General features: G+C 42.1%; 1 protein-coding gene across 1 annotated transcript; it reads left to right on the forward strand.

Annotated features, from left to right (window-relative positions):
• The first annotated feature begins 43,317 nt into the window (after positions 1-43,317).
• Positions 43,318-51,798, forward strand: SMIM21 (small integral membrane protein 21). The gene is given in 3 exon segments (XM_039463515.2): positions 43,318-43,458; positions 51,668-51,691; positions 51,694-51,798. Coding segments are annotated over 3 exon segments (270 nt in total).
• The last annotated feature ends 20,291 nt before the right edge of the window (positions 51,799-72,089 follow it).

Below are 72,089 nucleotides of genomic sequence, written 5' to 3' on the forward strand. Positions count from 1 at the left end.
AGCATCTCAGAAGCACCTCGACTCGGAGGTAGATATAAAGCTGGCTGAGTAGAATACTCATGATTGAACATGTGTTGTTGTTGTTTACATTAATAAAATATAAATAAAGGGCCAACCTCAGAATTTGCCCCTCAAAGGGAGTTGCTTTGCGCTTATGGTCTTCTGGGAAAGAAATGAGGTGGCTGGTTTTTCATGGCTTGGCTATTCCCAAGGAGCAGGCATCATTTTTCTCTTGCAACTGCAGTATTTTTTTCTTTTTTCTTTCAATTTCTCACAAGATCTTTTCTCATTAATGTCTAAACCAGGAAAAGTTTTAATAGATAACTTTTTCACTTAACCAAAATGTACCTTAATTACTTATACAGTTTTCTAAATTTAGTCTTTGAAGTATAATAAAATTAAATAGATTTGTTTTAGGATTTTTCAAAAATCAAGTTTTGGGAGAAGATAAAAAATAGGGAAACATTTTTCCTAAGAATTTACTTTTTTCTTTTTATTTTCCTTTTCTGATTTTTAGAAAACGTTGACAGGAATAGAGTTTCATAATTCCACACTATCATAATCATCTATCAAACTAAATAGGAGCAAAAATATTTACGCTCAATATTACATTCTACATGTGTGTTGGATGTCTTTGTCTGTTAGGCATATAGAATTCTAGAACTATCAGAAAGGTTGAAGTGGAAAACTTTTTTTTTTTCCAGGAAGCAAAAATATGCTAATGCAAAATCAATTGCATTCTTTTCAATTGCACTCACTCTGGAAAGGAAATCTGTACCTGAAATTCAGACCCACTTTTACCACATCTCATTCTTAATTATCTAGACAAATATGGCAACTTCCAGCTCACTTTTGCTGAAGATATCTAACTTTAGACTAACTTGGAAAAGCAGCTAACCTTACCAAGGTTGTGGCAGCTGTTGGACAACTCACAGGCACATTCCACTGTAATTAGACCCAAGAAACACTGGAGAACCACATCCAGTTGAATCCGAAAAGAGAACGTTAGTCAAGCAGAACATCCTTACTGGAAATAGAATATAAGAGCAACAAAAATAATTGTTCAGTAAACTTTTTTTTTTTTTTTTTTTTTTTTTTTTTTGAGACGGAGTTTCACTCTTGTTGCCCAGGCTGGAGTGCAATGGCGCGATCTTGGCTCACAACAACCTCCGCCTCCTGGGTTGAGGCAATTCTCCTGCCTCAGCCTCCTGAGTAGCTGGGATTACAGGCACGTGCCACCATGCCCAGCTAATTTTTTTTTTGTATTTTTAGTAGAGATGGGGTTTCACCATGTTGACCAGGATGGTCTCGATCTCTTGACCTCGTGATCCACCCACCTCGGCCTCCCAAAGTGCTGGGATTACAGGCTTGAGCCACCGCGCCCGGCCTCAGTAAACTTTAAGATTTTATTTTTCAAAAAACACCTACCAAAATAATTACCTACCCTAGAGAGAAAAATTACACATTAGCTTTGAACGACATCTTCTAATGATTTTATCAAGTTTTCATGTATATGAAGTAGTCTCTATTGTTTGAAACCACCAGGCATCTCAGCTTATATTTAGAGGGAGAGGCGAAAGCAGCTTGTGAAAGGCATGTCTAGCTCGATGACCTGATCTCGGAGTGGACCTGGAGGAAGGGACCAGGTCTATCATGTCTCTGCACAGAGATCCAGGCACACCTCACCAGGCCTTTGGCAAAGTCAGTCTTCCTGTGTGGGGATCCTAAAATCATGTCCAAAGGGGATGCACCATGCAGGGGAGAGAAATATTGGCCACATCCAGGATGCACAGTCGGAATTTGGGGAGACAGAAAAAGAGCTCGGTTGTGTGTTAAATTTTGGACACCATGGTCCCAAATGGTCAAAGGGACAGTGAGGAGACATTATGTCTGGTGTCCTTGTGTAGAATACCAGAGGGCACTTCAGTGGGACGAGGAAGGGTCCATAGGGCACGTGTGCAGCCCCTTCATGCTGCCAGCCCAGCACCTGGCACCTCTAAATAGCGCTCACCGTAGGATTCCACAGATGATGCTGGTTGTTTTATTGACAGGAGGACCATATCTACACCATTTTCTTGTATTTCTCAGTCCAACTCTGCATCACACAGAAGTGAATGCTTCATGGTAAAGATACAGCTTAGTCAGAAGAGCCGATGGCAGCTGGACCAATGCAGAAGAGTAAGAGCAGGTGCGTCTGCTGGCCGCCAGGGACAGCCTGTCACAACAGAGTGCTGGTGACTGCAGCAGGACTGTGGGCAGGTCACTTCACCTCTGCGGGCCCCAGTGTCTTCAACAGTCAAATAAAAACACTAAATTAATATCTCACTGACCTTAAAAAAAGTAATCATCTTCATTATTCTTGTGGAACTTAATATCAAGAATCCTGGAAAGCCAGGGGCCTTCATCTGCACTCACTCCTCAGATTCAGCTGCCGAGCCCCTGCTCACCACGCACTTTCTCTGGTTGTACAGCACATCCCTGACTGCATGTCAGAAGGCTTTCTCCAGACTCCGGCAAAAGAGCCTTCAGGAGGAGAGTGAGGGCTCCCAATCACACTTCTCAGTCTAGAGAGGCAACTGTGTTTAGAAAAAAGACAGAAAAAGGAAAACTCACAATGCATGGAGAAAAGCCCTGAGTGACTCCTCAGGCAGCTGTGCAGGCCCCCCGCGCACCAGGCCAAGGCGGCTTGCACAGGGCTCCACTGCAGGTGTGTCCTGTCTGAAGCTGGGTGATTCAGGCCCCCCGGCCAGGCTGCTGGGTCCCGCAGAGGCACCTCTGTACTAGCACATACTCCTGTCTGCCCAGGGAATGCGAGGAAGGCCAGCAGCACATGAATGCACACACTGTGCTTTACGACATGGAAGATGTGTACAGGCAAATGGGAGTTCTATTAATATAATGTTAATAAAAATTGATTTTTGAAAATGAATCATCTTCTTTATACTACTTGCAGGTTAGATAAATAAGCCACATGAGTGATAAATGCCTGTGTTTCCCAGTTATAAGGGGCCAAATATTCTTTTACTTATTTTGGCCCCTGTTTTAATATGGCCAAAATAATAGTAAATAGATCCATTAGCAGGTTCAAGATAAGACCTGGGAACTTGTATTTATGAGAACTAGGCCAAAATGCTGTCCCGCTCGTCAATAAGTTGTCAGGTCTCCCACTCGTTGTCCCACTTCCTGCGTCCGAGGAAGGGCTGAGATCCAAATAGTTATCCCACAATGGATGGCGTTCCCTCTCCATGACCTACCACACTCACATGATTTAAGCCATGGTTTGGGATGTTGTTGATGATTTATTGTATGAAAAATGTAAATGATCTGGATGGCAGATGTTTTATATTTTCTGACCATTCATTTTCAGTGGGAATGTAATTAAAATTTATGAAGTGTATCTGCTGAATTGCATTGGCAATTGATGATCTCCTCCAGGGCTGTCTATCCACAGATGATGAGTAATTGTGGACAGAGACGTGTGATGACAAGGGCAGGATGTGATGTTTCTGCCAGAGTGAAGCAACCTGCGCAAAGGACCAAATTCCTTTGCCTTCATCCCCAGCCCCACCCAGCCCACACCGTGGAGAAAGGAAAGACAGTGTCTGCTCTTCCTTTGCAGAGTTTTAAAACTCTCTGCCTGGCTCTTGTGTCCTCACATGGCCTGAAGACCTTCTCCTGAAAGGCATGTTAGAAGCCCACCACAGAGATCCAGGGAGACTGTGCCATCCTTCAGGGAAAACCCACAGAAGGGACTCCGGCAAATTCCAAATCCTCAAGAGAGCTGTTATTGGTTGGCCTTGAAGATCAGGTTTTCAAGCATCAATGTTACCGTGAAGGGCTCAAGTCAAGAGTAGCTATAATCCTATCTACGTGCATCCATCCGATGTGAGCGATCATGCAATTATCAGTTGACACATCTACCTCCTTACTAAGCACAGAGCTTCTTGAGGTCACAGTTCTCTCTGTCTCTAAAACCCAGTGGGCATCCGACAGCAGAGCCTGCCACACACCCCATTCTTGCAGTCAGTGAAGCTGTGCAGAGGAATGCCAAAGAGGCAGAACATGCCGCATCGTGGCCTTATTGACATGTTTTTCCAGTACCTTATTACCTCTTGTGGGACCTTTACTTTTGTGAAGATGCCGAACTCTCATGATTGATAGCGTCACTGTCCTGCAAAGTCCCCAAAGAATTCCTTTAAGTTCCCAGGTTCTCAGTCCCAGCAGGTCACAGAATTGGATGTCCTGGGTGACAGAGGTCCGGGGGCACCCAAGCCTCAGCATCAATGGTGTGAACACTCTGCCTCAGCGCAGAGACTTCCACTTTGCTTCGGCTTCTTTTGCACCTAAATGTTTACTTTAAATTCCACAAGTCAACTTGTGTGTGGTTCTGACGAGAGTATGATCTAAAAGTGCCAGGAGTAAAACTCACTCACACTGGGGGACAAATGAAGACTGATGACCACTGCAACCAACAGAAGACTCTGTATTAAGCAGTTTCTTTTATCACCTCACCTTTCTCCATGGCACACCTTTTTTATTTCTCTTCTCTCTTCTGTTGATCTTCATCACCAGCTCACCCACCTGTTGTTTAATCAGGTACTCTCCAAGCCATTCATTCTATTCATAAAATCAGTCAGATGGTCTCTTTGATAGCTAGTATTTCTCACGAACACAGAAAAAAAAAGGTAAAAATACTGAAATAACTTATTTTTATTTCATCAGACCCAGATGATCACTGTATTTACTGAGACATCTGGACACCCAGGAGGTCTCTCAAAAGCATTCACAACTCATGGGAGGATGGAATTCCTGAGCCAAAGCGCACCTCAAATTCTTTAGCACAAGCCCTTTATTTTATAGAAGGGGAGAAAATGGCTCAGAGAGCTGAGTAGCAGCGGCTCTGGGACTGTGATTCAAAAGTCTTACGGCTCCGCATTGCAAGCCCGACTTCCGTGCATAGTCTGATTTTGTTTTGAGATACCAGCTATTTTCTTTCATTTATTCTCTTGGCACTTTAAAGTCACAGTAAAACAGCAACTGAACACTGCGTGCACCAGGGCTCCAGGTGCAGCTGTGAGTATGAGAACCTGAGCAGTGTTCACAGGAACACCCTGTGGGCCAGTCCCGTGTCTGGACAGAAACTGTACCGTAAGTTGCATGAATACCCCCATTCTACAAGTGGGCAACCTGGCAATTTCCACTTCAATCTTTAATTTCTTCTTCTTTGGCTCTGTAATTCCCTTGAGGAAAACTACCCTTACCATCTATAATCAGTACCAGAATTTGGTACAAGGATGTTCATTGCAATATATTAAATGTCAAAAGATGAAAAGATGGTTAAATAAATTATAGTAAGGCTGGGAATGGTGGCTCATGCCTGTAATCCCAGCACTTTGGGAGGCTGAGGCAGGTGGATCACTTGAGGTCAGGAGTTCAAGACCAGCCTGGCCAACATGGCAAAACCTGATCTCTACCAAAAATACAAAAATTAGCTAGGTGTCGTGGTATGCGCCTGTGGTTCCAGCTACTCTGGGGTCTGAGGCAGGAGAATCACTTAAACTTGAGAGGTGGAGGTTGCAGTGAGCTGAGATCACACCACTGCACTCCAGCCTGGGAGACAGAGCAAGACTCTGTCTCATTTAAAATAAATTAATTACTTAATTATGTTAGAGCCATATAATAAAATATCTGCTGAATATAAGAAAATCATGAAATAGCCACAAATATTTAGCAAAAGTTATGTTAATAGCTTCATTATAAATCACAGATTCACAACAATGTAAGTATCTAATAAGAGTTCATTTATGAAATTAGCTATAATACATTTATGTAGTGGAACACCGTACAGCTAGTAAAAATTATCACACAGATATTATTCAAAATATTCATGTAATATGCTATCTATTACACAGTTAAATCATTATGTTACCAAGCAATATAGAGACAGATAAATTATATTATTTTCATTTAAATTGGACATAGATAAAAACCAGAAAACTAAAAAGGTAATAGCAGTCATTTCTAAGTGAAGAGATTATTACTGATTTTATTTTCTGACCTTTCTTTTCTACATCTTTTATTTTTCTTATAAAGACCATAAAAATTACATAGTAAAGAAAAATAAAAGCAATATAAGTCCATCTTTGCAGATTATGATATTAATAGAAGAAATCCAAATACAAACCTCTATCTAAAGTATTATCCAAATTTTGTTTTTAAATATTTGGACTATAATACATATGCTTCGGGATATCTTGGAAATATATATATGATTATTCTTGTGGCTTTGAACTATGGGTGGTTTTTATTTTATTCTTCATATCTCTGTTCTGCCAAGTTTTCTGCTACAAACATGTATTTTATAATCAGAGAAAATAATCAACAACAATTACAGGACACATAGAGGTAGAATCTGAGTTTTCTTATTTTAGTTAAAACACTAAAAAAATAAAGTGGAATACTGAGTGTATCTGGGAAAATTAGAAGGAAAGTGAACACTTCTCTTTCCTTTCTTTAAACTTTATTTTTCAGTGGCTTCCCGACTGCCATAATGTTTACCAAACTCAGTGCTAAGATTTTCATTGACAAGCACAGGCGTGCTGGAGCCCACTTTCCTGTAGAACTGTCATAATAAAAAGACATTAACATTTTACTATTTGAGGAAAATGTTTAACACCCAAACATTTGTATTTTTCCTTCAGTTTTCAAAACAACTTTAAATCTCTCTTTTCAAAACAGCGTTAAATGATGTCACTCATTAGCTAGCAGGTGGCTGGCAGTGGAGAGCTGTTTAATGCTTCCATTTCCAACACAGCTGGAAACATAGACCAGGTGAGCGTGCGGTGTGCGGGCTCCACTTAGGACCTGCAGGCCGGGCACTGAGTAAGTGGGAGGTGGCATGGCAGCGAGCTGGCATGAGCTTCCAAGCCTTGATCAGGAACCTGACGTATGAAGTCCACCCTCACACTGCCTGCATGGAGATAGATCTGGGAAAATCAAACCACTGGCAATAAATGAATCAGAGCCGCCCAGAGTAGAAGTGCCATGTGTCCCACAGATGAAACCACTGTCAGAAGTCTAGCTGTCATTTTAGGGCACACTGAAAAGGAGATACAGGAAGTATGGGGGACGTCGGCCGGGAAGGCGGTCCTGACCTGAGCCTAGTGACAGCCGAGAAAATGAACGTGGTGTCAGTGATGAAGTTCATGTGGTGTTGGTTGTGATGTCTGACTACAAAAGGTTGAGGTGGTAGTGATGATAAACTCATCGAATGGACATAAAGAATGAAATAATCTCGAATCCCTCCTGAGCCCACCAAACCAGGAGAAGCCTGGACAGAGTCTGGAGGAGGCTCCGCGTTTGAATACCCAGCCCCTGTGCTGGAGAAAAGCTGAGCGTCTTCAATGGAGTCTCTCTGAATCCACATGGCTGAGGTGGAGTCGAAAGCTCTTTCCTGCCAAAGGTATTTTATGTGTAGGAGCCAGCAGCATGCTGGGATTTCATTACCATCTCTTTGAGGAACACAAGACACTTAGTGCCTGACAAAGCCTTGTTTGTATCAGCACCAGGTTTGCAGCCAGGTGGTTTTTTCAGTCCTACCCATAACCATTGCCCCTAAGCCACTCAAAGGGACAAGATGGGGGGACCCAAACCAGCCACTGAGTCAGCCTAAGGGACTGGACTAAGTCTTCTGTGACCCTGTGCTTGGAGATGCAGATGGCCAAACTAGCGGCATGAAATGCCACCAGTAATGGATAACACGAAGACATAAAACTTCCCGGGAAGGCCAGCGTGATAAGTGTGTCTGCTTTGTAAGATTTTTGTGCAGATTAGGTGAGAGGAGAGGCTGTAGGTACGGTGTGGAGGGCAGGGGCCAGCTCAGAGCAAGCACCCAAGTGTGAGTCCTTAGAGCCTTATTATTCCACGTGCTTCACATTTGCTTCACATTTCACAGACTTCAAAACATTTTCACATTTCTTACTCACCTTAGCTGAGAGATAGAGAGTGGGGTGCAGTTATAATTGTGCCCATTTTCCAGATGTGGATCTGATGGAAGTTTGGTGTTTTGCCCAGGGATGGTATTGGGTGGTAAAGGGCGGGGGTTCCAAGGCCCAGGAGCTCTTGCCTAATGCTCTACTGAAAACACCAGGCTGCTGTTACATGGTCATCTGTACCTGCACTACAGCTGTGTTGTTCTATGACATCTTTTTCCTTTGTAAAATCACATGATTTATAAACACATTGAATGATACTACGGGAGCATTCTTACAAGGATTCTTTGATTCAGTAGAGATATCCTGGGTAAGAGCAGGAAGAAAACTCACAAGGCTCTTGCTCCTGGAATGAGTGAATGATTTTTCAACCACTAAACTGCCCTCTTGTAAATTTTTTTGGGGGGACAGGATTTCACTCTGTTGCCCAGAACAAGTGCAATGGTATGATCTCGGCTCACTACAGCCTCAGGCTCCTGGGCTCAAGTGATCCTCCCATCTCTGCTTCCTGAGTAGGTGGGACTACAGGCACATACCACAATGCCCAGCTGATTTTTTATTTTTCATAGAGATGGGGTCTCACTATGTTTCAGAAGCTAGGCTCGCCCTCCTGGATGCAAGTGATCCTCCCACCTTAGCCTCCGGAAGTGCCGGGATTCCCACACTCGGCCTCGTACGTCCTCCCATAACCCCCATGCATTCTCTCAGATGCGTCTTCTTTCCTGGTTGTGGCTCTTAACCAGCTCCAGTACCCTAGAGTCTTTCCAGAAAACCAAGGGCTGCAGGTGCAACATTAACAACATAGACGGTGGTGGCTGCGGTGGGCGATGAATGAAGATACTTGATGACTTTCCTTAACTTAGTCCTCACCATACCCACTGGCCGGTAACAGTCCCTACGCTGATAAAGGCAGGATCTGGACCGAGGTACGTCTGGCTCTAGATGTGAAGTTCCTGACCCAGGTTCTAGCTCACCTTCCTGTTGGGGCAACCAGAGCCGACACTGCCCTCTGCCCCCTTCCCCCCAGGGTCCCTCTCACAGGCTTCTTCAAAACCAGGTTGAACAAAGCCAGATGCTTTCACCCCCCAGGCTTCATCTCGGGCCCTGCTCTCTTAAGGATTGCCATGGACTTCTGACTGGTAACCAGGCCCATCTCCCTTATCACGGGGTAGTCAATTGAAATGAACACAGACGCAGGCTAGTGGGCCCACGACGCCCCCCTCATAGCCTGGGGAGCGCTCTGCAGTGGCCTCCAGAGACTGTCCTCTCCACTACGCTTCTTTTCTCCCCTGAGGCTTCACCATTCCCACCACACCTGCTACCTCTTCCTTCTCTAAATTTCCATAACTGTCCTTCACTGGGCCCACACCCGGGGCATAGAAAGATGGAGGTGTTGACTCACACAGGGCCTGCTGTCTTAGAGAAATGCAGACATTCAATCAGAAATCTCAATGATTTGTGAAGGAATTTAAGATTGAACATGCATAAGAAACACATAAAGGAAAAGAATTGTGGCCTGGGAACCTCTGGCCTCCTTTTCCACACCACGGTATGAGCGTCTCCACACACACGCTCTGGCCTCTTGCACTGACTGCTCCGTAAATGTTCTTCTGGGTCTTCAGTGGGTAACTTCGGTTTGTTCGGCTCTCTCTCTGCACACCTCAGCGGGCCTAGTGCAGAGTCTGGCATTGCACAGGTGCACAGCTCAGCAACTTCGTGCTGAAGAGCCTCAAGAGGCAGGGAATTACTGCTGCATCACAAACCTCCCAGGCTCAAAGGCTCACAGTTCAAAATGTTACCAGTTACTCCTCACATGTTTATGAGTCAGTGGTGCAATTCTGGTGATCCTGGGTGGGGAGTCCTCATTCCTTCGCAGGTGGCCGTGGGCTCTGCAGGGATGGCTGATGGGACACATGCAGGTCTCCTCTGGTATCTGTCTCTCCCGCCAGCAGGCCAGCGTACTCCTGTAGTGGCAGCCTCCAGGACAGCAAGTAAAAACACGAAAGCCCATTTTTAAAGCTGGAGAAGTAAGGATCTGACTCCTGCTGCCCCCTTGACCAGGACAAGTCGCTCAGCAAAGGCCAGCATGCAGGCAGGAAGGCACAGGCCTCAGAGGCTGAGAGGCATAGAAGTGGGGGGCAGCAAATGTCAGGGGCCCAGTGTACCTCGTCCCACTGCAGAGGGAAGCTTGCATCCAGCCATCCCAAATCCTAACCCCTTCCACTTTAACCAGTTTCACACTGAAATAAATTAGTGTTTCTCAAGGCAACATTCCATCCAGTTCTTCCAGTGCAGAGTTCTACGTCCCTTGGGTGGACTGGGCAGAGTCTCGCAAGGACCCTGGTAGACAAAAGATGGGCCGTGAGAAGCGGGTCCCAGGTGAGGATGACGAGACGGTGGGAAGCACGAACACAGATCCCATTTGGAACTTCATCTTCTCCAAAGAATGTCAAATTTTGAGCGGAAAGGGTAAAGAAGCGGGGAGCCCCAAACGTAACACAACACTCTGAAGTCAGTTCTTTTTCTCTCTTGACTAATTAAGCTGAACCAGAATGGTGGGGCTGTCAGGCTTGGGGAACCTTTCCCGAGAGAAGAAAGGAGCAGCTCTCCAGGTGGGTTCCCGACTCTGGCTGGCTCCCACCCCAACATACATTTGGCATCCATGACAGCACCAACAAAAATAATAGCGAGAAAACTCAGTGTCTGTCACAACGGAATAATTATGTATGGGCTTTCCTTACACTCAAGATGGATTAGATATTTCATTGAGGAAAATATATGTGGCTTTTAAAAAGAATGTAATGTATTGAGGGCACTGCTGAGATTCATAGCCAAATAATTTTTTTTAGAAGTTCTCTGTGTGCATGTATGTGCATGTGAACATGCCACTCATGAAGAGATGGGAGATGTCACTCCTAAGCTGGTTAATTACAAAATGCATTAATGTTTTATTACACCCTTATCAGTAATTAATCACCCACTTTGATGTAAAGTTCAGCCTCAGAAAAGTATCATGAAATTGTCCTTCATGTATGAATGAGGTTTTTTAGGGGTGAACTAAGATTGTGACAAAGATGGAAGTGTACTCCCCCTGGAAAGAGGACTGGGATTAGCCTCGTGTGTGTCTTACACTGTGTATGTCACCCTTGGGGTGTTATGAGGCCCGAACCAAAGTAAGCAAGACAGAGAGAGAAAGAGACAGAGCAAAAAAAGAGAGAGAAGCCAGAGAGAGAGGGGTGTCTCCACAACAGGGAGGTGGGGAGCTTTCCTCAGTGGTGTTCTTCAGGTGCAGAGTTGGAATAAAAATGCAAAACAGGATGCTCCCATTCAGTAAATATTATCGTTTTTATTCACTCATTAATTAAGTTGCTTAATTGCTGCTGTCAAAAGACTCTTGAGTTTGTGACTGGGGCTGCTGCACTGTTTTGATAGGAGCTGAAGGAGAGAAAGGCGATATTGCTTGCTCGCTTGGCTTTCGAAAGAAGGAAGCCTCAGTAAGGCAGATCAGAAAGAATCCGAGAGGTTGATGCTGAGATTGAACACCACCCCTGGGGGGAAACGGCCAGTTGCAGGACTCCTGTAGGAGGCTATTTCATTACAATGATGGATGCCCATTGCCGGCATATTATCATTTCAGTCATTACTCTCTGAAAATCATTTTTATGCAAAATATTTCCCCTTTTAATCTAACTTCCCAAGGGGGGCAGGAATGGAAATAGAGTCCGGCCTTGTCAGTTAGCACAATGGTGCATCCCTTTGTATCTGCTTCGGAAGAACGACTCTGGGCTGTTTAAGAACACATCCTGTCCCTGGCACTCCATCTGCAAATTCCCGGCGCTTCCCAGGCCTCCCGTGCATAATGCTCCACGTCTCTTCACACGGGGGTGATCACATGTCCCACGGAGCCTAAGCCAGACTGCCGCTCAGCAAACACATACCAGAAATAGCCTACAAAGTGTCTTGGTGCTGACATTTGATTAATGTTCGCTGGCCTTTCCATGCTCAAATATGCTTTATTTGAAATATTTGAATAACCTTTGAGCACACCCTTCCTAATTTGTCACCCTGTGCATACCCAAAAGTAACAGACAGGCTAATCCCACAGCCACAGTGCCCTCTTGCCCAGGAAGAGATGGCCACCACCATGTCTAAGCACACTGGGCTTCCCAAGAGGGATGGCTCCACTCCATCTACCACCAAAGCATGAAAAAACAATGAAGAACAACAACAGGGGCCTGCTGGCATCACCCTCAATGGGAAAAGTGATGGTAGATCTGTAGAGTAAGCATGGGTGTGTGTATCTGACCTTCCCCAGAGTCTCAGGTAGAGGGGAGCTCCCTCCCAGTGAACTCTGCTTCTCCATCTGAGGGCAACTAAATGTTTATCTTCTGCCTTTCACAGTATAGCTACTCTTCCATCCAATGGAGCCAAGGGCATGCATGTGTGCATGCATAGGCCGCTTGTGCCTTGCCTGTGTATCGTGTGCATGTGTGGATTGTTGCATATGTGTGCCTGTGTCGGTTGTTTGTACATGTGCATTTGTGCATGCATGCATGTGTCCATGTTTCCTATATCTTCTCAATGACCTCAACTGCATGCTTATTGGATGCCTGGTTGATAGTTTATCTGAGAGGAGCTGCCACATGGTGAGCCTCACCTGCAGGCTGGAGAACCAAGCCCCATGGTGAACACGACAAAGAGCTAGGAGAGCAGGCCAGGTAGCTAATGAGTTACTTGAATCTTTATTTCCTCGTTAGAATACAGTTAAATGTGTTGGAAGAATCCTGAGGTCAAATCCTATGAATGTTGTGGAAAAAAAAAAAAAATCTTCATTTTTCAGGGCTGCAATGGATTTTGCTTCCACATGCTAAGAAATTAAAGAGTCTGAGAAGTACTAGAGAAGAAATCCTACTTAACTTGGTTTAACCTATAGCTTCCCAAATTTATGACCATGGAATCATTTTGCATAGAATACCTTTTAATATGCCAAACAACACATTGTGGGGAATGTAACTCTAAGGAATAATTAATATTGCAATTCTACCACTCAACACGTTCTTTGATTTTGAAATTCTTACCTTTATCTGATTCCTTGTCTTTAAAAACTCATTCCATTTATTCTTTAGCAGTTTTCTGACATAGCATATTCCACAAGAACTCCAGAATTCCTCTTTTGTTATGTTATGACTTTTATAAGACTTTCTTTGTTCATATATCTTATTGAGGAATGGCTTACATAGAGTGAAATGCACTAATATTAAACATGCAGTTCAGTGAGTTTTAACAAATGCATACACTTGTAAACCCACACTTCTATCAAGATACATGAAGATCTTTCATGCCCCTTCCTACTAAATCCTCCCACCAGAAGTACTCCTAGTTCTGATTTCAGTTATCATAGATTAATTTTACCTGTTCCAGAACCTCAGATAAAAGGAACCATATTGTATGTACTCCTTCATGTCTGGCTTCTTATATTCAGCATGATGCTTTTCAGATCCATCTGTCCATCTATCCATCATCCATGAGGTGTATCAGAAGTTTATGTTTTTAATTAATGAGTAGTATTCCACTGGATGGATAAACAAAATTTGGTTATCTTTTCTCCTGTTTTTTAGTTAGGTGGTTTGATTCCATTTTTGGTTATTATGCATAAAGCTGCTGTGAACATTTTTGGTATAATGCCTTTTGTGAACAAGTGGAATTGCTGGACCATAAGTTATAAAAAACATAAGTATGGTTAACTTATTAAGAAACTGCAGCAGTTTTTTTCATGTGAATGCACAATTTCATACTCAAACCAGTAAGGTATGAGAGTTCCAGTTGCTCCACATTCCCACCAACATTTGAAGGTGTTGGTCTTTCACACTTTAGCCTACATGATGATTTCTTTACCTTTTAATAAGTCCTTCTATGCCTAAGATAGAACCACAAGTAAAACCCTAAGGCAGGATCTTGTTTATGTTTTCATTTAGCATGGATAGTTTAAGCTCAAGGAGGAGCCTATTCTTTTCGGACTTAGATCTAGAAAGATTGTGAAATTCAATCTATTCTAGGAGGATTATGAAACTCAAATATATTTATGTATTTAAAAATATTATATTGCTAGCCACCAATGACTCAAAACAAATAATTTTTTAAACAACAATAATTAATGAAGTTTATAATTTGTTCTTTCATAAATTTGAACACATGGATAGAAAAACATGAAGCTATATTTTATGCCTATGTCAAATTATCCAATTATAAATACTGAGCTAGAAAGTCCAATTATACCATTTATTCATGCTAAAGACTAATTACATCCCCAATATACCTACATTCACAATGGTTATAATGGAGCAAATGAGTATAAGGTAACTTACAATATTATCATAATTTGAGACCTTAAAGGGACCAAAATATGCTCGCATTTAGGGAAACTAAATTATGAAATGGCTGCAGAATCCACATGTTGGCAGTGGCTTAAGGCAGCCTGTCAGTGATTAATATATACCAATACACATATCAATCACGCTGCACTGGTTTAAGCAGCGTGTGTGCAATGGTTTTATTTTTACACAGGAATTTCTTTTCCTAGAAGTTGTGAGCTCTCCTAGGAAAGCCCTCCTATGGAGTGTGTGGGCTTCCTGGGTCTTTGCAGCCCCTCAGGATCTGCCCTGGCAACAGTGCCCAGCACCATGCCTGCCTAGACGTGCTCTTGGCAAAAAGCCCTTCTGCCCAGGAGACTCAGAGGGCCGCTTGAGGCCTGACCACAGCAGCCCAGAGAGTCCCTCTTCACCTTCCTGGGAGATGCTTTCAGGGGCAGGAAAAGGGTCAGGAGCCAGGCAGCCTCAATGCTTCAGCCCAGACCCAGGCCCCAAAGTCGTGAGGGAACCAGCAGCTCCCCTCTGTAAACCTCTCCATGGAAAATTTTAACCTAAAATAATTTTCTCTCCTTAGGACTGAAGAAAAGTACTTCTTAGAGAGAGCTTTAACTACCTACCTTCAATGTTTTATAGTCAGGGAAAGCGATGCAAATCAACATGTTTAAGTAGTTTCCTTACTAGAGTTGACAGAATCCTAAAATCACCCTAAAGAAGTGTCTTTGGCGAGGACTGAAATCGTATCTGGAAGGTCCATCTGCAAAGACGGATGCTTGGCGAGGCTGTCTGACAAAACGGAAGGCCTGTCCTAAAATCAGCAGGGGGCAGAACCGCACATAACCCTAACCCACCTCTGCAAGTCCTTTCCCAGAGTCACATTTTGACCTGGGAAGTGGGGAGGGGAAGCACCCTCAATCCATCGCCTCAAATAGTCACTGGTTAGGAACGTTTCTGGGCTGTGCTGCTTCTGAATTATTTGTCTGCTCGCTTTGATCCAGGCTGTGGGGGTGGGGCGTGGGCAGAGGGGAGGCAGCAAAGCCCTGCAGGCGGGCCTTTCATTTCAGGAGCCCGGAGTTCTCTTTAAAACACGTGTGAGAATCAGCTGGAAAAAAACGCAGGCCCTCCTCTTCAAAGTCATGCAGAGCAGCAGTGACCCCGACCCTAGACACGCGGGCCCTGTGCAGCTGGAACCTTCCTAGTGGCCGATGTTTTCTTCCCCTTCCAGGGATTAGGCAGAAGTTGCACATAAAAGCACTTTCGAGTCAGCCTGCCCTGAGCCTCTCCCTGCGAAATTTCTAGCGCGGTCATTACCGCTCACTTAGCAACGCTCTGGCGCTGGGCAGAAAGTTGCCTTTTGCTCCCACAAAAGCAAACACTCTTCCGGGGCGGGCGATGCACTGTTGAGTCAGTACTCCTGTGCGGGGGCCGATCCGTAGCCGAGTCGGGGCCCCCGGCGCCGCCGCGAGCCCAGCCCCGCGCCTCGCGGGTGCCCGGGGGCCCAGGCCGGCCCATCCATCACGCGGCCACCGCTGCGCGCAACTGGGCGGGACGCGCCCCCGCGATCCGTCTCCGCCGTGAACTCCGCGTCCCCTCCTGACCTCGCGCTCAACCCGGACACACCGGGCGGTGCGAAGCGGCCTCCCCCGGCCCGGCCCGCTTCCCGCCGCGCATCAAACGCCCGCGCTGACCCCGGCGCCGCCGGGTCCCTGCACGTGCAGCGCGGCCGCGCGCTCCCGGATCCGCGACCCCGGCCGAGAGGGCCCCGCAGGGCGCAGCCTGGCCGCCCGCGCCTTCCAGGCCCGGGCTGGGGACGGAAGCGGCCGGGCCTGCGCGGGTTCCCAGGCCGTCCTTACCGCGGGCCTCCTTGGAAAGCAGCTGTCCCCGCGCATCCCGTCCCCGCGCGTCCCCGCAGGGTGAGCGCACCGCGAGCGTGTCTGGCTTTCAACAGTCCCAGTGAGAACGTCCCAGGAAACTGAACAACTTTAAACTCTCCTTCAAAAGAAGCAGGATGCTAGGAAGTCAGCCAGCTTCTGGAGGACACCGGGGCGGGGTGGCCTTCCCTTCTGTCCTCACCGCGCTCCCTCATCGCCACGCCCTTCCCTCATCCCCACACCCCGCTCCCTCATCCCCACTCCCGGCCCCCTCATCCCCACTCCCGGCCCCCTCATCCCTACCCCCGGGCAGTGCACTGTGCCAAAGGTCAGGCCTCCACCCATCAACTCCTAAAACACGGGAACCTTAGTGGAGATACCATTTCGTTCCTCACCAAAGGCACTTGTGATTTTCGGATTTTGTCAACGTAGTAAGGAACTACTTACACACTTGGCTTTGTACCGCTTTCCCTGACTATAAAACATTGAAGGGAAGTAGTTAAGCTCACTCTAAGAAGTACTTTTCTTCAACTGTGAAGAGAAAGTTATTTTAGGTTAAAATTCCCCATGTAGAAGTTTACAGAGGGGAATCCTTTGTACCCTGAGGGCTCTGGGGCCTGGCTGCCTGGCTCCTGACCTTTGCCCAGCCCCTGAAAGTGTCTTGGGGAAGTTGAAGACAGACTCTGGAAATGGAAACAAAGCAAACGGGTATTTCTGGGTAGCTCCAAAAACCGGGACACATGAGCCAGCAGAGGCTTTGTCAGGGTGCATCAGTGGGCAGCCTGGAGTCAGCAATAAGGGCGCAGAACGTGGCCGTCTTTCCCTGTTCCTGGACAGGCAAGGGTTCGGGTCTTTCTCCCTCTCCTCGCCCTGCGGTTAAGGAGACAGCTGCAAATGCCATTCTTCTAGAGGCTGAAAGGGAGCTGAGGAGTATGAGGCTACTGAATCATGAAGGATGGAGTTTTGACTTGGCAGAGACACAAGCACAGGCTTCCTTCACAGCTTCGTTGCATTATCATGCTTGATTCCATTTCAAATGTGCCTTACCCGAGGCAGAATATTTATTGTGTTTTCAAATTCCAAGGTCCTTGGGAGTTTCTCCAAAAGTTTGAACGCTTTTCAAGTAACTCTGCTTATAAACGATTATTTGATTGGGTATTTTTCAAAACAAGAGCAACATAAACATCGAAACAGACGCAACATTTGATTTTCATATGATAAAAATACATACCACTCTGCAAAAGGAAAGATTGTAATGTTTATTAAAAGTCTAGATATGAAAATAACTTGGGGGTCGATGTCTGGAAATTTAAATTGCTTACACATCACTTTTTCTGCTTCTCTGCTTCTACCATTTTCTCCATTTTAAAAACATGCTTTTTTGAGTTCCTATATTCCCTAAGAAAACTGTGTTTTGATTTCATTTATTCATTCAACAGATTTCTTTTTAGCAAGTGTTACGAGCTGAAAAGTAGCAATATGAAGATATAAAAGTTAATAACTACTAGAAATTAATGAACAGCAAAACAGAAGTTCCTTGGAATGATTAATAAAAGAGACAATAAACTAACGTGAGAAAAAGTATATAACTATACATTACTAACAACAAAACGGGAAAACAGGATAATAAACAGGTAAAGTTAAACATCTCATAGCAAAACAAATAATACGTGCATAGCATCATGCCAATCATTTGAGAATACAAACTAAATGAAATAGAGTATTTTTAGAAAACACCTTATCAAACTGACCTTCAAAAAGTGAGAGACAGCAAGAAACCTATTAGATCAATCATTTTAAAGGAAATTTAAAAGCATATCAAATATCTATCACAAAAAGCTTTCAGTCCTAGATCATTTATCGACTTTTAAAAAATATATAGTTCCTTCTGTCATTTAAACTCTTACGGCATAGTAAGAAATGGAAAACCTTCCAAATAAATGTATGAAGCAAACGTAGTACTAAAAACACAGCCAGATAAATATAGGAAAAACTGAAAAGTACAGTTTTACTTCACTTAGTATTAAAGAAATTCTATGTATTAACATATGACATCTGACAAAGTAAAAAAAAAAAAGACAATATTCTGGAAAAAGTGAGTTTATTCCACACTAAATAAATCAAATCTAAGATGTCTTATAAATCATGTCAATAACATGATTTATTATACTCAGTGTTAAAAAAAGAGAAAATTCATGTAAGAATTTCATCAGATGCAAAAATAAAGAATACTAAATAAAATTTAATAGCTTTCTCTGTTTTAAATAATATATAATAAATTAGGCTAGTAAGAAATATTCCAAAGAGTCTAAGGAATATCTTCCAAAACTCACAGCCAATATTTTATACTAAATGATGAAACAATAAAGGTACTGCAGTGAAGTCAAGAATAAGATAGAATAACCAAAGTCATCTTTTTTTTCCCCGGTATCACTCAGGAATCCCAAATCAATGAAGATAACAATATATGCATAATACAATTATTGGAAAGGAATATATGAAATTATCATTAGTTGGAGATTATTTGTACTATATACAAAAAAAATCAAGTTAAGATGGTTCAGTAAAGTTATTAAATGCAAATTAAAATAATAGATCAATAGATGTCTGTTTTATGTCAGGACAACATATAATTAGAAAATGAAATGGAAGTGAAAATCCTACTGAAAAAGTGAAGTGAGGGCAATCCAACTGGGAAAGATTTTCAACGAATGATGCAGAAACAATTGAGTATCTACATGGAAAATGGTGGATTTTGGTAGACTTCTGCCTCACATCACTCACAAAAATGGTGGATTTTGGTAGACTTCTGCCTCACATCACTCACAAAAATTAATTCAAAATATAAGAGCTAAGGCTGTAAAACACCTTAAAGAAACATAGAAGTAAATCTTTGTGACCTTCTTTAATCAAAGATTTTTTTAGATAAATAGCAAAAGCACAAATGATGAAAGAAAAAGTTGATAAATTAAACTTAGTCAAAAATTAAAATATTTTTTACTTCCAAATGTACACCAATAATACAATAAGCAGACAAGCCACAGAGGGGGTGAAAATATTTGCAAATCATGTATTTTAAAAGAGATTTGTTGCTAGAGTAAGAGCATATAAAAATCTCATAAATAGTCCAATTAAAATTAGGTAAAAGGGCCAAGCACAGTAGCTCACGCCTTCTAATCCTAGAATTTAAGAGGTTGAGGCAGAAGGATCACTTGATCCCAGGAGTCCTGGATTAGCCTGGACAACATAGTGAGACTTTGTCTCTACAAAAATGTTTAAAAATTAGCCAAGCATGCTATTACCTACTTGTAGTCTGAGCTAGTCTGGAGGCTGAGGTGGGAGCATCTCCTAAGTACCACTGCACTCCAGCCTGGGCCACAAAGTGAGATCCTGTCAAACAAAAAAAAAAAAGTATACAAGTATTCAATTGTATACTTAAACAAGCGAACTTTTTGTTTGTTGTGTAAATTATACACCAATAAAGCTGTTATATAAAATGGCAACGAGACTCTACTTTCAGCCATGATTGCATAGTTTGTGAAAGACCCCTGGTTTACTGCACACAAATGGGAAATCTAGATTAATTTTTTTTAAATGTTTGTTGGACTTGCCAGGACTGGAGGGGCCATTACCTTGGTGGGGAGAAGAGAAGCTCAGTAAAGGAAGTGAAGGCTGCATTTGCCACTTACTAATGCCAAGCAAGAGGCTTAGAATCCAAGCAGAAGGCTGCAACTGGAATTCATACAATTCAGTAGAGAATTTGATTGGTCACTTCACAATGCTGGAGAGAGAAAAAATGGACTTTGGAACTTCTAGAACAAGTGGATCCTAAGAGGTCAAGATATTGAAATACCAAGCTCAGAGAAAAATGCTCAAAATCCAGAGAATTCTCCCTCAAGCATTTGCTGAACTCTCTCTCTCTCTCTCTCTCTCTCTCTCTCTCTCTCTCTCTCTGTCTCTCTCTCTCTCCATATATATATGTGTGTGTGTGTGTGTGTGTGTGTGTGTGTAATTTAGACTCACAAAAGTTGCAAAAACATTGCAGATAGTTCACATATACCCTTCATTCAGCTTCCCCCAGTAGCTTCTCTGGCTTCTATTCCCTAGATGTTAATAGCACCCTCCCCAGTTATGAAGAACAGAATGTCTGCACTCATTGTCAAATGTCCCCTGGAAGGCAAAATCACTCTTGGTGGAAAACTAATGCTCTAATATTAACAACGTATATGAACATAGTACACTTGCTAAAACAAGGACATTAGCTTTGGTATAATTAACTAAAATGCTGACCTTATACAAATTTCCCCAGATGTGTTGGAATTCACATTTCATTGAGTTGTGCCTCCCTAAACAGCATCAATCTGTGATGGTTCCTCAGTCTTTCCTTGTCTTTCATGACCTTTTGTTATTTGATGAGACCTGGTCAGTTAATTTGTTGAATCTCCTTTGATTTTATTCATCTGAAACTTGCTTATGATTAGATTGGGAATCTATGTTTTCAGCAAAAATTCAACAGAAGTGATGTGCTCTTTCCAGTGTGCTGTATCAAGAGATATGTCAATTTCTCTCTCTCTCTCTCTCTCTCTCTCTCTCTCTCTCTCTCTCTGAGATGGGGTCTCACTCTCTTACCCAGGCTGGAGTGCAGTGGTGCAGTCTCTGATCACTGCAACCTCTGCCTGGCTCAAACCATCCTCCAACCTCAACCACCCTAGTAGCTGGGAACACAGGTGTGTGACACCAAACCTGACTAACTTTTTGTATTTTTTGTAGATACGGGGTTTTGCCATGTTGCCCAGCTGATATTGAACCCCTGGGCTCCAGCAGCCCCTCCACTATGACCTCCCAAAGTTCTGGGATTACAAGCTTGAGCCACCATGCCCAACCCTAATGTCAACATCTCTTATTACTGGTGATGTTGATTTGATCACTTGGTTAAGGCATTGTCTACCATATTTCTCCACTGCAAAATTATAATTTATCTCTTGGTAGTTGATAAAAATATCTTTTGAAAGAGTCTTTGAGTATATGCCAATATTCTGTTTCTCTTCCAACTTTTGATCAAGTATTCAGTATCCGCCAATGGTTATTCCCGGCATTTGTTGTTACTCTGAGGTTTGCCGAAGTGTAATTTTCATTTCCCTCATTTCTTCTACATGTATTAATTTTAATTCTTCTTTAAGGAAGACTTGTCACTTCCGTCCAACTTACTAATTTATTTGTTTTTATATCAGCATAGACTCATTAATATTTATTTTATTTTGGATTCTAATTTAATGGATTCTAATTTAGTACACCATTTTTTATTTTGTTGCTCAAATTATTCCAGTGTTAGCCATTGAGAGCTTTGTCAGATTAGTCCTGTGCCCTTTTTGACATGTTTCCACCATTTTTCTAGCTCTTCCTTATTTTCTTGGTCTATAAGGTGTTCCAGGCTCACATGATGTTGTCTCTGCTTCATTTCTGAAATCAATCACTTTTCCAAGAAGCCATGGTACTTTTTATTAGAAATGGTATTTAGAAAGCAAGATCTAGACTCTGTGTACTTAGTGCTAATTGAGTTGTAATTTCTTCTCCTCTTAGCAGACAGAGCTACAAAATATATGTATACATACTATGTACACATCTACAATATATCTACCTGCATAAATATGTCAAATCATAAGTTCATAATTTAAAAACACACATTTTATTTAGTCTTCCTCATTTGTTTATTTGTATTTTTTTCCCTCACTGTGATAAGCCTGATTCTCAGCATTTACAATGTATATACTTATTTACTTATTTGTTCAAACCTAATATGCATGTAAAGAATTTCTGTAAAAATTTCTGTGAAAAAAGATTTATTAACAATGGCATTTTGGTCAAGATTTTTATCTTTAGCTTTATATTATAAAGGATAAATACTATTTTCCAAAATTATTAATATTAGTTATTTTCATTCCCATTAATTTTGGTGTTGCTTACATACCCATTTATAGTACAGTTGGGCTCATATGTTACTGCTTTTATTCCATTTTGAGTTCCCCCCATGTTCTGATTAGTTTTTTATGTCCATTTACTCATTTATTTGGGGAATATGTAAAACATTACTAGGGTTCTAAGAGTCAAAACTATACAAAAAGTCATATTTAGAGAAAAGTATCTTCCTCCTCATTTCTAATCATTTGCTGAATTCTTAAACTTCATAAGGCAAAGATCTAAGAACTTAAGTAGATAGCTGCTGAATGGAAAAGGAAGATGTGGAGCAGTTTCATGATTCTGAGAAGATACAACTGAAATTCAGAGCCTGCCAGGGAATAACATCCCTAGTAAAAATCCCAAGATTTCCATTCCCTTCTCTGGAGAAATTTCAGCCACCAGTTGGTCCAGTTTCTAATTAGATTAAGATAAACTTTCCCTACTCTCTACTCACCAAAAAGGATAGAGTGAACTCTCTCTGAAGAAAGATGACATTATCCACAGCCTCAATAATTATTTTATATACAATGTCTAACACTCAATCAAAATTTAGTAGACACACTTGAAACAGAACCAGGAGAAAAAAGAGACAACAATAGATCCTTATAATAATTTTTAAATGTCCTATTAATTTTTTCTATAAAATCAGATTCATTGTTGAACTAATGACACAAGTTTCTGGATGCCTCACTTACACAAATCTTTCTAAGACTTAGGAGGAGCCCTATGCATATGCACTTAAGGTCACATTTGCAAAATTTGCAACAATAACCAAAAACAGATTTGTTTCAAGTACAATCGGTTAAGACTGTTTTTTTTCTTTTCATCTTTACTTTCTCTGTCTTAGTCCATCTTAGCTCCTAAAACAAAAATGCCATTGCATGCACACACACACACACACACACACACACACACACACACACACACTTATTTCTCAGTTCTGGAGGCCACAAAGTCCAAGACCAAGGCTATAGCAGATTTGATGTCTGATGAGGGCTTCTTCCTCATAGATAGCAATCTTCTTACCTCAAATGGTGAAAGGGAGGAAATATCTTTCTAGGGTCTCTTTTATAAGGGTAACTGTAAGGTTGATTTTAGATGTCAACTTGACTGGATTAAGGAATACCTACCTAGATTACTGGTAAAACATTATTTCCAGGTATGTCTATGAAGGCAAATTCTGTCTATCTCTTTTGGAGCTAAGATACCCTTCTTCTTCCACCCTTAAACATCACAACTACAGGTTCTCTTGCCTTTGGACTCTGGGAAATACACCAGCATCCCCCAGGTTCTCAGGACTTTGGCTGCAGGCTGAGAGTTACATCATCTGCTCTCCGGGTTCTCAGGCTATGGGACTTGGACTGAGCCAGACCACAGGCTTCCCTGACTCTCCAGCTTGCAGAGAGCCTGTCAATGGACTTCTCAACCTACATAATTACATGAGACAATTGTCCTAATAAACCCCCCTCATCTTTCTATATAGACATGTATCCTATATCTAGCCTATTGGCTCTGTTTCTCTTAAGAACCCTAACATAGGCACTAATTCCATTCATGAGGGCCCCACTTCCATGATCCAAATACTTCCCAAAGGCTTCACTTCCTAAAACACTACCTTGAGGGTTAGGATTTCAACATATGAATTATTGGTTTGGGGGATGGTGAATAAACATTAAGTATACTGAACTCTCTGACACATTCTCCCCATATCAGATGACAAGCTCATCAGGTGATTGAGTGTTCATAGGCATTTGGGGGATCTGACCAAAGGGAATTTGAATTGAGGATATATTTAGTTTAGGATTAATGGTATATATTTATGTAGTTCACAGTCACTTCCAAATATAAGCCACCGCTAACTCTCTCGCAATGTCCAATGACTTCTAGGAATGTATTACTTGCCTCTGTTGATGCAGGCCTGCCACCCGTAATTATGACCTGGATATTAGAGCAAGATACAGGAACCATGAAGTTCATGAAGTGTAAGTTTTGAGGCCCTCATTTTTATTTTAATGAGTCCCTTCCTAGGTCTCTTACTTAATTTTGTAACCATAAATGTATTTCATTTGCCTTAAAATGAGACTCGAAATTATAACCCTCAGGTCTCACAAATATTCTGAAGTTGTAACTTTTGTGATTTCTATTCTTTCTAAATAAAGATTCACTTTTGGTGCCTAGTTAAACTTTCATAATTTTGCATGGCTTTTTCTTAAAATTGCCTTTAAAATTGTTAGTAAACTGAAAGATAAATTTGAAGAACTGTTAATAACATCTTATTAGATACACGTTCCAGTGTTAATATTTGAAAAAAAAAAATCTTAAAATCAGATTCTACAGTTTTCAGTTCTTTTGTGGACAATCTGATTCTCTTTTCTGCTCTATTCAGCTCTTGGAATGATGGATTAGAAACAGCTGGAAATAACTTTTATAATGTAGGTATAATTTCTTTCTAAGCCATAAGTCACCATATAACTTTAGATATTGCTGTACTTTAAAATACATTCCTTAAAATATTAAATTTCATTATAGTAATAATGAATAGGTATGGTTGCAATGCCTAATAATACGAAAGGGTATAAAATGCTGATTTGTTCATTTTAAAATTTATCAAATTACTCCTGTAATGAAAGATGAGGAATTCAATGTATTCACCTAGCTTCCACCTATCCTCTGTGCCCTCCACTTTCAATTTTTGGGGTAATATTGTTGGAGTAACTTTTAAAGACAAAGCAATTTTTTTGAGTCTTTCATAATTGGAAAGTGTTTTTTACCCTCGTTCTTAATTACTGCTTTTACTTGTATGATATTTTAAGTTCAAATTTTCTTCCCTCACAATTTTGAACACATTGTCCTCAGCATTTAGTATCCAGTCTTGATAATTAGGAAATTACACATCAATTTGAGTCTTTTTCAAAAAAAGAAAAAACTTTTTCCAATTTATTATTTTTTATTCTTTGCTATTGGAGGCCTTGTCAAAGCAAGACAACTTAAATGATTAGCCTTAATAACTATGACATAAAACATAAATGATCTGGATTTTTTGTAGTTGTTCTACTTAACAAAATACTTTTACTCAAAAGACATGCTCAAAAAAATTTTCATCAAGTCTGTTCCTCTATCAAAACACAGTAGAAATCCTGTTATAGGATACAACGGGGCCAGGAGAGAAAGTTAGGTAAAGAACAAAACCATTACAATGCCGTGTAACCTAAACATCTTCAAAGTTTAAAAGTTTAATCAAAACTTATATATACTCATACTCTTTAACCAATGAAGATGAACATTTCTTTTTGAGACTGGATCCATCAGTGACTTCTTATGTGTAAACCACATCCTTAGTTCTTCCACTGTGTTTTCTTCTGTGAATTCCTTTAAAGCAGAAGGAGGAGAAAAGGACTAGGGGGGCAATTTAAGTGCAGAATGCTTGACTTTTCAGGCTTTTTCCCCAAACATTACTAGCTTTCTTGTTCACAAGTAAGTCATCAGCTATTTATCAACTTGACTTTATTAAGTCTTTGCAAAGAATTCAACTTACTTTTCCTAAAAGTAATAACTTTATTTGATTCGTTTGGTATTTTCTTATATAACCTAATTATAATTAAAAGAATAAGTGCCATAAACTGATTTAAATGTACTTGGACAATTTACAACCTTGTCTCCAAAAACTTCAACAACCTGGTGATGGGATTTTGAAATAGAAAGTTGTTTTTCTTTTTACTTTTTTCTCTCTCTTTTTTTTTTTATTTTTTTGACAGGGTTTCACTCTGCCATGCAAGCTAGAGTACAGTCATGGCTCACTGCAGCCTCAATTAGCCTGGACACAAGTGACCCTCCCACTTCAGCCTCCAGAGTAGCTGGGACTACAAACACGCACCACCACAGCTCGCTAATTTTTGTAATTTTGTGAAGATGGGTTTTCACCATGTTGCCCAGGCTTTTCTCATACTCCTGGGCTCAAAAGATCCACCCACCTTGATCTCCCAAAGTGCTGGGATTATAGTAGTGAGATGCCACACATCGCCAGAAACTTATTTGTAATGTTTCAAAATCACTTCTCAGGCTTTATAGAAATTAGTCAGATACTCAAATCTTTAAGTGTACCAGTTCATAAGTAGTTAACAATGGATTCATTTCATACTGCTCTCACTCCTGCCCAAGCAGGTACCACACTACAGATGAAAATAACCCAACTCTGTATAATGTGTCAGTAATTAAACTGCTACACTTGAACACTTTCCGTAAATATATTTAACAAAAATTTGTGATCACTGTCAACAAATTCAAGCTTTCTGAAGGTTTCACATATAGTGACAGGAACATTACGGATGCAGTTATATTGTCTATGAAATAGTTATTTTATACTCTCTACACATTTGATTGTAGCTATGATTGATTTTTATTAAACTTATTATTATTATTATTATCATAAGCTTCTAGGGAATCCTCATAATACAGCCTTGTATTCCCTAGCAGTAGATGTGTTTATTCATTTACTGAATAATGTCATTCATTTATTAACTCATAATCCAGGAATGGACCATATATTTTCTATGTATCTAGCACTGTTCTTTGGGTTATTGTTAAAATAATTCAAACATCGTAAGAATTCTCCATTCCTTCTCTCTGTCCTTGTGTACTTCAGCATCTTCCTGTTGGGAAGAAACTCGTTTGCAAAAGGCTACTGGCATTATGTTGGGGTCATGTGGGAGAGGGAACCTGCTGGTTTCTTCTTCTTATGAAGGAAGTCCAGAAGTGAAACAGGAAAGGGCTGATGAGGTACTGGACTAGGGTGGGGAGGCTGCTTAGAGAAAAGGAGAAAGACATGAGGAAATCTGAGATTAGAACATCCAGACAGAGACAGGAAGTGCAAAGACCATAGCTGCAATAGGCTTGACAAGTTTCAGAAACAGAACAAAGCTCCAGCTAGAGTGCAGCCTCGACCTCCCTGGGCTCAGGTGATCCTCCCACCTCAGCCTCCAGAGTAGCTGGGACTACAAGTCCATGCCACCATGCCTGGCTGGCTTTTATATATTTTGTAAAGACAAGGTTTCACTATATTGCCCAAACTGGTCTCAAACCCCTGGGCGCTAGCAATCCACCGGCTTTAGCTTCCCCAGGGACTGGGAAGAAAGGAAGAGGGGCGTGAGGTGAGCTGAAGAAACAGACACTACAGGAACAGGGAGGGGTACTCAGACTGAGATTCCACGCAGGAAAGCAGTAGGGAAACTCTTTAAGAGATAAGCATGCAGACTTTGTGGTTTAATATTTCAACATGACCCCTGAAATTGTGGGTGACATTCACACACAAAAAAAGAAACCCAGATATCTTCCTTTCATAAAACATATATTTACTATTTTAAAAATTAAGAGATATTTTTAGAAAATTACATTTATATCACTAAAGAATACTCATAGACTTCTAGCCCCTTGTCTGTCCTTCCACCTCTTTTTTCTTTTTACGGCATTTGGGAAGATTTGTTATTTTTCATAATACACAGTTTAGGTTTGAAATATTTTTCTTTAATTTCCATATTCCAAAAATTTACAATACTATTTATGTGGGCACGTCACTACTAATACGACTCCATGTCACATAAATAGTCGTGTAACTTTTTATGTTGTCTCCTGCTTATGTGGGGGACGTTTCAGAAACCCTATATTATGGGCTTGCTCTAGGCTGCTCCTGTTCTGTGGTTGGTAGCATAATATATGGATTGAATCCTGCTCCTCCGATGCTCTTGTCAGCCTGAAAGCTTGCCTTCCAGTTTGTATCAAACCATGGTAGACAATAAATCAGCACATGTGTCTGAACAGCTATATATTCTTTCTGTGGCTTTAAATATTTTTATAATCAGGGGTGCAACGTAGGACTCAGGGGACCTTTAAAGCCAGCATTTCAAAACAGCTGAATGGAGACTCAGAAAACCTGTGTGCTATTGAACTAAATGGCAGGAAAACTTCTCTGAACCTTTGATGCATGTGGTGTTTAGTTTTCCTGGGAACCACATTTGATTCTACAATTATTCATTTCTACAGTAAGAGCTATTCCTACAATTCACTGAATGATAGGATATGGAATGCAGGATGACCTTCCTTCTTCCTACACCTTTGAAATCGGGAGCAAATGCGTAATTCACATTAGACGGCAAACCAGCCCTTGACCTCTAACAGACAATATAACAGCTCAGCCGGCCCAAGCAGGCATAAGACGATTCTTCTTAATAAATCCAGCAAAGTTTACCACGCTGGATAGAACTTCCTTGAAACTGGACACTGGTAAAAAGGATCCACCTTGAAACCAGTTCCCTTGATTCCCATGAAAGGGACAGTTGCCCGTTCGGTTATTATTAATATCTAATTAAAGCAAATTAACTTTGGGAAACTAAGAGCTAGTTCAGAACAGATCCCACCATGTTGTCTGTTGGTCTCTGGGTCTTGAAACGACCAGATGACTTGAAGCTGGCACTGGAAAATGTGGGAGAACAGTCTTGGGAGTGAAGTGGCAGCAAAATCCTGGTGGTTGATTATTCTAAATTCACAGGTCATTTGTTATTAAACAATATTAAACGAGGACTGCTGAGACATTTTTAATGTGTATCCTCAGGAACCCATCCTTGCTGGCCTCCTGGCCCATCCCCACCCACCACATGCACCTAGACACATGCCACATGTTGCTTGCCCTGCTGTTGGGTCCAACACAAAGCCCCCCCAACTGGCTCCCAGGAAGTATGTCTGAAAATAGGTGCTGATGTGTTCCTTGGCACTCTGGGAAAGCAGGACATTTCAGTGACTCAGTTTTCTCCACAGGAAATTATTCTGTTGGAGTGCATAAAATAACAAGTGAGTAGCAAAATTGCATATAGCAAAATCTAACTGCACTGATATTTAAATCTAGGATACGTATTGGTATATCTTTATGATTTATGAAGTTTTCCTTTGTGGTTTTCAAGGAAAATTATTTTTCCATTTTTGGTACAATATGGTTGTACTCCCAACAACTCCCCCCTTGGGTTTATTTTTGATCACTTTTTCATCGGGTGAGGCTTGTTCGTGCAGGGGCCATCATGGCGGTGGGAGAGCTGGTTACCGAATTGCAAAAGCAGATCACTCACTGCAAGAAAATGTGGGGACGTTCCATATAAATGCAGTTTCACAGGCACAGTTCTTAATTCTGGAGGCTTCTGCAACTCCTCAGGACCTTTCAGCAGCGTGTGAGTCAGCTACAATGCTCCTGGTTTTCAGAATGCCGTTACCAAAGGCCCACATAAGTTGAAAGTGGCATCACATGCCTCAAAGTAGCTCTGCCAGTTGTGCTCTGCGCTGGTGCAGCCTCAGGCTGAGGGTGAGCCGCATGCGCCCCATTTGAACCCAGCGGAGAGGAGAAAACCTTCCTTCCTTCTCAGCTTCCTTGGTGTAGCCCATGCAGGCTCCCTCCTAGCCTAGCCTTTTGATACTTTGCCCAGGAAGCCAAATAAATGCATAATTCTAACTAGCTATAATTGCATTTCCCAACTCACCTATCACAATGGTGTTTCCATTGCTGCTGACTTCTGTTAACAGCTGCCCCAGTCTCCTGCTGCCTCCTCCCACGCCAGCACTCCCAGACGCAAGTTTCTGGGGATTGACAGAAAATGGTCTGCCGCTTTGGGTATTTCATGGCTCCGAGTGTGTATGTTGTGTTTTTTCTATCAGTGATTAAAACTACAAATTTAGTTAATGTACAGCACAGACTTCATGAATAAATCTACACACACACACACACATACATACACACACACACACACACACACACAGCTCTGTAATTGCTTTTAAATGCTGGAGGCAGTCTCAAAGGCTGTCAGCTACTCCCCAGACGCTGAACTCCCCCAGCAGCCCTACATCCCTTCCTGGCCACACCTCACATCCCGGTCCCACACCAACCTTTTGTTCTGATGGCAAATCAGACATCCCAGAGCTTTTCCCAGCCAGACTTGGTGTAAAGTAGACCAATTTTCCGTGTGGCCAGCCTCTTTACTTGCATTTTTGGCAGATTAAAAACAAAAGCTATGACCAATAATACTCATAAAATATTGTGCTTGCTGCATGTTCCCCTTAGGTTCACTGCAGAGACACAATTGTCCAACCGTTTATCACTCAGAAATGGTTTACCGATCTTCTGGAAAGATGTCATCATTTAGGAGTATTATATATCTTTCTAAAATCACTCAAGATTTATGGTGGTGACTTGAATTCCTGTAGAGCTATCTGCTTCACACTTTTGAACACCAAAGAGAAAAGATTGTATTTTAAGGAATTTAGACCAATGGTTATGAAGAAGCCAGAGACCAAAATGTGTCCTGAGATTAGACACAAACAAATGAGAACAGAGGATTGCGGGACCGATAGGAGCCTTCTAGGGTTCAGCAGGATCCCACCCTACCAGTCTCCTGCCCTGAGTGTAATGAGTTTTTATCTAATCAGTTCTATCACTCATTGGCTTATCCTTCCTTGAGCTCCCCTAAAGAGTCTGGGGAATGGAGATTTCAAACTAAATTGCTTGCTTACTAAGGCTGATTTCTGAATTACTAAAAAGGCACAGAACTGTGGAGGGATATGCCTCTTGGATGAATAAACCTTCAGGATAAATGGAAGGAATATGTAGAAAGGTTTCACAACAGACAGATCTGCAAGAACCTATGTGAAAAGTGACTATGTTCCTTGAAAATGACCCTGGTGTAAGACCTCTGTCAATGTTAGCAGTGTCACCATCCTCATCACTCTGCCAGCAGAACGCTTTCCTGGAGGTCCTGAGAGCATTCATCAAAACAAATGGGCAGCTTTTTCTGTGGAGGGAATGCTGCCAACCTCGGAGTCCGGACACAAGCATTTTCCCCTGTGACATGAAGAGGTATAAAGAACAGTTGTCACCCTTCATGACCAACAACCCACAAGGTTCAAAGTGTTCGCACAAGATAAGAATATTGTCAGCACCCTTAGAACAGATCCAAGCTAACTGGCCTTGGAATTGAATGGAAAGAGTTAGCCTCATCAGCGAGAACCGAGGAAGCTTACCAGCCTCTGAACTGATCAAGGGCTTTGCTCAAGGAGAGATTCCTAAAATGCGAAGCAAAAGAAAAAACAATGATTTTTTTTTTTTTTTTCTAGGATGGGTAGCTGGGTTCTCATTGGAGCCCAGGCATATGGCAGAGGGAACATGAATAAAGTCCCCTCCCTCTTGAGAGCAGTTGATGCCCGTATATGGTCAGTTTTCTTCTGCAGAAAGCCCCAGGGGACCATCCATTACCCCCAGGACAGCCACTTCTGTTTAGCATGTAGGCAAGGCTACTCAGGGGACAACAGGGGATGCGTGCCATCAATAAAACAAGGATGGTCAACCCTTAATTTCACTTTCCCTCCTTACCCAGTTCCCTGGTGAGACAAATGCTAGCCTATTTCGACCGGGGCAGAAAGAAGGCGACGTTGAAGGTGAAGTCAGTGCTCAGTGCATTTTTCCCAGCAGTTCAGCACAGATACCTGCTTAGATGGAAAAACACGTTGAGTGTCTGGGCCTCTGGGATGTCCGGGAGCATTTTTAACTTAATCTGTCCAGTGCTTCACATTGCATCTTGCATCTGCGTCTATGTGCTTCACTGTGAAGGTGAAGGGAGACATATGAACATGCACATGCCAAAATTGTGAGCCAACATCCAAGCTCCCGAGAAAAGAATGTGGGAAAACGAGCACACTCTAGAATTATTCTCCATGTGGGTGAGCCCTCAGTGGGACCCTGGACTGGGCAGCTTAATGGCAAACTCTAGAATTATTCTCCACTCAGGTGAGCCCTCAGCAGAACCCCAAACTTCAGTGACTGAGGGGATCACCTCTGGCAGCTGGTATTTGCCTGGGTGACTTCCCAGGGAGGCTATATTTGGGAACTGTAGACCATTAGGTGATTTCCCTGTTGACAATTCAAATGCCCTCCCAACTCTCTCTAATGCTTTCACCTGCTCAGGAGTCACCTCTATCTAGAAATGCAAAAGTGGGTACCCAGGGATCACATTAATATCTTTGACTTCAGTGTTTTTTGGCTCCAGTCTTGGGATAGGAGTGGTCTTGAAAAGTCAGCTCGCGGTGACTGCAATTAGGATAGAGTCTGTCTCAGCCAGAGGCAGTGATTCAAATCTTCTCCCTTTTCCCTGTGGCTGTCCCCACTCCTTGGCCTGGATGTCCCCATGAACACTGCTGGTAAGTGGGCATCAGGACCACCATTGGCCTGCCCAGACCTCTATCTCTGAGTCTTCTCCTTTCTAGCTAGACTTGCCCCTTCAACCATCTCCCACAGTCTCGTAAGTAGTGTTTACCTGCTGATGCTTCCCAAACACGTATTTTCAGCCTGATCCCCTACCCTGAACCCAAGACTTAAAAATCAAACTATGGCCTTGACATCTCATGGGAATATTTAATAGGCTCTCAAGCTTCACATTCCCCAGCTGAGCTCCTGGTATCCTCCCTCACAGCCTTCCCTACGGCAGCAAATGACAACCTCATTCTTGCAGTGACTCAGGCCAGGCACCTTATTATCCTCCTTGGCTCCTCTTTCACTCTCAATGTGCATTGGGTCAATCCACAGATCTTGTTTGTTCTTCCTTCAAAATACACCCAGAGCTCAGCCACATCTCACGACTTCTAACTCTCCTACCCTGGTCCAAGCCACTAACAGTGTGGCCCAGATCCTGGCAGTGGCTTCCTGGCATTCTCCCTGCTTCCTCCCACGAATCTCTCTCAGTTACACTCCTGCATCAGATCACGCCATTCCTCTGCTCTGGAAGCCTCTGCTGGCTTCCCATCTCATCCACAGGAAATGCTGAGTGCCTCTGTGACCCCTGAGGGCTCACTGCTCCACCCACACCTCCCTGATCGCATCTCCACCCCTCCCCACACCCACCTCCTGGCTGGTTTTGACCAAGTCAGGCAGCCTCCTGCTCAGAAACCTCTGATATTGCTGTTTTCTACCTGGCCTTCCAGAAGGCCACATGGCCCCTTTCTCTTTGCCTTCACATTTTAACTTCAAGGTTACATTTCCTGACCACTCTCAAACATACCCACTTCCTTACCAATGTTTTTTATGCTCCTTTCTTCCTCATTTTTCTCCTGAGTACCTATCACTGTCTAACCTAGTCTTTTAATATTTTAACTTTTAATTTAGCTGGGTACTTACTAGGTGTATCTATTTATGAGGCACCTGAGATGTTCTGATACTGGCATGCAATGCATAGTAATCACCTCATGGAAACTGGGGTATCCATCCCCTCAAGCATTTGTCCTTTGTGTTACAAACAATTCAATTATGCTTCTTCAGTTATTTTTAAATGTACGATTACATTATTGTTGACTATAGTCACCCTGATGTGCTACTGAATAGTAGGTCTCACTCACTGTAATTTTTTTTGTACACATTAACCATCCCCACCTCCCCCCTCCCACTCCCCCATCACCCTTTCTAGCCTCTCCTAACCATTCTTCTATTTTCTATCTCCTTGAATTCAATTGTTTTGACTTTTAACTCTCACAGATAAATGAGAACATACAATGTGTGTCTTTCTGTGCCTGACTGATTTCACTTAACATAATAACATCAAGTTCCATCCATGCTGTTGCAAATGACTGTATCTCATTCTTTTTCATGGCTGAATAGTACTCCATTGTGTATCTGTACCACATTTTCTTTATCCATTCGTATGCTGATGGACACTTAGGTTGCCTCCAAATCTTGGCTATTGTGAACAGAGCTGCAACAGACGTGGGAGTGCAGATGTCTCTTCAAAACACTCCTTTCCTTTCTTTTAGGTGTATCCCCTAGTGGTGGGATTGCTGGATCATATGGTAGCTCTACTTTTAGTTTTTCAAGGAATCTCCAAACTGTTCCCCACAGTGGACCATCTAACCTATTCTTTATTTTTCTTATTGTTTGGCTCTCTCACTAAGTAGAAATTCCATAAGGATAAAAATATTTTTCCCTTGTGTTCTTTGCTGAATCCTGGAGCCTAGCTCATGTAAGAAGACACAGAATGCATATTCACTGTGTGAGTACATTTTATCTTGTGGCATCAATGATCCAGGGCCAGAGGAGCATCCAGGAAAGGGAAGCAGAGCCTCAGGTACTTATCGGTGTCAAGGAATGTCTGCAAATAGCTTTGGTTACTTATTAGTAGAATGACTTCACACACATCAAATAAATTACTGCCCCTTAATTCCTGATGCATTTGGTAGGAGTGAGACAGTCACATGCCAATTGGGAATGTGAAAAGGGATGGGGAAAAATGAAGAAAGATGAAATGCAAAGAGAAAGAATTTGGCATTCATAATATTCTCACTTTATAAAAATTTTGCATGTAAATATTCTTATTTTGAATGGTTCAGAGAAAATTGTGATTCATTTTTAGGTACTTCAAAATTCATTCATTTGCAAATCTTTTAGGAAATTCTAGTTAATTTCCTAAATTAATGAGATGGGGTAGGGGGACTAAGAGAGGATTCACAAGACAAAAGAATAAAAAAATATTTTTTCAAAATATATGAAAAGAATTCTGAAAGACAAGGTGATTCCTAAGCTGAAGTGAGATAAATTGTCATGAAAGGACTTCAGTGTGTCAAAATAGCCAGTGAGAAGACGATGAACTTGGAAGGACTGGTTTTAGTAATGAAAGAGCTCAAAATCAATTATTTATGCCTATTTATAACATTTTAATTTTGATATGAATGCAAATTTAAAGAAAATTTGCAACAATACAGGAAATCTTCAATGTTATTTATTTATTTTAGACAGAGTGTTGCTCTGTCGCCAGGCTGGAGTGCAGTGTTGCAATCTCAGCTCACTGCAACCTCTGCCTCCCAGGTCCAAGTGATTCTCCTGCTTCAGCCTCCCAAGTAGCTGGGACTCTAGGTGCATACCACCACACCAGGCCAATTTTTATATTTTAGTACAGATGGGGTTTTACTATATTGGCCAGGCTGATCTTGAACTCCTGACTTCGTAATCTGCCTGCCTGGGCCTCCTAAAGTTTTGAAATTACAGGTGTGAACCACCGTGCATGGCCCATTCACTGAATTCACTGGTGAATCTGGCCCATTATCCAGATTCACCAGTTTACATTTCACTATATATTTGCTTTACCAGTTGAAATACAGAGACAGAGACAGAGAGGTAAAGAAATGGAAATGAAAGTAACATTGTGTTCCTTTACCCCTAAATGTGCATTCATTAAGAACAAGGACTTTCTCTTATGTGACCAAGGTACAATTATCCAAATCAGAACATTTAACATAGAAACAATGTGATTATCTAATCCACAGCCTAGATGCAAAATGTGTCAACTGCCACAACAATGTCCTTAAAACTCCCCGCCTCTAGTGCAGGAACTGGCCAGATCCCACATGCATCTCTCATCACGTTTACTTTGTCCACTTGCATTTGGAACTGTAGCTCAGCCTGTGCCTTTCTTCATCTTAACATTTGGAAAAGTACAGGCCACTTACACTGTAGATGTCCCTTCACTGGGAGCTGCTCAGGTTTCCTCATGACGAAATTCCAGTTCTGCACAATGGCAGGAACTATGCATTCTCATTGCACACATGAGGAGGCGCAGGATGTCACTGTCCCAATGTTAGTGATGTTAGCTTTGATCACTTATTTAAAATGAAATTCATCAGGTGTCTGAACTGTGAGATTCTACTTTTCCATTTGTAATTAACAAGTAATTTATGGGGACATAATTTGAGTCCTATTCCTCGTTTAACTTTTGCCCACGCTTTTTGCATCTATTGCTGGTTTTCTCATTCCATCACTGCTTTGATCCATCCAGAAATCATTTGTATTTCAACACTGCACTTTTCCATTTTAGAATTTCCATTTATTTTTATAATTTCTATTTCTCTGCTGAGATTCCTTGTCTGTCCACTTATGATAATCACATTTTCCCTTAAGTCCTTGAACATACTTATTACTGTTGTTTTAAAAGCCCTCGACTGCTAAATCCAACATCTAGATCAAATCAATGTCCATTTCTCTTGGCTTTGGGTAAAATTTTCTGATTCCTGTGCATGTGTAATCGTTTCTTACTAGACTACATGCTGTGTATGCCCACTCTAGAGACTTTAGATTCTGTTACGTTCCTCTAAAGCACATTAGTTTTTGCAATAGCAGCCACTTCACTTGTGTGAACTCAAACTCCAAACTGTGCTCCTTGCAGTGGGCAGGAGAGGAAAGTGCTGAGTCTCCATCCTCTCAGCTGTTGCTTTTCACTGGGAAATGTGGGGGCTTCCCCATGCACATGCAGTCCAGCGGTTACCCAGGGGTAGGAAGAAGTGTGTGCACAAATTTTGTTGCTACCCTGTTTCTACTCTTGGGTTCTACCCATGTAGAGTGTAACTATAACCTAACAATGTGTCATCTTTACTTTTTGATGGCATGTATTTACTGTTGTGCATGGGTAGAACCCAAGAAGTTTTGGGAGTACCTTAAGGCAAGAAAAAAAGAAGAAATGCAAGTGGTACCCAGTGGATTCCCGTCTTTCAAGGGCTGCCTCCCCAGTTGCTGCCTGCCTTTCTTCGTTCTCCTGTGCTTTTGAACAGCTGGTTTCTACATCTCGTCCGGACTGTAATTGCTAACTGTGGCAGGGTTATTCTGGGGCAAGCTTCTCCACTATCATCAGAAGCAGAGCTTCTCTAATCATCTTTTTAAATCTAGAAATTCTCATGGTTTCTTAGAGCTTCAGGCTTCCTGTCAGTATTTTACATGACACTGTAAACTTTCCATCCACATTGTTATTATTTCTATGATATAGAATCCAGCCTTTATTCTCGAATTTCTTCTTACCACTTACCTGAGTGAAGTATCTCTGCATAAATTCTAAAAGCATATTTCTAGTAGTTCAAGCTGAAGTCATCTTGTTCAGTAAATGGGAAATTTAACAGATATTACAAATCACATAATTGGGGCTATGCAAACTTGGGTGTTAGAAAAAATGAACATCTCAGAAGGAAATCTCTCTCATCATATAACATATGCATATTCATATATATGTATAGATAATTTAGGAAAGCCGAGTTTATATAGCTGCAAGTCTATATGCCTAAGGAGAGTGTTAACTGAACTTTGTGCCAAAACTTTAAATATATCCAAGATACTTTTCCAAGTGTCTCCACTCTACTCTGTCAAAGCCAAACAAATTTTTAAATAACAGTCCAGATATGCACTGTCCTCTTTTTATGTTTTCCTCAAAGCACAGTTCACGGCCCCAAACCTTGCTGCAAGCAGGTGAGCACATGTATTTAAAGTGCACCTGGTCTGTGTGTGCACTTCCATTCTGTCACAAGTGACATGACTCCTGCATCTTCTTCCTTACCAAGAGCATTTAGTCCTGGACTGCTGAGAGAAAATGCAATCTCTACAGCAAAGCCAGCTGTACCTTCTAGTTGCCCCTACTGTTGGGTGAATATTTCTCCAAATGCTGGCAGGAAGGGGGTTGACTGCTAAGGAAGGAATTCGCAAGCACTTCCCATATCTGAAAGGAAGGCACAGGAAAAGCCTCAGGATGGAACCTAGGCTGGCTGAAGTGGGAAGATTTCGCTAGATAGAAATTAGAAATGCTCCTACAAAGAAATCCAAGTTCCATGAACACTGTTGCCACCCTGCAATTTAGTGTCATACTCTACTTGTAACTCTAAGCTAACAATGTGTCATCTTTACTTTTTTATGTTATTTATTTACAAGTACATTTTCAGTATCAACCCCTTCATTCATTAATCCTAATGTGGCCTTTTCCAATGTCTACTTACCATTTTAAATACTTATTATAATTTACAGGGCTTTCTTGAACACATCCAAGGTATATTATACGAGGCTAGCTTAATGGAAAGTCTTGTATACCAAAGCAGGGAAAAAAGCACATTTAATTTATGATGGCTTTGAATTTTGATCATAATTTACTCATGGAGACCTATTCATACAAAGCAACACCAATACAATTTTTCAGAAGCAATAAAAAATAAAACAACAAATGCTGATCTGATTAGTTTTTTCCTGAAAGTTAAGACATACTCCATCCTGAGATTATGCAAATTATACTTAACTGCAGAATACTTGGATTATCATAATTTCTCTTAAGCTAATTCTATTAGCTTAACTTTTGGAAGCATTTTAGCTACTAGAATTTTCAAATTTATGTGTTGCTCTTTTCTCTTTAAAGAAACTATCAAGGGCTTGCCCCAGTTCAAGATCTTAAAACACCAAAAGAGATAGATGTACATGGAATTAAGAAAAAATATTACTCAAAAAATTATGCCCCAAGAAGAATCATGTTTTGTAAATTCTTTCATGTCACTTCCTAATTTTAATGCACAAATTGGAGTCTGATTTAAATTAGGAGAAAACTCTTACAAGGATTTTTGCAGAGCACGCAATACATTTAAGACTCCCCTCATGGAAGCCAGGCAGTCTTTATTTCGACAAGATGAAATAAATCATTTGTCAGGGCTCACCATAGTAAAGCAAGTCCATACAGTAAGTGAAAGACACATACATTAAGACAAGGTTCTTGACTCAGTGGGCTTAGAGTTGAAAGGAAGATGAGGCTTCTAAGAACACAAACCACTCCCGGGCAGGTAGAGGCCGGGGCAAGTATCTCCAGGATACGCAACTCAGCAGGCGGGCTGGGGAAGCCGGCAGGAAGAAGGGTCTCCTCAGAGACCAAGAAAGGCTTCTTGAAGGAGACTGTGTTTGAGCTGGGATTTGGTCAGGAGGGTTGAGTGTCCCAGACAGAAGGACTCACATAAGCAAAGGACACAAAAGGAGAAACATTCAGGGACAGTCCCCAGGACCAGCAGGAGGCTATATGAGGTGAAGGGGGTTGGCGCAAGTAGATCAGGACGGGGAATATGGGCGTGGCCAACGCTTTGAAATGTTTGGGCTTCCTTTGGTAACCTGTGAGCACTCCTTGAAGGTCTGAGGTTGGCTCAGCGTAAGAGTGACATGATTTAGACATGGGCATTAGGCCATGCGATGGAGACGGCTGGGCCACTGAGTGGCCATCGCAGCCCTGCATGCCCTCCAGCAGCAGGAGGGTCCGAATCAGCGCAGAACTCTGGGATGTTAAGGGGGATGTGAAGCCAGAACTAGCAGGGGTCGGGGGCAGGGGATGGCTGAGTTAATAATGACAGCAGCTAACTAGAAGGCTGGTGACACCATTCACAGGAGCAGGGAAGTCACAAGAAGGTGGAGGTGGAGGTTGGCCCTGAAAATGGAGTCTTGGGGGGTGCCAGTGGCTCTCAGGCTGACTAGGAGAAGCTCTACACGTGGTTTGCAGGCAGACGATCACATATTTGAAAATAGTGAATAAAACACGAAAGGGAACATGGAAGAGATCACACAAAAGTCAAAGACGGCTCCAGGGGAGTCTACTATTCAAGAGGAAGAGAAAAGAACAAGGACACAAAACAGCCAAAGTGGGGTCCCACAAACAGGGTCACGGTGCAGAGAGGGGACACAGGTTATGAGGGTCTGGGGGAGCAGAAAGCTGCTGACACATTGCATGGCTTCTTAACAGCCTCACAGCACGGCTACCGCAGAGGCGGCGCAGAGTCCTCCCAACAGTGAACGTGTGTCTCTGTGTGCCCGGGGCCTGCATGGGAACTTGAGACTTGGGGCTTGAATTAGGTAGCGGAACTCAGAAAATGGAGTCAGGAGTGAAGCTCAAAGTAAGGACCAGACAATCAGAGGGGGAGTGAGACCCAGAAAGAGAACCCACGAGCAGCGATGCACTTCCCAAGCAAGCCTAAGGCAGAGGCTCTGAAAGCCAGGGAGTGATGAAGAGGGAAGCCACGCAAGCCAGGTTCTTTCTGGCAACGTGCAGCCTCCAAACCCCAGTTTGGGAAAGGACCAGCTTTAGTGTCTGATGCACAGTCGTCTAATTCAACAATAACCTCTACCAGCCAACGATCTACATTTCCAGGGATGATGCTGGCTGTTCTTTCCTTCAGAGGCATCAAACCGGTGTCCTGAACTCCTCTGCACTGACCGGCATGCCACAGACCCCTCAGAGGGCAGGAATCGTGTCTATTTAATCCAGATGCAGTAGATGCTGACAGCTCTCTTCACAAGTCCAAAGTTGAAATAACTTCTATCTGCTTGAAATGTCTCCTTTTCTACAGCAGATTAAAGAAAAATTTTCTTCCATAGAAAAAAAATAGGGTTTACTTTCTACATTTAAGGGGCAAAAAAGCAGCAGCAGCTGAAAGTAAAAAGCTGTGGGCTCTCACATCCCATAAATACAGCAGTCAGATTCTCCAATAAAGCGGGTTAGCAGGATAACCTGGACCAAGTCTCTAAATATGGAAGACCCATGGAGGGAGCAGGTTCATTTAACTAAGACTCTAATCAGAGGCCACTGATGAATCTTAATCGCATGAATCATCCACTGCAGCTCAGCCCATAAACCGCAGGGTCTATCATTCTCATGTCTCATAACAGGTGTGGGAGGAGCCCAACTGACATCATAAAAATCACCAAATGGCGTTTTAAAACACCCACATATGGTTATGATGCCACGCTGCTATGTTAAGCACAGCACACATATTCAGGAGTGATCTCTTCACTGCTCCTGTCCTGTGTGGGTGACAAGACTTCTCATTAGTTATCCATGTCCTCATCGAATCACAAATGCTTCAATCAAGAACAGGCCATGTGAGAGTTTGCAGGAAACAGGACATCTAAACCTGGAATGAGGGAAGGGAGGTAAAGGAGCGAAGAGTCGGGTTGGTAAGACTCACCTAAAAATCGTTTTGTTTTCTATCACCTGGTACATGCCTTGCTTAGCGGGCCCACGTTGCACTGGCACATGCTTCAGGCTGTAGTAGAAGGCTGGCTTAACCTACTACATGGTTTAAGTTTTCAGAAAGAATTTTCAGCAGATGCAGTAAATATGGTCAAATATGTCAGTGCTATTCCTAATTATTTAAAGTTAACTACCTAAAATCCACTGACTATGGATTACCTTCACCCAGGCCTTCGGCCCCAGCTGACCCACAGGGCTGTTTGGAATTAAAATGTTTCTTTCTTAATGCACAAACAACCACATTTAAAAGACAGCTAAGAAACCACAATCCCTTTCCAGCAAGTAGTTCTTACTATCATACAAAGCAAGTTCACATCTTGTCACTTCATTTTGACCTTCTGGTTATCCTGCCTATTTTGTAGGAAAGCAAACAGATCTGCAAAGCTTGGGTCAATTATCCTAGATCATGTGGAGGACAATTGTTGCAGCCGGGAGTTAAACTATCCTCGCTCTATCTCCAGTCCTCATAGATTCTCTATCAGAACTACAGAAGGGCAGGAGGAAATAGAAAAACCATTCTAAAGTATAACTATAACTGGGAAAAAACTCTGAGCTCATTAGAAAACTAGAAAACTATATCCGTTGTTCTTGTTTCCAACTTTTAAGTTGTACTTAACCATAAAAACCATGTTTATAGATTACAGTGACCTGATTTGCATATGACTATCATCAAAATAAACATGATTATGGTTTTTTTGCCCCTCTAAGTCTAGTTGGCAGAGAGCATCTTCGTCCTTTCTTGGTGCCTATCTCAACTGTAACAGACAAGGCTGTCCCTCCTAGACGAGGTCTCTTTCTGCCCCCCACATACCACTGTCGTTTAGCAGCTGGAAGTTTGAAGTCTGTGGGAAATTGAGGATTAATTTTTAATCTGTGTTTTTTTTTCTTCTCTGTAAATCACCAACTCTGAGAATTCTAGGTGTCACTCTGCACATGTGTGGTCCACAACTATTAACTGTCACAACTTGGGATCTGCTAAAAAACAAGCTTCCGAGCTCCATTCTTGTCCCTCCCTGCAAGTTCAAGCCTCATCTGTCTCTCGCCCTCTGCACATTTCTGCCTTTCCCTTGTCCATGGCCTTGGTGGGACCCACCATTGTTTGCTCTTCTTTCTAGAGAATGAGTTTTGTGTCCAACTAGATGAGAAAAACCACTCAGGACAAGACCATCAGAACAGCACTGGGCTACTGATTTGCATGCTGCGCATATGCTCACTGTTCACACAGTAACAGATATTCTATTAATCATACTGTGCGTCAAGCACAGTGAATATTGTCCTGGGCACTTTTACTCAACACCAACACTATGGGGCACCCATCATGAGCTTCTGCAGGCAGGGACTCACAACCATGTGCACCTCTCTTCATCAGGCACCTTGTCAAAAGCCATACACACTCAGGAGATAGCGCAGCGAGTGCTCAGTGAATGTGTATGTGTCTGTGTGTGTGTGTGTGTGTGTGTGTGTGTGTGTGTGTGTGTCTGTGAAGTACGCTTTAATTTTCCACTCGTTGAGCACCGTTTACAAACAGTGGAGGACCCTGAGTATTCCCAGGAGGCAGCACAGCAGCACCCAGAGGCCACCACACTTCTCAGAGTCACTCCACCCTACAGTGACGGTCTGCACAAGGGCTGCTTCCAGGGGGGCTCCGAAGTAACCTCCTTCACTCGGCTTTCCTCCTGCTCTTCTTTGATGCTTATCTTCCAGCAGAATCTCTCTCACTTTAACAATTAAATGGACAACCAGGAAACCTACACTTGGAATCCAGTGAAAGAAATGTTAGATTCCTATGGAGTGTCTCATCAGGTTAAAGGAAAGTCACCGAAATAACTTTCCTAGGTGTCTAACATCCCAAGTATGACGGGAAAATGAGTTTCTACATTTTGCTTAGGGCACAAAAATAATCCTAGATTTTGTTTCCATTAAAACGCATATAGTAGTATTTATTTTGATTCAGAAGATGCAGTTTGTTTTTAATATTCACAAAAGCTTCTTGCCATCAGATCCAAAGATTGTGCTTTGGAGATATGTTTAAATATTCTCATGCGGCATCACTGAGTCATAGAATAACTTGATAAACCTGAGAACTCTATGTGTGGGAAGATTCCATTTGGCTTTGTAAAATAATACTTGGATCTTCAAGGTTGGCAAAGAACAGGAAATACTCATTGGGAACTTAGTTACCAGGTGTCATAGCACCAGCTCTGTGTCCTCAGAGTCACTGTCATCAAGGAGACCTCTAACTGGTCACTGCTACAGCCCCCACATGGACCAGTATGTTCCCACATCTCCTCCCCAATTCCCCATAACACAGCTGGGAACATTTAAACAAGACTCTACAGTAAAGGGATAGATACTCAGGGGGAATTCTCTGCAGAAGGAAGCACCTACCACATTGAGTTTGTGGGTCTTTAACTTTGGAAAAGAGGGAAGTATCTCTGCTGAGCTATGGTCCTACAAAGCACTCTTTTGCCCCAACCTCCTGTGAGTGCTCTGTCTCTCAAATCCAGATTCTACAAAGTTTAAGTTGAGACGTCAATCCAGAGTTCATTCTTTCTTGGTTCTGGCCAAGACAACCTCCCAATTCCAGTTCCCAATCTGAGGCAGAGCAGCCCCTTGCAGAGAAGGTACTGGGCCCTCCCCTTGTGCATTACATCAGCATACAGGCCAATGAGTCCATGTTCTCTCCCCTACACAGAGATCCTCTTAACACAGAAGTGAGGATGCCTCCAAGTGCTTTAAGCCTAAGTGCACCTGCAACACCTACAGACTCAACCTACCCAGACAGAATGAACACGGTGCTCCTAGCAGAAAGCTTCTTTTCCTTCATTACGGGACAGAAGCAAAAGTTGCAATGAATTTTGGCATTCATGAAGGAGTAGACTATGCGCCGGCAGCAGACCCCATTAACAGACACCCCATTTGCAGAGGTGATGGGGTGTTCAATGGCTTATGAAAAGGAAGTTTTGACCCAGTCATATATCAAAAAGGTTAAAGTCCTAAGACAAATTTTCTAGAAAGTCTTCTCCTGTAGCACAGGGTTCCTCTTAGTGTTTCTGACTGAAGAGGAGATGGGATGGGAGAAGGCAGGACGCATCTCCTTCCTCTCTCATGATTTCCAACACTGCTTCTTTCTATTTCCTTTTCTGTTTTTGTTTGTTTGTTTCACATTTTAAAAGTAAGGATCTTAAAGTTCTTCAGTCTTAAATAAATGTAACTGATCCTCATAGAAGGCTTTAGAAGCCGGTTTTGTGCATTTTGCATGTCATAGTTATAAGTGGATTTGAAGTCCTTATAACACTTTATAAATTTCATCAGTCAACATCCAGATAGGTAGAAGCTTAGGTACATGATGGTGGTTATGATTTAATCCTAGGCCAGCGTGTGCTGGGTTAGTCTCCAGGCCTTGTGTGAAGGCTGTGATGGGGTGCATGACTCAGGAGGCACTCGGTGGGAAATCAAGAGAGGCAATGGTAAAAACAGTACCTCAAACCTTTCAGGGCAGGTGGTCTATACCAGGTACACAGCAGACATGAGGAATGCAAAGATGGGCGAGGCAGGGGCCCCCACCTCTGGGAGCACATGGATGCAGAGACCATTCCTGTCCCCTCCATCCTCAACCCTTGATTTCTTCCATCTTTTTCAGGTTGAAGGTTAACTTGCTGCTGAAGAGACTTCAGCAGCATGGGAACTTATGTATAATCTGAATAATCAAAAGTAAAAGAGTTCATCTTCTGGGTCCTACTTCTGCTATTTTCATCCACTGCTTCCTACCCATGTGCTAAGCATTTTCATGCAGCCTCATTTGTCTTTTCAATAAGAAAGCCAGTTGATAACTCATTCACACTTAGGTGTGCTGTTAAACCACAAAAAGTTGACCAGGAAAACAACACTTAATAATAAATCAGATGATGGTAACATCTCAGTAGCCAGTAGGAAAATGGTTTCAGATGTGAATAATTCTCACTACTTTATGGATCATACAACATAGATACCATTCATTAATGACTCTAAAGCCAACACAGGTATGAAACTACAAGGAATTCCTTCCTAATATTGCCCAGGCAGTGGACTAGGGCTTTGTTTTTTCTTCTGGGCAGTGTTCACTGGTTCCAGAACTATGTTTCTGATCAGATCTTCACATTTAATTTCTTCTTAGGTATTGATGCATCTGAGAGTTTTTATTTACTGAAAACTCAGTATGTCCTGTTTGCAGGCAGTGATTGAGTGTCCAGTGAGTCCAAGTATCTCCGTATGGATGCTGTGGATCAGTTTGGTGTCCAGTGGAATCTGTGTCATGCACAGAGGATGAAAATCCAAAAGCCAACATGGGTTCTAGCAAAACAGACAACCTGTTCCACTGGAGTTGTGTCAGACTGAGTGTTCACATTTGTATCATCTGTCACAACTATTTATCCCTCCCCTTTCTCAGTAACAGCAAACACACTTGCCTATCACCCTGCAACTGGGGGGAGCAGATCCACTACCAGGCTTGGCCTGTGGCTTGCTTCGGCCATAACAATGTGAGCAGTGTGATGTGTGGCATATCTGAGCAGAAGCTTTGAGAGCAATTGTGTGGTTTGGCTCTTCCCCCTGTACTTCTCATCTTCCGTGAAAAGGGCTTGTCCCCCCAGATCTCTGCTCCTTAGCCTGAGTTCTGGAATGAGAAGACACACAGTGTCACAGTAGTGAGATATTTTAAACAAGAAGAAATGTTCCTTGTCATAAACCACTGAGATTTTGGGGTTGTTGTCACTACAACATACCTGACTACTACATTGTGACATGGGCACCAGGACAAGGGACATGCACTACATCCCTTGTCACAGTGATTTTTAAAATCCATTACTATCCACAGGTCTTGGAATGATGCATGCATCAGGCAGGCAGGATAACAAGTGCACTGGGATTCTTCTAAACTTCTTAGGGATTTCAACAGTCCTATCAATTGAAGGAAGAGTAATCCTCCACCCCATGCAAGGACATTATTAGTGTGAAACTCCCAAGTATGGTATCATATACATATGCCCTAATAACAGAAAGGAATCCTTCCTCTTCTGAGTTAATTAAATAAACTGTACATTATTCATCAGGTTTCTGATATAATATTGCTTCTACTTGTATGTGTAATCATAAAATAATTCATAGAGTTGCAGGTCAAGGAGGGAAAATTAAATATTCCATTTTCAAACCTGACATGGACACCCACCCCTAATAAAATGTAGTCACTAATAAGAATCTTCTTGACTGCATTTGCTACTTATTTTTAAGTGTCAGTGCATTCATACTATGACTTGGTTTTACTTGGTTGATCAGAAATGATGCCTGTGCCTTCAGAGAAGTCATAACTGAATAGCTAGAAGAGTCAGATTACAACTATAGGTGATCTTCTCTTTTGTACTGTCAAATGAAGAAGAAACAAAATGGTCAAACATTCTTGATGTAATGTGTTGCAAAGAACAGTTTCAATCTGAATGGTAGATTTAAAAACTCAAAGACTAAACAGTAATAGACAGTGAGTAGCAAACTGATTGCATTCCAAAAGCATGTCACTAAAATGACAGTGTCTTAACTGTTTAAGGCCATTAGTAAAAAAAATTGGACTTTGATGTCTCTTGCACACTTGAAATTTACAGGTGATGGGTAAATTTCACTTATCAGAATAGAAATACTTGGGCCAATCAAAGAAGAGTGAAAACAGCACAGGTAATTTATTAATTCTCTGTTCTCTCCTAAAATGTGCTTAAGCCAGTGCTATTGGCTCCATATTTTGTGGTTGCAAAGTTTAAAGAAAAGGGCACAGAAACCATGAGACATCCCTGAGGCCCGAGTCCCATCCCATCACCTCCTTGCTGTTTGCCCATAAGAAAAGTGACTTCTCCAAACCTCTTTGTACTACCTGGGACATCACACTGGCCTCATGGGCTGGCTGGAAAGCTGAGGGGTGTGGTGTGAACGCACCTGGCACAGCCCTCACTCCGAGAAGGGTCACTGGGGCTGCCTTCCCTTTAAGGTCCCTTCAAATTAAATATTTCTGTTGTTTAGAAACAAGTTTATCTCCTAACTCTGTTTCCAAGGTTTCTCTCATTTTATATAAATCAGTAAAGCCTCTTTTTTCCCTTAAAGTTAAAAGGACAACCTCTCCAACTGACTGCTATAGGACATTAAGAGAGCTACACCAAATGCTCTGAGATTGCAGAGGTGCAGGGAACAGCTGTTTTTGGAAACACTGCAACCTTGAACCCTCACCGGACATAATGACATATGCGTAAAACCTCTGGGAAGTCCTATAGGAATAAAGATGGATTAATTTTTTGGGAAGGGGTGGAATTTGCAAGAAAAAAGTAGCATTATTTTTAATACAGCATTTTAATTTTCAAAACCGATCTGATCTCACAGTAAAATGTATTGAACTCAATTAGTGAGCACTCAAGTCTTTTATTGAATTCTCAAGTCCTGTTTTGATAAATTAAGGACAAAATGTTTTTAATAGCAGAGAGAAATATAATTTACATACTACAAAATGTAGCCTTAAGTGTCCAATTCAGTGGTTTTTAATATACTCACGGAGTTGTGTAACCATTACCATAACTAATTTTAGAATATTTTTATCACCTCATAAAGAAACGTCATGCCCATCGGCAGTCATCCCTTCCTCCCCGTCCCTCCAGACCCTGATAACCACCATCCTGTTTCTACAGCTTTACCTATTCTGGACATTTCAGATAAATTCAGTCACACAACATGTGGTCTTTTGTGACTGGCTCTCACTAAGTATAATGTTTTCCAGTTCATCTTCATTGCAGCATGTGTCTGCCTTCATTCCTTTCTGTGGCTAATATTCAACTCCATGGATTTACTGACTTTTGTTTATGCATTCATCACTTGATGCACATTTGGATCATTTCCACCTTTTGACTATTATGAGTAATGTTGCTCTGAACATTTGTGTACAAGTTTTTGTGTGGACATACATTTTTACTTCTCTTGGGTATATCTCTAGGAGCAGAACTGCTAGCTGTATGATAACCTTATTCAATATTTTGAGGGACTGCCAGTCTGTCTCTTAAAGTGAACCAGCTCATTTTCTTTTGATTAAAAAAAAATGGGGGGTTAAATGTTCAGTGGATGCATAGCCCTGCCAAAGATGTTCAGTGACTTGGATGACACAATCTTTGAGGTGCCCATTGAGTCAAATTCCTGCCTCCCTGCTTCCCCATATCCCTCTCCACGGTGCCCCCTGGATCAGGAGGAACAGGTCTTGGCCTCCCACAGTGTCCAATGGACACTCACTGGCCTGTCTTGCACAGTTGTTATGCTGACTTCTGGGCCAGTGGCCCTGCTGCGTGGGTGGCTTTGGCTAGACTATTGAGAGTTAAGCGGGTCCCCAAGGAGTCCAGACCCTGGCTGTCCAGTTGTGAAGGCTCTGTTGTATCTTTGTTTCAACCCCAGTGACTGTTATATTGATTCTCAAAGTGAAGTCTGGGAGTCCCTGAGGCGTTTTCAGGGATCCAGAATCTCAAAATTACCTGCATGATAACACTAAGACATTAGTATTATGTGCAGCAGGGTTTTCCAGAGCCTGCATGAGGTTAGGTATTTCAAAAGACTCAGTGCAGAAGCAGATAAGAAAACCCAGTTGCCTTCAGTTAAGCCGGGCATTAAAGATGTTTGTCAAAACGTGAAACAGTCCCATTTGTCTCATAATTTTTCTTTCCTCTGGACATGGAGCTGAGCAGAACCAGGCTTCTCCTAAAAGCCCGCAGCCTTCCGCAAGCTACACATGGAAGTTGAGCAGCTAGCCCCAAAGTTCTTGGGCACCTTACACCCATTTTGCTATTCCTGTCATGTCCCCCACCCTGACCCCACAGAGCTCCACGTGGGAGAGACACCAGGATGAGACCTTTGATTTCTTCTGACCCTCCCTGATCATGGAGACCTTACACATGCCACCTCCTCAGCTCCCTCCACTCCTGACCTGTGGCCACTGCACAGGTCCTGCCAGCTATCTCACGGTGGGAGCCGGAGGAGAACCTGCAGCTCAGAGTCATGAAGAGGAAAGATTTCATTTCAGTACTCTCAAATACTGTCACTTCATTTAATCCAGTGTTTCCCAAATTAATAAAAACCCCTTTCTTAAAAATAATCTGCTAATATCTTGGGGTTCCAGGTTTACACAGAATGCTGTAGGAAGCATTGCCATTAGGAATTATACTTGTTCTTCAGTGACTACAGACTTTAGATATTTCTGGAAGTTCCTCATGGGACCTAAAGCTGATTTTTGTTTTGTATTTGTTTTACTTAAGTCAGTCACATTTACAGGAAAACTGCTTCAGGCCAACTCAAATAAAGCAAAAGATTCTCCAGATTCAGGCTCTAGATAAGTCCAGGTGCTTCCATGGACATCATACAGCATGACATCCTAATTGGGAAAAGAATGTCGTTCATGCTCTTAGGATTCCCCTTGAGAATGGCTCACTGGCTTCTCATTTTCCTGTAGAAGTATTTCCCTCTCACTACTAGCAGTGGTGGTATTTGTGGAATATCACAAATATCTGTGGATCCCCAGGGCTGTGGATCTCCAGGCAAACCCCAAGGATCCTAAAACTAGAGGATCCTGGAATTAGGGCCCAGGAAAGCTCCCAATATTTCCTTCTGCTCCATCGTCTCTAGCTTGGTTTTATTTGCATTAATGCCTGGTAACAGCACTCTTGTTGTTATCCTTGGCTTCAAACATAGGACAAGTGGAGAAGAAAAGAAAGAAGGAATTGAGACCCAACACTCCAGTGACTCTCTTTAGTCACTTACCTTTCTTCCCAGTGAGGAAGCTCCCAGGTTTCCACCCATACAAATGCATCCCGATGGCCCTTTTGCAACAGTAAAGCACTATTTAATCAAGCAGTACAGACCTAAGCATAGTTTATGATCGTTGTATGTTGGAGACCATTTTGAATTTACAAAAAGAGATGGAGACCCTGATTTCGAAGTTAAGATGCAATGACACGTATTTCAACAAGAATTAAATCCACCAATTCCATCTCTTTGTAACTGGAATAAAGACTTTAGCAGCATTAAGAAATCCCATCTTTCTCCTTTTCCTCCTTGACTTCCTCAAGGCTGGAGGCCTACTAGCTGGTAGACTATTAGAATGCAAATGTGATACAACCCGAATAGCTCCCGCTTTGAAACAGAAGGGTGGCTGAGTACCTGCTCTCTCTCAATGCAATACTCCAGCGCTGAGGCCAGTCCAGTTCCTCCCATCATCAGTCAAGCCCTGACCCTAAGCCTGACTACTTTCAACTTATGAGGAGCTCCATCCCACATTCTTCACTGGTGCCTAGCCCTATTTTACCAGTAGATGGATGCTGGAGTTGGGGAAAGGGAGCTGGGAGAACCTCCCTAATTAAAACAATTTTTCCTTCATCTAGTTAACAGCAGGTAATCTGAGATCGTTCCTTCCCACGGTGGCTCAGTGCCCCCTCATAACATGAAAGAGGCACTGTCCTTCCCTGTGCACACAATCTGCAACCAGGGACAGCCACCGGCCACCGAAAGGATAAGGCCCCATGTTAACTATTTTCTCATTTGTTAGTTTAAGGAAATCATTTTCTTCCATTTTTCCACTTCTTGAAAGTATATCTACAAGTTTTTAGCCAAGAATTGTTGCATATAGTTGGTTTAGGGATCACATATTTAACTTGATGTGTGTTTATTCTTTTTTTTCTGAGAAAGCAGCAGCATGCTAAATAAAACTTAACTTCAGGGATCCTGTTATTCCAGTGGCCATCACCTTGACTGGATTTATTTTCACTGTTATTAGTTTTCATTGATTTCATTTATGGTCTTTCAGCCAGTTATCAGTCGTCAAGATGCTTTCTTAAAAGAGTATGAAAGTTTTTTTTATAGTTCTACATGTGAACATGTACCCCAGAACTTAAGGTATAATAATAATAATAATAATGAGTAAATAATTTTAAGAACTATTTAAACAAACAAAAATTAAAATACGGAGACATTTAAAAAAAATTTAAAGGCTGTAAAATTCAGAATAAAAGACACAAAACTTATTGCTATGAACTGTAACCTCTGCTAAACCAACAATATATGGTATGGTTTGAGGAAAATTTTGTTGGCACATTGTCACTTGTATTTTTTACCACTTAAAAAAAATTCAGTCAGTGATGTCTGTGCTTAAATCACACTGGAACACTAATGCCATACCGGCCACAGATCCCTTTGATAATCCACCTGGCATGTACTCGTTGTATTTAAAAGCCATGAGAAACCTGAGGAATGATCCGATCTGGCACCCTCAAGTTCATAGGGAACTCTGTTTCATAGAACTCTCTGTGAAGCTGCTTTTAATTTACACTGATACTTAAAATTCTACATGGAAGATCTCAAGAGTTGTTTTAGATGTATTACCTTTTCCCCAACTAATTTTATAACTCAATAAAAACCATGGTTCTGGTTTTACTTCTGCAACTTGACCTTAAATATATAAACTTATTTATTTTAAACAAAATTGATTGTTTGATAAGGAGTTAGCTGCGTGTAGCATGAAGCTTGAAAAGCCAGATACTGTAAATAGTAACTGTAATTATTTCCTTTTTCAGTTTGCAAATGAATACCATATTCATGTTTCTTCACATTGTTGGTTCTTTTCCATGTGATTGGTGTTGCTGAGGGTCACAGCAGGATACAAGGTATTTCTGAAGACTGGAAAAGGGCAAACAGCGTATTTTGAAAGTGGGTAAATAATAACCTTAGCAGTTAAAAAAAATACTAGAACATTCATCAAGCAATCAATTTACAGCCACCTAGGAGAGTGCAAATGTTGGACTGCTATCAAATTACTTAGTAAAAAGTAAATTAGGCCAGAGGAAATTAATATCCATCCGTGATAGAGCAGAGGCTACATAGATGGACAGAGTGAACCATGTATTCTGCAGCGACCTCCTTCTATCTGAGGTCGCTCATTGAGACAGGATGAGCACTTCATCAGCGAGAGCCTGCAAATCTCTTATTGCCTCTGAGAGCCTGTGACATGAGACTTTCTAATAGGTAAACCATTTCATAATGAATCCCTCCTGGTCTTTTAGTCAATAACTCTCTTGGGAAGAAGGCCAAGAAAACTCAGCCGTTCTTTGAGTTTATTTCTAGAGTGATTACAGTTGTGCTTAGTTAAGGTCTCTGTGTATCAACAGATAGGTGTAAAGTTGACTGGAAACATTTTCAGAGGCTTCTAGTCAAACTTGAAGGCATATTAATTTTATTTTTCCTTCCACAGGTAAAAACCTCCTTCTTTCTCCCACTGCAGATTGTTTGTGTTTTCAACATACCCAGCCCTCACTCAGAGAAGAAAAGAAATAAAAAAAGCACCCACTCATGTGAGCAGCCAAGTTTCAGACACCGATGGGCATGAGCTCTTCCAAATGTCTCCTGTTCTGGAGATGTTCACAGTCCTTGTGTCAAAACTGAAACAAACAAGCAAACAAAAAAATAAAAGACTTACTACCAAATACCCTAGGAATAAGACTTAAGCTCTATTTGGAAATTGAATTTCTTCCATAGTCAATCAATATTTAATAAAGAAAGAAAAGGAGCTCATTACAAAGACCATCTTGTTTCTCCGCAAGTCATCTATGTGAGATTCCAGAATTTCAGCGCAGTAAGTTCTTAATTGGAACATTATATATTCTCTTTGCAGCCAGTGAACACACATCACTTCATGAGAAAGCACCATAGCCAACATTTCTCCTGGTCTGCTCGGGGTTTCAGTGAAGGGCAGGCCTTCACCTTGGGAAATGAGGTAGAGCCAAGCTAACCCCAGAGAGACGCTGAGCTTACAGAGAACTGAGTGATGATGCCAGCATAGTCTTGAGTTTTATTTTCAGTTTGAGTACTGCTAACTAGTCTGTACAGTCACAGGCTTACTGCAGGGAGTTTATTCTACATCAGCTGTATTCTCTCTTCCTTAGCAGCACTTAATGAGTCGAAGAGACTGGAAAGTTGTTCCCAGCCAAGCCAATATCCTGTGAGTTATAAATGGCATTTCATGCTCATATGCAGATTTCCTGCACTGAAGTGAATTATTTACAAGGCAAGGCTTATGGATTCCAACAATTGGCTGCCTGAGATTTACACCTACTGGCTGTCTCTACTCTCCTGCTGGGAGACTGTGACGTTTCCCACTGCCCTTTAAGATCTGAAGATTTAACGGGAGCTGCTCTTCCTGAGGCAGGTGCTCCCTTGCTTGAGATGGTAACTGAAAGGGCTATGCACCCTAGAACCTGGAAGGTAAACTAAGGCTCTCCTGGAGGCACTTCTCTCTGCCCTAGGAGGATGCTATCTGCACATAAATGCACAGGAGGAGCACCAGGAAGAATTTAAATTCTGGAGAGGCCTTTCTGCCCATTAGCAGTGATTTTATAACCTTGAGTTTTAGCTAATTAGTTTCATAATTTCTTTTTGAATGTGTGAAAATCCAAATTTTCTCCTAAAGGAAGCTCTGTGTTCAGCAGTGTGCTCTGCCCCTGTGGAACAGAAGAACCAATGTGTCCTTTCTGGCTCCCAGAAACTCCAGGGGTTGAAAAGTCTCCCAACTTACAGCAAAGATGATGAAAATATAAGTTAAGAGTTTGACACCAGGCAAATCCACCAGTGGAACAGTAAAAACAGTACAGAAACCAATTTAAGTACACATGGGTCTCTAATCTATCATAAACGAAGCATTTAAAATAAGTGGGAAAGGATAGTTTTTAAAAACATGTTGAATGAGAACAATTGACTATGCATTTGGAAGAAAATAAAAGGAAGATCCCTACCTTATATCACAAAAATAAATTTATGTTAAATCAAAGACCTAAGTGTAAAAAATAAAAACCAAAAGAATTCTGGAAGAAAATATGAAGAAAAAATAGCCTTGCAGTGAGAGTCAACAAAATGAAAGAAGGAAAAAAATGGCTAATGTTTTCCTAATAAAAGCAAGACTAAACAAAATTAAAACACAAGTGACAAACAAGGGAAGGAAAACATTTACAACTGACTATTAATATCCCATATTTAGAGAAATCCAACTTATTGAAAGAAAATGACAGACATTAAGTTAAGGGATAAGGAATACATATAGGCAAAAAAGAAATACGAATGGCAAATACATCTGTGAAAAGATGCTCATCCACAGTATTGATTAATGAAGAAGTGAGTAGCAACAAAATAGATTTTGCCAAATCTGATTGTTAACATGTCATATATTGTTCACATTGATTGCTGTTGAGGCTGTGAAAAAACAGGCAGCTTCCTAATTGTTGGCAGGAAAAACCGACTGCTACAAACATTTTGGGGGCAATTTGGAATTATCTAATAAAATATATTTGCATACCCTTTTGCCATGCCATCTCACTTTAATGAACCTAACAAAAAATAAAATAAAAATATTATAAAGGTATGTGGACAGGGATTCTGATGGAGTCCTGTAACAGGAAACATTGTCTGCAGCCTAGTATCTACCAGTGAGAGAATGTGTTGAGAAATTATGATAAGCTCATAAAATGGAATGCCATCTTCTCATTAAAATCTGTAAACAACCAAATTTCCATCAATAAGGGAACAGTTAAATAAACTGTAGTGCTGCCATTAAGCTGAATGTTACGTAGCTTCTAAAGAGAATGAGACTGAGCTGTACGTAGATGAAAGATCTCTTTGCCACCTCAAGTGAATAAAGGAAGTTGTAGACAAATGATAGATACTATAGGTAAATAAACAGATGGTTGATGGACGATTAGATAGACCCTGTGTAACTTTTTGTTGAGTCTGTGTGTGTGTCCACGGAAGGAAACGACCCTCGGAGTTGTTAGTGGCGGTGGACGTTCATTTTGTGCGTGTCTAGAAGCTCACATGTTAGTTTCGCCTGATGGTGGGAGCACACTCCTAGGCAAGTCAGGATGCTCATCCTTCCCCAGGACTGGATGGTGTTGTCACATGTCAGGACCATCCATTCTGACATCAGCAGAGACTCCCAGCAGCAAAGACCCCTCCTCTGGCGGGGGAGCCAGTCACTGGATCAGGGACCCTTCAGCCCCATTCCTGCTCTACAAGCTCTTACCTACCTCCACACAGAGAATACAGAGAATTGTTCTGCCATTACTGACCATTGCTTGGCCATGGGAAGCTCTGGGCAGCTGTTAAGGCCCCTCTGCCCTGAGATCCCTATATCCACTCTCACTTTTAAGCTCTTGGTGCTTCCACGAAGGTTACCTGGGAAACGGGTCTCTCTCTATGCCCAATCCTTTCTGGGGTTTTTGTTAGCTCCGTATGAGGTGTTCATGGTGAAAGAGAAAGAGGGCAGAGCTCAGCGTCTCTTCCATTAGGAACCCACTAACAGAAGAAGGAGAATTTGTGCACTCCTCTTTCCCTATCCGAAAGTCCCAGGGAATCTTGATCTTGTCAGGATTGGGTGCATGACTGTTACTTGTCAGCCATTCTTACAAATACATTTTATAAACTGAATATTCTCTTAATACTCTCTGAATGTTCTCTGAATTCTAGGCTCTCAGAATTCAAAAATCAGCATGAACTTTCCCCCGTCTTTTTTGCTGGTGTCACCTACCCGAGTGAGGAATGCAAAGTACCAAGGGCAATTATGTGGTCAAAGGGTCCAAAACCACCTGGGGTAAAGCATCAGTACACCACATTTGTGTTTGCCAAATCCCAGCTCTTCTTATTTTCTCTTCACAATCAGATGCAAAACAACAGTAAGAAACATCCTCCACTCTTAGTGAGAGCTGAGGATTTGGATGACGTGGACCAGCTGGAGGAGATTTTCCAGAAGGCAACTGACTACATTCTCATCAGCCGTGGCAGTTCCCCAGGAAGCCCCTGGGCCTCAGTGGTAAGGCAGAGCTCTCTTCTCCTTGACCCATCTTTCCCCTCCCCCAGCACTCCTCCGTCTTCCTTCCTCCTCTGATATGTGAAGTGGCTTCCTCCCAAGTAGGAACCCAGCAGCCATGTTGAGGCATCTTTTCAGCAGTCAATGGGACAGGGGTTGTTTTTTATTCTTTTTTGCAGTTCTGTTTCCTAGCACAGTGCTTAGCATGTAGTAAGTGCCCAATAAACAGGAGAATAACTTTGCATTTACATGAAAACACTTTTTGAGACCAAGGCACATTCTTTACATTTTCTTAGGGACAAAAAATTTTCGTTTTTATCCTTTGACAATAAATTTTATCTCTATAATCAACAGTAACTTGAAACTCATTTTGGAAAACAATATAGATAACCATGCTAGATAATGACTCTGTGCGTGTGTGTGCGTGTGTATGTGTGCATGTGTGTGCACGTGTGTGTGTGTACATGTGCGTGGGTGTCTGGATGTGTGTGCGGGTGCATGTGTGCATGTGTGTGTGCATGTGTGTGTGTGAAACAGATGGAGAGAGACTCCTAGACATCATAATCCATACAAATCAGGAGTTTGATTCTTTGCAAAATAAATAGTCATTCTTTGTTTTTGCTATTGTTTTCTAAGGTAAATACTATGAAAGGCACAGCACTCATTTGAATGCCTGTATGTCATTTATTTGACTAATTTATTTAACATATTTGAGGTGTCTACAATTTATTCATCCCCGTTCTAGGCAATGCTGAACATGTGTTGAAGAAGACAAGGTGTTTGCACTCGTGGTACTTAGGAGAAGGAAGACATCCTAAGTCAAGCAAGGAAGGGCCTTACACAAAGATCCTGAGGCAAGAGGGACTGGTCATATTCTAGAGACTGGAACATGGAATCTGTTCAGTCTGGCTGGAATGAAAATTGCAAGGGGGGGGGAAGTGGAAAAGAGGGGTAGGGGATGATGAGAAACGGATTTGAAGGGAAGCAGGTCATACCAGACCACAAATGGCCTTAAGTGTCCTATTTCATCCTAAGAGCAATAGGAGTGATTAAAGGGTTTAAGTACAGACATTGGATCTCTGCTCTGTAAAGAACAGTTCCATAGCAAAATGGGAGATTACTGAAGGAGGCAAGATTAGAGGCAGGATGATAGTTACGTATCTTCTCCAGATACAAGCCAGAGACCGCTGGTTAAGGCAGGTAATTTCACAGGAGATCGTCAGAAGAACATAAAAGTAAACAAAATCAAAGACATTTAGAATTCACAGTGGTAGGGCCTGTAGATGGACTGGGTTTAGTGTGGAGACAGAAAGTTTGGCAAATGAGTACCTGGCATGGGCTAGGGCTTTGGACCCTCAAATGGGGATCAAAGGAACCATCTCTGGGGGAGGCACTGTTGGATTCCACCTTAGACTTTCTTCAGGAAGCATCCTTAGGATGCCCAAGGGACACCCAGGTGGAGGGGCCTAGGACCATCAGCGTGGAGGCCTGGAGCCTGGACCTCAGTGATCGCCAGCACGTTTTTGAGTGTCTCATAATCAGAACACAGCAAGTCCAAGAACTGGCAAGGATGCATTTGTGCCAAAAAATTCACAGACAAGAGGCCATATATAGGCCCAAGGGTGAGACTGCATTAGATTCAAATAATAGTTTGGAGTTGAATGAAAATAGAGGCAATGGGAACATTCAAGGTACAAAGAGCAGCAATGAGATTGGAGGAGGGAAGGAGAGAGAAAAACTGATACTAATTAGAGAAATCTATCAAGTGTGTTTGATCAAATCTTTTCCTAGGATTTGGGGGTTTTGTAAACCTATGGATAGTCTTCCTGAGACTTGGCACTCAGAGCCTGGCTTCTGGGATCCACATGCGGCACTCATCACTGCCATCAGGAGACTAGTTTTACTGTGACTCAAGGCACAGGGAGGCCAAGACATTTGGTCAACGGTTGATGTTAGAACAACATGGGAGCCTGTGTGCCCAGTGCCCAGTAAGGCTTCCAAACCTAATACCTCCTCAGATGATGGTCATCACACTGATTGTTGCCCAATTCTCAGTAATATCCAATGTCAGAATAGCACTCTTAACACAAACCAGGAAGATTCTGCCAGAAAAAGCAGCAGGCAGCAAAATATTCTTAGTACGTGGTGCAGGGATTCCCTTTCTTTCAAAACCTAATTAGGGACTGGCAAATAGAAATCTTGCTCAACTTGGGTTTTATATAGCAATTGATTGTTTTATTTAAGGGTCTGCTTTAAATTCACCAGTATTTTCTTCCCTCCTTCCTTTCCTTCTTTATTTTTAACAAAGTTGCCCACACTCAACTATTGTAAAAACTCAGAATACAGAGATTGAGAATCCTTCCAAACCTTGTTTGTTTTCACATGTACTTGCCCTCTCTTAGAGAATTTGGATTCATCTGTTGAAGGCCAGAGGTCAGAACCATGCTGAATCTGGAAGCTCAGGAAGTCCTGGGGGACACTGGGAAGTTCAGACATTCTGGTGTCCGAGTTCTTTACCAAAAACTAGTCACTCAGTGCGCAGCAGCAGAACAAGTGTAATGATTTGATTTCTTATAGCCTCTGTCACCTTCATCTATGTATTTGCTGGTGATTTATTAATATCTGTTCTACCTGTCTCGGCCTGCAGGAGACCTTGTGTTGCTGCATGACTTCTATAGAGTAGAGAGAAATGAAGGGAGCCAATGGGATTATGACTTATTTTCCAATGTTGAATTTATAAAAAGATATTTTGTCAGACATTGCATGGCAGTTTGTTGGATGAAATTAATCCTATGTCAAAATTGCTAGCCTCACCTAAAATAGGTGCTTTATTTAAAGAAGGATCGATGAAGCTTGCTAAATATTATTTTTAGTGTTGATAAAAGCTTTTCATAATCTCAGGTTGCAAACATAGGCTAAATTGGCAGTTCTGGATGCTCTGCTGGCATGCTGGAGCTGGCTAACGATGTCACCCACAACATCAGTGAGACAAAGCCACCCCTGAGCTGTCTCCAGGCCTCTGTCCCTCTTCTGCAATCTCAGGGCAGGAGAAATGTTTTTCTTAACGCATGTGAATCTAACTTTGGACACATATCAGGCTCTCATCTTCCAAGGATCATCATTTGTATGTTAGACAGCAAAACGTTTAGCTGTGTCCACCATTTAACAAAAAACATTCCTGAGGCTGTCAGACTAAACCCTTGGCCTCTTTGTTCTTTGCCCAACGGTCTCATGACTTCTGGTTTTTAGGGGAACATGATGACTGGTCTACTATTTCAGTGCTGCTTCTTTGTGAAAAGGTTCACAAATATAGTTTATTTCACAGTTCACACATACTCAACTTATATCTATCATCCTTTATACAAGGCTAGTAAGGGCTTTGAGAAGCCACTGCTACATTACTGTCTTTGTGGCCTTTTGTGTCCTGTTCTTAGAGAGTTATTCCAGGATTCCTAGCTATTCTGATCTTAAAATTCCTGTTACCATTAGACAGTACTAGCTCTGGTGAGTATAATCCTCAGCCTCGAAACACTCCAAAGTCTTAGAAAAGATTTAAATTTTAAAATGTATTCATTAGATGAAAACAAAAGGTCAATTTTATTGTAATATTTTTATTATATCCATACAAAAAAGAAAATGCCTTTTCCCTCTTTGTCTCTTGTGGCTGTCTACGTTTGAAGTCATCCAGGAACACAGCAGAAGTACAATAAATGACACCACGTTTCTCAATCCTGGCCTTCATACCATGGATTTCCCCTTCTCAAGATGAAAAGAAATTAAGAAGAAATCAGATTGCATAGAGATAAGAGATTATTGCTCACTTTTCAAAAGGAGCTCCACAGAGATCATGAAGAACGTGTAACTTTTTGCAATGAAATGCCTGCTTTACTCTTGAGCTGCATTCTTCCTTTTTCTGCTCAGGAATATTCTGGAGGAGAGTTGCAGATGCCACCCAGCCCTGAAAAATCTGCCCTGAGAGTCAAAACAGATCCGACAGTGCAAAGAACTTCTTCATTAGGACATCAAGCCTGTAGTCATATTTTCAATTGCTGCTGTAACTTTTTCCTTGCAAGTGCTTTCACTTATTTCGGGACCACCTAAGGCTCTGTGTGGTATACAGCAACACAGTTTGAGACATTTCTGTGATGTTCTGTACATCATATAGTTGCTAACAACCTGTCAAAGTCATCCTGACACCAAACTGAGAAGCTGATGGTTTGGGTAACGTATTAGAGGAGATGAAAAAAAACGACAGTCCTCATTACTGTAATAAAACCAGCAGAGACACACTGAGAATCAATTACTGATTGTGACCTAATGAACTAACCCTCAGTCAAGTAGAAAACTGCACCAAGCCTCTTACATTATCAAATGATTTAGGATGGAGCACTGTCTGAAGACGGGCAACAAGTCGAGGCAGATGAGTTTTCTTATATTGTGGCTGACTTAATTACCTTGTTCCTGAGTGCAGAGATCAAATTGAGCAACTTAAGGTGCTAAAGCTCTGTGCCAGCTGGAAATGAAAAGGAAATAATTAACACCAACAAGAGCTACGTCTAAGGTTGTGGCACCTCCTGACAGAAGCAAGGAGACTCAAAGTTAAGGCGGCTGCAAAGTCCTTGACGAGGTGAGCCCTGTGCTGCCCGCCTGGCTGAATTTGTCCAGGTTGCCTGTGGCAGCTGTGCACTGAAGAGTCCGGCTGGGGAGTCAGGGATTCAGAACTCACAGTGCAACCCGGCGACCGAAGGGCAAATCCACCTGAGGACCTGAGTGCAGATGGCTGGGCTCCCTGGAACAAAGTGAAGGGATGACAGAGGTGTAACTCTTATTCCACAGCCTCCATCTGTGTGTCACAGAGGCTATTCTTACACACACACACACACACACACACACACACAGAGAGAGAGAGAGAGAGAGAGTTCTTGTCACCGATGAAACAGTCTTGTCTTTGTCTTTCATCTCCTACAGTCATGTCCAGACTCCATTGCCTGCATCACAGGTGTAGCCAGTGAGGTTGAAATGAATGGATGGTGTTCACAAGGAAATCAGCTTATGGAAAGGGACCTGTTCCCATTCTTTGAATTAAGTTCTTGGGAGCCATTTTTCAGCCCATTTGTCACTGTAGTGTTCTTCTCTTCACACATGCATAGGTGGCAATGACATCAAATCAAAACATGGCAGGCTCCTTCACTGCCAGACTAGGAGATGAATCCTGTGTACACTGGCCTCCAATGCCAGAAGGTAATCAGGAGCAGTGGCACCAACAACAATCCAGGCCTCAGGTTCACATTCCTCAGTCCTCCCATGAAGTATCTAATCCTACCCAGAGGACACCCCCAGGCTGCATCTGCACTACCTGCACTTCCCAAAAGGCACATGGAGAGGAGAGGAGAGACTCTGTCAACACAAAGCTCTGTGAAGCCAGCTTGGGTACTTCCCACAAAGGGCTGAGAGGGGGATTAACTTCCCCACATCACTGATGATTCAGTCCCATCAGCACTGCATGTGGCATCATCAGACCACAAGGACACACTTCATGAAGGGGTTTCTCAGTATTGAGTCATCGCTCAAACACCTGACACACAAATGAGTCACAGCTATGAGTGTCTGGAGAAATGGGCATTTGAGAAATGGTCTGTGCAGGCCATATCCCCTCCACAGCAAGCCAGCAAGCCAAGGCAAGGCAAGGAGGTCCCTCACTGCAGCCACACACCACAAATCAGGGGCAGGGATGCTTAACTCTGCCCAACTTTAGATGAGTTTTCAAAGGCAACACTTTTCAGAAATCACCTAGTAAAATGCAGATTCTGATTCAGGTCTAGGTGAGTACAGAGATTGCACAATTCTAACAGATCCCTGACAATGCCACTGACCTTGCCTATCTTTGAACTATCCTGGGAGCATCAAAGCCTTAAAGTTTCTGTTCCTCCCTCTAGGGTCCTCATCCAGTTGGGCACACATACTAGACATTCTAACTACATCCTATGAACACAATCATAAGTCCTATGAGCTACTTACTACTCCAAAGAAGGTAGATGGAGCTGATTCCTCTAGAAAGGATCTGGAGCACCAGGCCCCTTGACCAGCCCAGTCTTCAAGGCCCACTTTTGGGAGCATGGCCTTCAGGGCTCTCACACAAGCAAGCCAATAGGTGGTAAGGAGTAGAGCAGAATTTCCCAGGGGCTGGAGCATAGGTTTTGATCAGGCCTAGGCAACCACAGCACAGTCAAAGTAAACCCATCCAGGCCTGTGTACCCTGCCCTGACTATGAGACTCCCCGGAGTTAGTTGAGCCTGACCTGAAAGCAAGGTACAGACAGGGAATAATTTTCAAATCAACGAATTGCATACAGACCATGAGGCAACGGCTTGTCAAATGCCTTGCGTCTGATGCACTGATGGAAGGATTCACTAGGCTTCCTGCAGAACTGATGGCTGCAAAAAAGAATTGCACAACATCTGAAAACCTGATCAAGAGGGAAGGAAGATTTGGCATAGGCGTCTCCCTCACTAACCTGAGTCTTTGTTGAATGAGAACACGGTGCCTTGTGGTCACTGCTGCCACCAGGGACACCAAGCCAGGCCATCATTCAGTGCTGCTCTGCAGCATGCCGCCCTGCCCTCCTGAAAGCTGCGTGATTCATTGGATTTAATATTGTCCTGAGTCTCACTCCAGGGAATGCTGCAGGAATGTTGTTCAAAAAAAAAAAAAAAAGCACAGCCATTTAAAACAGTCTGTAGGCTCCATTCTGTAAAATAGGTTATTAACTTACAGTGATGCAGCCAATAGTTCAATTGCTATAAGGTCACAGGTTACTCAATGGGAAGGGCCACATTTTAGATTGTTTTACCCTGACTCCCCACTGATATGCAGGCTTTACCAGGATTAGTGTTAAAATCCTCACTGTGAAATGCAAGGCCCAGAAAGAAAGCCGCATCCTGCTCATCTTGATCGCCTCCGCCTCTTGGCCAATGCCAGACCTGTAAATACTCCTCCCCTCGGCTGCTCTCAAGTCCCTTTACGATAAGGCTGGCTGGCAGCAGGGAAGGGGTTGCGCAGGGACTCTCTCCACCTCCTCCAAAGACTATAAAATAGCCCATGCAGACATTTCCTGATGTTTAAAACCTCTCCAATTTTCCTCCTCTGCTCCTGTGTTTTTAATCTCTGGAATGCCTAGGACTGGACACATGTGCCTACTCCTCCCCACCCCCATCCACCAACATGAAAAGAAGATTCTGTCTGCGTTTGGGTCTGGTCATTTCTGGATACCTACGACAAGTTCATCGGGTGTCCTCTCACGTTTGCCAAGCTGAATCAGGCCCTCAGGGGTTTCCCTCCCACGTTGCCTTCCCGCATCATGAGGGAGGCCGCTGCTGTCTGAAACATAATAGTGGTTTCTTAAAATTCCTTTCCAATCACCCCTAAACTCTGACAAGTATTTGCACCTTCTATCTCCTTTGTATTTAAGGAGGATGACAAATCTGAGCACAGAACAAACAATATCTCCACCTAAGGCTTGCAAGGTCAGTTTCCGGAACCTGACTTCCGGAGCCTGAATGACTTCCGGAGCTTGACTTCCGGAGCCTGACTGACTTCCGGAGCCTGACCCAGAAGGCATTGGTAATTGTGAGTCGGAGGGTTTTCCGGAAGCTGCGTGCTTGGTGTCTGAGCCCCTCACAGCCCAGCCCCGTCCGCACACTGGACAGCACAGCTCTGCCACGTGGACGGTGCACATAATGTTTAATTGAAAACAAACGTCATTTTGGAAGGTCCGCCCCTCACCTGACAGGCATGGAGGCTTCAGAGCCTGTGGGGCCGGGCCTCACTACCTGTCCCTCGGGTGTTCCCTGAAGCTCCGCGGATCTCCTGACACAGGCGCCTGCTCCATCCCTGCCGCCCGCGCTCTCACCGAGGGAGGCTGACTTCCTGCACCCAGAGCTGGGCTCCCAGGCTGCGATTCACACCAACTCGCAGCAGGGAAACATCTCCTTCGGGTGTGTCTGCTTCCAAACAGATGCCACTTGGAAAAAATCACGTTTGCTGTTTATTTTGTGTTTGCCACAGGAGTACATGAAAATAGAGTATTTGCAAGAAATTAAGAAACGCAACGAAACCGAAAGCCCCTGATAATCCCAGCCTTGAGATAAACACGGGTAACATTTTGTGGGATTGCTTTTCGGTCTTCTCAGCCCCATTTCAAAAGTGGCACAACATACGGTATGAGATCTCTTGAAAGTTGTCAATCGTGGTCTTTAGACCAAACTTGGGAAAGAATATTCTGCCTTTTCTGCTCACGGTCTGGGTACATTTCCAACCTCTCCCTTTCCTACCCCTCCGTGTGTTCGTGGAGGAAACTATCATGTACCCACGAGGCCATTCTGGGGATATATTAAAAACTCCTCCTTCACAGAAACAGCCAAGGCATTAAAGTATAAATCAGCTGCCCAGACTTCAAAAGAAAATCAACCATGCAGGGGTCAGGCTGGCCTTCCAGCAGCAGACGTCTGAGCAGAAGGGCTCAATGTGCTGCAGATTTGGGGACGTGACCTGATGCAAAAAAGACTTGTCATCTGAAAGTCGCTGGGGGCCATGGCGGCCTCCCCTAAGGTCCTGAGAGGCCTGCCTTCATTCACACACAGCTGGGCAACTCCAAAAGATGCTGTGTCCTGGGCAGAGACCCCAGTCTGGATTTGTAGTGCCAGCCACAAACAAAAGAGGCCACGTGCCACCCCCAGATCACCTGGCCTTCCCCTTCACAGCAGGTAGCTGATGTTGCTGTTGGTCTGTACTTGAAGGTTCTTTGAAGCTTTTCTGTCTTTCCCCGTGAGATTTTAAACTTCACAAGAATAGTGACTTTGCCACTTGTGCTCAGAATTTTATTTCTAGTGCCTGAAACAGAGGGTCTCAACAAATATTTGCTGAGTAGATGAAGAAACAAGCGGATGAGTAGAAAGGTGGATTTTTCAAGGCTATCATGACCAATGGCCCAAACAAGGCCATTCCCCTCATAGGCTGTGACTCCTCCTTTACCTCCTGTACCCTCCACCTCTACACCTTACCTACCATGTGTGACTCTGTTACTCACCCACCTGGAAGGCAAAACTGAGACAACTAAAGTGCATACAGGGGCACACATCTTCCTGTTAAGGTCCTGACAGATATGATGAAAAAAAAAAAAAAAAAAGGTAATGCTGGAAGCATCTATCTAGGATCCTGATGATTTGAGAAAAAACACAAAACATGGCTAATTGGGATCATCTCCCCTTTATAATCCCCAAGTTTGATGGTCCTTCGAAATACACTTCCTAAATCCTACCTCACACTACCTATCATTCTCAGTAGAAGCTATAATTCCTCACTTTCCACACAGTAATACAGACTACCAGATAAGGAGTTTCTAGAATTTCACTATGCCCACCCAACCTATCTTTCCACTTCTGCTAGAGAAAGACACCGCTCTGCTTCTCCAAATCTGGGCAGACTACTTTTGACTATTTCAGTCTCTCTCCCCACAACTTTACACACACACGCGCACACACACACACACACACACCCCTTTAATCTTTCCATTCCATCTGCTTCTTCCCTCCCATCTATAAACATTCTCAAAACTCTTCTTAGAAATGAAACATAAGTGCACCAAATCATAAAGCTACTTCTCCAGCTCTCTCTCTCAGTATAAGGATCATCTTTATTTCTCACTAGTAGAAAGAAAAATATATGAAAAGAAATAGAAACTCATTTACCCCTATTACAAGTCTATTTCTGTTCACACCACTGCTGAGATAGCCCTCTACTAAATAATCAGTAATTCCCTGGTTGCCAAATCCAAGGATGTACATGCTAAACAATCTTTTTTATACAATCTTTTAAACAATCTCTTTATAGCATTTGATACTTACTTCTTGAAACATTGTCCCCTTAGTTTCTAGGATATCAATATCTCCTGACTTTCTTCCAGTTTTTCTGAATATTTCACTTCAATCTCTTGGGGATAGATTCTCTTCCTCCACCTACTGCTCAAATCTTGGCATTTTACCAAGAAATAAAGGGGTTCTACTCTGGAGTTTTGTTCTGAAGCCATATATTTTCCCTGTGTTGGCATTAATTTCTTTGGCTTTAATTACCATTTCTAGATTTTAATAACTTTGAAATCTATGTCTCTGGTTCTGACTTCTCTTCAAAGTGTCAAAACCTTAGGTTTGGCTGCCTCTTGGAGGCCTGCACTGATTCTGGGGCCAGCATGAACCAAAACTTGACATTGCTTTTCAGACACCTGTTCCTCCTCCTCTATGAGAATGTGTCATCTTGTTTCCAAGCTAGGGATTCCCCTTAATTCCATGGTGCTCTGCCTTTGTGATAAGTTAATCACAGTCATCTCAATCCTACTTTGGAAGTGGCTCATAACCTTAACCGTTTCTCCTTTATCCCTGCTACAGCTGCCTTAGATCACAATCCTTAACAGTTTTTTCTTTTTATTTCATTTTCCTAACTGCAAACATAATACATTTTCAACAGAAAAAAAATACGTAGAAATTCAAAGATGAAAGCAAAAATTTCTCATAATATTCACCTCTAGAGTTAACTAATATTAATATGTAGGTAAGTACTAGAAGTTACTGTCAAACGAGCATACAGTTTTGTTAGCTGTATTATTCCCAGGATGCTTTTTCAGATCATTGTATATTCTCCTACATCAGTTTTACTGGCTGCATGATGTACCATTTTCTAATCACATCATTATTCAGTTAAACAATCCCTTTGCATTCAATATATTTCAGTGAGGATCAAAATAGAAAAAAATAAAACAACTCTACTATTTAAAACACAGGGAATTTAATGCAATTAATTGGTTACAAAGATGAGTAAAGGACTGAGGGAAGACATTTAGGGGATAATGAAGCAATTCAGAAGTAGTAACAGTAAGAAGCCTCACCACCCTATTCATATGGTTAAGCATAGCTGTACAATTTTGTCTGTTTATTATTTCTATTGTCCATTCTCTTTTGGTATCACTGTTCTTCCTTCTCTACCTGTGTGGGGTTAATAAAATATTTTTAGTATTGCGTTGTAATCTTTCCATGGGCATTTTAGCTGTACCTCTTGCATTACTTTTTAGAGATTGCTCTAGGGATTACAAGTGCACCTTTAACTTATCACCATCTAATTAGAGGTAATATTGTACTGCTGCAAGTAAAACATTGGAAGCTCACAGCAATATAATTACATTTATTGTCCTATTCATCCTTTGTGCTATTGTTTCCACAAATATCAGTCTGTCCATACTGTAAGTACCACAATATCATGTTAGAATTTTTGCTTTAAATACCATATGCCTTGCAGAAATTAAGAAATGTGTATATATAGCATATATGTGCACATATATGTATATGTGTGTATCTTAAATATGCATTTCATATATTTTTACCCACACTTACCATTTTTTACAGTCTTCCTTTCTTCCTGAAAGCCTGAGTTTTCATCTGGTGTCATTTACTTCAACATGAAGAATGATCTTCCTTGTAGTGCAAATCTGTTGGTAGCAAATTCTCTTAGTTGTTGTTTATCTGAAATATCTTTATTTCATCTTCATATTTACAGATAGCTTTGCTAGATATCAGTATCTCTTGACTTCCTTCCAGTTTTTCTGAATATTTCGCTTCAATCTTCAACTTAGCCCAAGATGGGAACCCTGCAGTCTTAACTATCTCTCTTTTTGAGAACATGATTTGAATTTAAAACAAAACTGTGACAGTCTGGCATTTGATTCAGCATTTTTCTTTCAGGTTATATGCAGATCAACTATGTCCTAAATTATCTTATCTCTTATTTGCTTCATTTACAACCTGTGTTTTTCTATGAAATACCAAATCGTGTTTTCTTAAATGATTGTTCTAGAAAAAGGATTTGCAGGCAATATCAAGATAAACTGTACATTCATCCTCAGATCAAGTTCTCTTAGTTTTCATTTATCTGAAATATCATTATTGCATCTTCATATTGACAGGTAGCTTTGCTAGATATCAGTATTTCCTTTCTTCCAGTTTTCTGAATATTTCACTTCAATCTGGTTAACAGATTTTTTTTCTACTAATGTGAAGAAGTAATTCTATTGTCCTCTAGCCCCCTTGCTTCTAATGAACAGTCAGCTGCCATTCGTATCATTATTCCCAAGGATGTAACACCCCATTTTTCTCTGGATGCTTTCCGCATTTCTCCTTTACCTTTCTGTTTCAGGAGTTTGGCTTTTGCATGGCTGTATAATTTCATGTCACTCTGCTTCTGCTTCTGCTTCTGCTTCTGCTGAGATTTCTACTAGAAATGACCTGTCTCCCAACCCATTATCAACTTAGCAATATCCTACCCAGGCACTAAAGACCAGTTCAAAGGTCTCCTTGTCTGTGATACCTCCCTACAAAACCCATGACAATATAATAGCTACTTCTCTCCTCCCCCAACACTTTGCCTTTTCTCTTTATTATAGCACATAAAACACATCCTTGTAATTGTATTTTTGCATATCTTCTTCCATTTGACTTTTCTCAATGACAAGAGTCCTCTCTTACTCTCTTTGCAGTCCTTGTACCTAGCACAATGCCAAGGGGCATCATAGATGTTCAATGAATGTTTACAGGCTGATTGGATGAATAAATAAACAAACTGAATTTACCAAAGACAATAAGCTAGTGTTTCTAGGGCCCTTTGTAAAGAGAAATCAAATGACATTTACCCTCAAGTTAACTTGATAATGAGTAACACTGTTTAGATTTTGATTGAGGACATATAGATTCCTGAGAAACTGTCAGGGAAAAGCTTTCAGGTTTCTGAATGGAGGCCAAGAATGAATTTTAAATCTGGGATAAGTTAGTAAAAGTAAAAGCAGCCCTTTTTTATTATATATTATCTTCCCAGTCATCATGAAATCATTTTGCATTCATTGTGATAACACCAATTATTAATGTACTCATTTGGCATTCATATGACTCTCTTATGCACTTTCACAGGAATTCTGTTGTAATTAACTATTAGTTGATGTTAATAGTAATGGATATTTAAAATAATATGCTACCAAATAGGGTCACCAACAGAAAAGGGATCAATGTATTCAAGCATGAGAGACTTGAGGGCAATTCCTTTCGGTGTGAAAAATTCTTGAGATGTTACAATGGAGTTTGGAAACTGTAGAAACTCAACTTAGCCCAAGATGAGAACACAGGAGTCTTAACTACTATCTCTCTTTTTGAGAACATGATTTGAATTTAAAACAAAGCTGTGAAAACCTGCCATTTGATTCAGTATTTTTCTTTCAGTTTATATGCAGATCAACTATGCCCTAAATTATCTATCTCTTATTTGCTTCATTTACAACCTGCATTTTTCTATTAGATACCAAATCTTGTTTTCTAGAACAATCTAAATGATTGTTCTAGAAAGGGATTTGCAGGCAATATTATGATAAAATGTACATTCATCCTCAGGTCAAAGATATGCTGCTGGGCCTGTGAATAACAGCAGTTTGTTAAAGGTGAGTTACTAAGCTTCGAAATGCAAAAATAAAAATCACAGTCTGAACTCATGGGTTCATGAGGCTTGGGTGCACTTTGTGAGTTCCTGAGGGCAGTGGAGCTTGTCTCCCTCCACTTATGCACAGCTTTCTTTCCAAATGTGGCCCTTGTCATTATAAATACCCCAATCACAGGATTTGAGCAGACAGATGCCAACTTTAAATCATCCACTTTATGCCCCAGCTTTGGTACCTGAGGTCCTCAAATATGATATCTTCTTTTCATGAACATCAAGAGGAAGAAATGTCCAGTTAAAGGAATTCTAACATCATGTGGCTACCTGAGTTGTAGAGGCCCTTGGGAGTTTCAACCACTGAGGCCTTGGTGGTTCTTCTAGAGCATCCTGGACCTTGTTCCCTACAAACCTCCACTGACCTTGGAATAAAGTTAGGTACATAGGCCGCATGTCTCTCCCAAGACCATTAGGGCCACCCCATCCCTAAAACATGCCTCCTGTCAGCATACGGATGCCTAACAAATGTACAGGCTATGATGTTAGTTCCTTAAAAACTACTTTGCCTTGTACTGCACAGTCAGGTGTGAAAGGAAGATACCTACAGAGGAGGGAATACATTGACCCCCACCTCACATGATTGGGCAACCCATCAATTTCTGGGCCTGAGAGATAGCTGTGTTCCTTTGGTGTGGAAGAGGTGAAGAAATATTTGAACACTAGATGAGGTAGGGAGAGAATAGCCCCTGATAGGGCAAGAGCAAAAGAAGCCCAAAGCGACACTCCAAGGGCAGACCTCGACCTTCTCAAATGCTGCTTCATGTAGCTGGGATCTCCTCACTGCCCCTCCTCCGGAGTGACAGCTGTCAGGACAGTTGTGGCAGGTGGAGGACACCCTCGTGGTTCTGCAGTGAGGAGTTGCTTCAGAGTCTCCCACCCTGTCTGCTCCTTCTTCACCCACCTGCCATTCTCCCATGCAGCATCCACTGCTGCTGGCCACTGCCTTCCAGCTCCTGAGCCAGCCTAACCAGCTCTTGTCTGAAAGTAAAGGAAGAGAGAGGTGGGGGTAGAGAGAGAGGGAAGAAAAGAAGAAAGTCAAAGAGGTAGGTGTCCTGAGAAATTTTAATCTCAGTAGCCCCTATTTTCCAAATTAGAATAGCAGCAGCTGTGGCAGGTGTCCCAGGCAAGAAGCACAGGTGCAGCACCACAGTTCTAGGGAAATGAGCGTGACCTGTGTCTGACAAGGGCAGGTGGGCTTGTGGTGACCAGAACTGGATTGAAGGAATTGGAGCTGTGGATGCTCGTGCAGCTCCAACACACACAACCACTGTGTGCTCCCTCCCAGCCTTTCCCCTTCCACCTTAGAGGTACACCTGCACCTCTCCCCTTTCAATGTCCTCCCTCTGGATGGAATCTACTGACCAGCATGAATCCACATGAGCACCTAAAATCCTAGAAAGTCAAAGCTAGACAGGCCCCCTCACAATGGTCTCACCCAACCATTGGATTTTACTGCTGCAGAAACTGAGCTACAAAGCAAGAAATACAGGTGCCTGGGCCACGATCACCCACACTTACCCAGTCTGGCTCTGTAGGCAGCATTCATTGTGCATCCTCTCCCCAGCAAGGTTGCTATGCCTCTAGTCTCAGGCCTTTTCCAAATGGTAAAGTGAGAAGACCATCACCTGCTATACTTATTCTGAGAAAAGGAGGTGGTGCGCTTTGGAAAGCATGTCAGGTCTGTAGCATGCCTACCAGGGAAGGATGACTCCATCTTACCCCCATCCCTCTTGGCACCTCGCTATGTTCTCATGTGCATTACGAGATGCCAAGCATGAGCCTCGTATCGTCTTTATTTCCCACTTACTCTATAATCCAGCCATCGGTCAGGGCTACTCTCTGTGGTCTCCTTCCTGTAAGCAGGAGAGAGTACTGGGTCCACTCTGACCATGGACACCAAAACCATCACTGCAGCAGCAGCAAGAGGAATGGAATGGAGTTTTCCCCAGGGTTTACCCCTTTAAAGAAAGCTCCACACACTTTCTACCTTAATCATTAAAGGGCTTCATCTTGCCTCTATCATACCATGTCTATAAAAACCATAAAGTAGAAATCTTTAATTACTCAGAAAGGTCAGGCTTCAAATTGCATATTTAATCTGGATTTAAAGAAGTGTGTTCTGTGAAGAGTGATGCTATGGTGTCTAAACACCTGCTGCTTCCATTTTTCAAGGCACACACAGGCACTCCCAGACATAGACACAAATAAACCAACTATGCTTAGCACTGGCTACCTTTCTATTGAGAACCTTCTCTTAGAATTTAAATATTTCAGCACCTGTCATAAGACAGGTGATTCTTCCACAGTAGATAGAAATAACAGTAGCATAAAAATGGTTATTTTCACTTACTTTGATTATTAATTTGGAAAATAGGGGCTACTGAGATTAAAATCTCTCAGGACACCTACCTCTTTGACTTTCTTCTTTTCTTCCCTCTCTCTCTACCCGCCCCACTCTTCCTTTACTTTCAGACAAGAGCTGGTTAGGCTGGCTCAGGAGCTGGAAGGCAGTGGCCAGCAGCAGTGGATGCTGCATGGGAGAATGGCAGGTGGGTGAAGAAGGAGCAGAC

Source organism: Saimiri boliviensis, chromosome 13 (genome assembly GCF_048565385.1).
Source record: "Saimiri boliviensis isolate mSaiBol1 chromosome 13, mSaiBol1.pri, whole genome shotgun sequence".
In the NCBI taxonomy this organism is placed as follows: Eukaryota; Metazoa; Chordata; class Mammalia; order Primates; family Cebidae; genus Saimiri; species Saimiri boliviensis.